A 65217-nucleotide genomic window follows, 5' to 3' on the forward strand; every position below is an offset into this window, starting at 1 on the left:
ACTAAGATATATTTTTAATTCTCAACAAAACGCAGAGTCCGCCTCCTCGGGACTTACCGCAGAGTTCTGTCTGTCTGTCGGCGCGGAAAGTAGCGAGTCCCTCCAGGCTAACGGCGTTGTCTGGGATTGTTGAGGTGAGCCATGTTTCGGTCAGAATGAGAGCGCAGCAGTCCCTGAGCTCCCTCTTTGCAGAGAGCTCGAGTTGTAAATGGTCCATTTTGTTGTCCAGTGAGCGAATGTTGGAAAGCCAGATGGATGGTAGCGGCGGTCTGAATGGGTCTGAATGGGTTAGCCTTTAGCCTCGCTGCTAAGCCTCCTTGGCACCCGCGCTTCTTCGGCCGGCTACACCGCTTCCGCGTCGCTCTCCTCCGGCGTGAGCTGCTCGTCGAGGCCGCCACTTCACAGGCCTCCGGGGCTGGTCTCCGTAGGACGCCACAGTCACGTAAACAGTCGAGCGTGGTATTTAAAAGTCCAAAAACACAACTTGATCGTAACTCCAACAGGCGCTCACGGTCAAGTACTGATCGGCTGGGTAGATGAGTGGTTTCCAGCGAGTTTGGCGGCATTTTTATGCATTTTTATGCAAAAAGTCTGCGAGTTGGTACAGGAGCTGTGTTCGGCTGCTGCCGCCAGGGGCGCCGCCAAAAGTGCAAGTGGTATCAATGTCTGTGTTATGTTTAATCAAAAATGACTTTACTGGGTAACAACGGTGAATGATTTTAAAGGAAACCTCTTTAACCTCGTTGAGTAGTAAATATTTGTTGGGTAGAGACCACGTTTTGTTCCAGCATACTTCTGAGACCAGACCAGACTGAAATTACATAAGGAATCGAGATGTATTTTGCTTGGAATAAAGTGCAAATATGTTTTTTATTTTTAGGAGATTTGGGCTGAAAACACAATCTACTTACATAAGTATCAGTTGGATCAGGTAGAGGTCTTGGGCCTTCAGAGAACAGAGAAATCTGACCTTTACATAAGATTATAACACCTGGTGGAATAGCATCAAAAACAATAGCAAACTGTTTTGGGCTTACAGTAATATTAAAATGAAAGACATTATTGATAATTAAAGAGGTTGCCTTTTTCATTGAAAAGTTGACTTACCAGTGTGATATCATTCCTAAACCAGTTTTCAAAAAACAGAGATTTCTTCTTATAACATATATCTTTGTTTTAAAATCAGTGACCTGGCCAAAAGGGCTTGTTTAAGAAAATTAGAGAGCGCAACAGGAATACGATCAATGTTATAATTACACAGCAAAACAAACTTAAGACCACCTCTCTTAGAGAACATGTGCCGAAGAATAAAATTCCAGATTGAGGTAGGATTTTTAAGGGCAATTTTTAATCCAGTTCACTTTGAATGTATTGTTGATTGTCGTGAAGTCGAGAAAGTTAAGACCGCCTGTATCATAACTTTTCGTTAAAACAGATTTTTTTATGTAATGGGTTTTGTTTTTCCAAATAAAGTTGCCTAGTGTCCGATCAATTTCTTTGCACATCTTTTGGTCAACAGCCAGAGGAACAGCTGCATAGGTTAGTCTAGATATTCATTCAGCTTTAAAGAGTAATATTCTGCCCAGAAGGGATACGTCTGATGAGTTAAATCTTTTCTTTGTTCTTTCTAAAATTAGGTCAAAGTTAAGGTCACATCTAGATCTTGATTTATTGCACTAAGTAAAGTTTCGAACAGAAGGATTTTTTTCTCTCCATATATCTATCAAGTAAAATTTTTGCATGAGTATGTTTAAATTTGTATTGGAACTGTCGCGAGTTCCAGCTGGCCATCTATCCATTAAATCATCCAAAGTGATATTAAAATCCCCTCCAAAGACCAGGTAAGCATTAGGAAATTTGGCTAGCCAAAATAAAATTTGGTTTTCTACCTCATTTAACAAGTCTTTATTTTCATGTACTCTGTTGTAGCCATGAAGATTAATAGTTAGAAAATTAAGGTTATAAACATTAAGAACTTGACAGATATAATTACCTTTCCTGTCACTCTCTAAGGAAGACCAGTGTTTTATTCCAGGAAATAAAAAAACACGACACAGCTTGTTCAGTGAAGAAAACAAAGAAACATCAGCTGTTCATCATGTTTGGTTCCAGTTCATCAATAATCTAATAATCCTGTAGATTAGTCCTTTAAACAGCAGAGATTAAATTTTGTGCTGAATTCAGCAGTGAACACGTTCTCCAAACATCAGCGAGCAGAAACAAAGAGGAAAATTTCTCAAGACAAAGTTCTGGTAGGAAACAAAGCAAACTTACAGTTTGTTCAAACGATCCAAAGTGCTGAAGAACAAGATCTGAACAACAGACGGAGATCAAATAGAACCACCGTCAGAATCCACCGAAGAACCTATTCTACACCTTCAATGCAAAAATCGAAAGTAACTGTGAGGAACATTGCATAACCCATAGACATTATCTATGTAGACACCTTGTTGGGTGGGGTCTGCATATGCTGCGGATGAGTCAAAGCGTCCCCTATGTTGAATGAGGCAAATCTGATGTTAGACTCATACACTTAAACAGTATCAGAAGGACTTTAATCTCAGAACAAACTTCATATTCGTAATATTTTTATTTTTTTAATAGCCTATTACGAGTTTATTTTTGTATGCCTTTGGCTTCATTCTCCTGACTTTATTCTCGTAAAGAATAATAATTAAAAGAATCTAACCTGGCCCTGTTACTCAAGGACTAAAATAATTCTGCAAACTGTGACTATTCCGGAAATGTTCCTCTTAACTTCTCATTATATGATGTTTTTCTCAAAATATCACTTTTGTCTTTTTTTACATTATTCTCCTATCATATTAGTAATTTTATCTCTAATACTAACCCAAAAATTCTGTTCCTAATTTCTGGCTATACAACATCACAAAGGTTCACATGGTTTTATGAAACAAGAGCACAATGTTTAGATTTAACCAATTGATTTTTATATTCATAACACATTCACACATCTCTCTCCAAATGCTTCAAAATTGTAATCGCATAATTTCAATAATTAACCCAAAATTAATCGCAAATTAATTGCTTATTTTATCTTTTTATGTCTGTGTAAAAGCCTATTTGGGCATTTTAATATGCAATTTTGAAATAAATGACGCTAGTAAAAAACATGCTTGTCAAATGTGTGAAACAAACAAGGTTCTCAGGTACTGGTTGCATTGTGTTGTTATGAGAACCCAGTACTGAATCTGTAAACATTCCTCTATCCTTTAGATTATATATATATATATATATATATAAAACATAGTTACGGTTCTTTTTATTACTACAGAAGTCTACAATAGAAACGCCACATTACCAGATAAAAGAACCAGGGGTGACCGCAGATAAGCAAATCACTTAACACCTGAAACGCAGAACAAAGACGCACAGCGCAATCTGCCCAACTATAAAGGCATCTGCCCTCCTGGTGTCCGCCAGGTGCTGATCGGAGCGTGCACTGAAATCCGCTCACAGAGCGTCACAGAGTGTGAGACAGGCGAGGTCTGAACGTCAGAGCTGGAACGATTGCAGAAAGAAAGGGGATAATTTTACTGAGGATCAAACCAGGGGAAAATGTGCCAGAAGTTGCGCCGTTTGGTTGGGGAGACCAATCCAGGGGGAATGAGTGACGAGGGAACTCTGTGACCGTAACTCACTGATGGAAGATAGGTGGTTGAGTGACTGGAGGGCTGACAGATGGAATGCTGGCGAGGAGTCTGGATAGCACCACTGAAACGGCAGGAGGAGCAGATGGAAGAACTGGAGCGTTTGTAGGTTAACCAGGTGAATCCAGGAAGGGGTTCTCACGCCCGGCTTGGTACCAACAAGGGGGTATGTATGGAGATGCCAGAGCAAAATCTGAGCGGCGGGGATTCTGAAGGGTGGTTCACTGAGCACAATGCCAAGACAGGTGAGTAAATCCAAACACAACAAGACTGGAGAATAACAGGAGACAGAGTTAGTCCAAAAACAGGGTTTCCAAAAACTCACAGATACGAGGCACGGGAGACAGATCAGCGGCCTAGGCATACCACGACGGGGTAACACTCTGGTATCTTCCAGCTGTCTCTGAACTCCTTATAAAGCCCGAGATGAAAGCTCCCTGATGAGCAGCAGGTGTGGGCCACGTCCACCAGTCAACTGCAACCACCTGTGAAGTAGAGTTAGAGCAGGGAAACACAGAGAACCCTGACAGGTACAAAAACAATTGGTTTACAATTATTTTGTTTACAGTTCAGCTTGAGTTTTATTTTCTGCGCATTATAGATAGCTTGGAGGGAACGCTGCTTGTCAGGCTCAGTGTCAAGATATGTCTGGTTTGATGTTTCAGCCCCTGCCCAAACTTGAGAAATGGCTGTTCATCACAAAGAAGGACGCTGGGCACAACTCATATCCTTTTCCATTGTGTTTATTTGATCAAAAATGTGTTTAGGTTTGTCGAAGGATTTAGAATTTAGGTTGAAAACCTAAAAAAAAATGTAATTAGTTCCAAACAAACATTTTACATCAAACATTTCCACTGTGGCTCAATCATTAGCACAATAAAAACTGAACATTACCAGGCCACAAGCCATAATACAATATCTTCAAAATGTCCAACTCAACTTCTGTCTTTTAATAAACAATATCTTTATAACTGTAACTTAATTTACTCCTTAGCAGTTATGTGTCTGGTGATTTGACCATGAGCTGAAACCTGCTTGGCTGAGAGCCTGTCTCTTCCTTTGTCTTCCAAATTGCCACACAGGTGTGCACAGGTGTTTTAACCACAGGAAGGCCTAAGGAACCGAGGGTCAACACTGATTCAATTAAAGTTTTAATGTATTAAAACTTTTACAATATGGTTAACAAAGAGCCAATGGAAAAGAAATTGAATGCTAAAATGTCCTTAAATTCTGATGTAGTGTACCCTGCATAAACTCTAATTCTAAAAAAATTTAAATCATCATTATATTGTTGTATTTTACTTTGTTTTTTCCCCAAAAAGTAAAAAACAAAGCAACTGGACTTGTTTTCCGTAGTTGAAGACATTTCGCTTCCTCTCCAGGAAGCTTTCTAAATTCAAAAGATCTAGAGTAATGTGGAGTACCAAGCTTTATACTACTGCCTAACAAAGGCCTTGTAATGGCTTAGATAACATGCAAATTCAACCGAAACAGGTTCAATTCAATTCAATTTTATTTATATAGCGCCAAATCATGAAACATGTCATCTCAAGGCACTTTACAAAATCAAGTTCAATCATATTATACAGGTCCACCCCTTAGTAATAGGCGGTCGTTAAAGACATTAAGCCAGCAGATTGAACCGAAACTGGTCCACTCCTCTGTAACGGGGAGTCTTTAGGGTTGTTATTGACCTGGCTTAAAGGAATGATGTTTTGATCACCCATATGAGGGTGAGAAGTGAGGAGATGATTGGCCGGAATTAACCCTATAGCTGTGTTTTAAGTTTTTCAGAGTTGGAACCTAAGGCCTCTTCCTCTCACCAGCATATTTAATTTGTTTAACCTTGTAAAATCCCACTGAGTTTAATTTATTTGTTGTTATGTGAATCTAGCCAGTGCATTGAACAGTAAATTAGTAAATTGAAAAATAAGTGGGTTTGAATAAATTTTTTTTAACAGAAAGCAGTGTCAGTTCAGTGAGCAGAAGTACTGCTGCAATAGCTCCTGCTGGCATGGAGGTGGTGAAAAGCCCTGCAATAAGGAACCAGAGCAGGAACCTTCAGGTACCTTGTAAGAGCACAAAACACACCTGCAGCTTCTAAGGTTATGTTGGTGGTGGAGTGGCCTGGGATGGTATGAAATTCCCAGCCTGAATTATTGTCTCAGTCCACTCCTGGTCACAGTCAGGCTTTCTTTAAGGGTGTCAGCTGCCCCCCCCCCCCCCCCCCCCCCCCGTGTCACCCCAGTACATGCGCCTGGCACACAGGGATCCAGCAGCTGATTTCCACCACCACTACGTCCCTGTTCTGCTCCTGCTCTTCCAGACTGTTCATAACAGTTCATAACCTTTGTAATCACCTCTCACATCAGCAGGTATGTCAGCAGCCACCTCCGCCCTGTCCAGACCTGATTTCTACTCTATTGTCCATCGCGCCTGTAAGTGTGTGATTACAGATGCGGAAGGCTGAGTTTGAAGTTGCTCCCTGAGCAGAATAATGTTTGTGGTTGAAGCAGACCCAGTGAGGCATGGATTACATCCTGCTTCACCTTTAACCCACTAGTAATAGTTTTAAAAGGAAAAATCTATAGGAATAGCGCTCCTTTAACCCTAGATTGTATCAGAATGGAAGTACAGCCCTTTATGCTTTGCGCCTCACCACAATAGCTAAAAAAATAATAAATAAATAATAAATACTATCTGGGAGCTGATAGTCCGGTCCCAGTAAAATTTATTGTCAATAATACTGGGTTGAGGCGGTGAGATGGGCGACGTGTCACGGTTTAATTCAAGTCCATATTTCTATGTATTATGACATGGGAACACGTTGAACATGTTCCGAGGGAGGAGGGGGATATCGAGTCTGAATGGACCATGTTACGAGCCTCTATTGTTGAGGCGGCTAGTCAGAGCTGTGGCCGCAAGGTTGTCGGTGCATGTCGCGGCGGCAACCCTCTAACACGCTGGTGGACATCAGCAGTGACGGAAGCCGTCAAGCTGAAGGACTCCTACCGGGCATTTTTGGCCTGTGGGACTTCGGACCGGCAGTCGAAGCGGCAGGCAGCTCGGCTGGTCGCCGAGGCAAGAACTCGGGCATGGGAAGAGTTCAGAGAGGCCATGGAGAAAGACTTCCGTACGGCTTCAAAGCGATTCTGGTCCACTATCCAGCATCTCAGGAGGGGGAAACAGTGCGGTACATATCACTGTTTATAGTGGGGGTGGTGTGCTGCTGACTTCAACTCAGGACGTCGTGCTTCGGTGGGCGGAATACTTCGAAGACCTCCTTAATCCCACCAACACGTCTTCCATTGCGGAAGCAGAGCCTGAGGACTCTGGGTTGGGTTCTCCCATCTCTGGTGCTGAGGTTGCCGAGGTTGTTGAAAAGCTCCTCGGTGGCAAGGCCCCGGGGGTGGATGAGATTCGCCCTGAGTACCTTAAGGCTCTGGATGTTGTAGGGCTGCGTTGGTTAACGCGGCTCTGCAGCTTTGCGTGGACATCGGGGGCAGTTCCCCTGGATTGGCAGACTGGGGTGGTGGTCCCCCTATTTAAAAAGGGGGACCGAAGGCTGTGTTCCAACTACAGAGGAATCACACTCTTAAGCCTCCCTGGTTAGGTCTATTCAGGGGTTCTGGAAAGGAGGGTCCGTCGGATAGTTGAATTTTGGATTCAGGAAGAGCAGTGTGGTTTTCTTCCTGGCCGTGGAACACTGGATCAGCTCTACACCCTCAGCAGGATCCTGGAGGGGGCATGGGAGTTTGCCCAACCAGTCTACATGTGCTTTGTGGATCTGGAGAAGGCATTCGACCGTGTCCCCCGAGAGATCCTGTGGGGGGTACTCCGGGAGTATGGAGTACCGGGCCCTTTAATAAGGGCTGTCAGTATGACCGGTGTCAGAGTCTGGTCCGCATTGACGGCAGTAAGTCGGACTCGTTTCCAGTGAGAGTTGGACTCCGCCAAGGTTGCCCTTTGTCACCGATTCTGTTCATAACTTTTGTGGACAGAATTTCTAGGTGCAGCCAAGGTGTTGAGGGGATCCGTTTTGGTGGGCTTAGGATTGCGTCTCTGCTATTTGCGGATGACGTGGTCCTATTGGCTTCATCAGGGCGTGATCTACAGCTCTCACTGGAGTGGTTCGCAGCCGAGTGCGAAGCGGCCAGGATGAAAATCAGTGCCTCCAAATCCGAGACCATGGTCTTGAACCGGAAAAGGGTAGAGTGCCTCCTCCAGGTTGGGGAGGATGTACTGCTCCTAGTGGAGGAGTTCAAGTATCTTGGAGTCTTGTTCATGAATAATGGGAAGATGGAGCGGGAGATCGACAGGCGGATTGGCGCGGCGTCTGCTGTGAAGCGGGCTGCTGTACCGATCCGTTGTAGTCAAGAGAGAGCTGAGCCAAAAGGCGAAGCTCTCGATTTACCGGTCGATCTACGTTCCTACCCTCATCTATGGTCACAAGCTTTGGGTCGTGACCGAAAGAACGAGATCCCAGATACAAGCAGCCGAAATGAGTTTTCTCCGTAGTGTGTCTGGGCTCTCCCTTAGAGATAGGGTGAGGAGCTCAGACAACCGGGGAGGACTCAGAGTAGAGCTGCTGCTCTTCCACGTCGAGAGGAGCCAGTTGAGGTGGCTCGGGCATCTGGTCAGGATGCCTCCTGGACGCCTCCCTGGTGAGGTGTTCCGGGCACGTCCCACCGGGCACGTCCCACTGGGAAGACCCAGGACACGCTGGAGGGACTATGTCTCCCGGCTGGCCTGGGAACGCCTTAGGATTCCCCCGGAGGAGCTGGCCCAAGTGGCCGGGGAGAGGGACGTCTGGGCCTCCCTACTGAAGCTGCTACCCCCGCGACCCGACCCCGGATAAGCGGAAGAAAACGGACGGACGGACGGATGACATGGGAAATTTCCTCAGCTTTAAATTGCGCCTATTTTAATAAAAACTGATTAGAAGGGTGTTTTTGTGACTGATGGTTTTGTTGACGAGACTCAACACATAGCAATGTTGCCTATGTGAACATGCCATTGTCTAGGTGAATATAGGATTTCCCATCTAAATTTTGTCATTGCTATGACAAAGTGTGATCAGAAAAGTGATCTGTGTGCAGGTTTTGTGAGGAGCCTGTATGTTCAGCGTTTTGTCTTTGCTTTAGTGCTGTGTGTTATGCCTCTATGTTTTTATCATGAGTTCAGTATCATAGTCTTGGACATTCTGGACTAATTAGTTTCACTTTCCTCAGCCTTCTGCCATCTGTCACCATCCTATCAGCTCAGTCCAGTCGTCTGTCACCCGTTATCAGCTCAGACCAGTTCCTCCTGCTGCCACTAAGCAGTCCCAGCTCTGTAAACATGTTCCCCAGCCTTCATATACCTGCCTCATTCACCCACTCACTGCCAGATGGTCTGGTCTGATTTTATGTGCTCTGTCGTAATGCTCCTGATTCTGTTTGCTCAACCTGCTGGATGTAGAAACTCTGCCTGTGTTCAGCCCTCACTGAACGTTTCCAGTGTCTGCCTGCTGCTAGTCTGCTCTGTTTCCTGTGAGGTCCTGCTGCTTGCTCTGCTGAACCTTCAGCCTGCATTATCTGCTCCAGTCAACTCCTGCCTTCACCACCGGCTCAGATTCATCACCGCCTGCACCTCCTGGTCAGTCTGCATCCTTTAGGGTCTCCTTTCCACTCCTGCCTGCCTCGTCTGCCAGTATTTTACGTCTCAATAAACCTTTTAAAACATACTGTGTTGGGTGGATTTCGGGTTCACACCTACAAACCTGACATCAGAAGGTTGTTGGTTTGTAATCAGAAGCTGTCAGCTTGGCCGAATTGACAAGCTAACCTTCATTAAAGCAACTGATTTTATCTGGGCTGTTAGACTTTTATTTATTTATTTTTCTGTCCAAGAAACCAACTGAGAAACTGAAGCTGTTAATAAACATAGTTTTATCACAAACTACTGCACACTGTTTAAAATGTTGCCAGTCTTTATTGTCTTTTCTCATTCTTCTTTTGTGCCAACTTCTGCTTCAGTAAACTATGATTAAAAAATGTCAGTCGGTAGTGTAACATTCTACTCCTGATGGTAAAAAAAATCTAGGCAGAATCCGGGGGAGGGGGTCTCAGGCCCGTCTAGGTAACTTAAAGAATTCTGAGTGTCGGGATCCTGAAGTTGTGATTCTTCAAACTGAACGTCAGGACAGGTGAGCGCATCCAAGCATTAAAAAACACAACAGGTTTAAGGCTCTGGCGTCTTCCATCTGTCAGAGCTCCGCTTATGAAGCCAGATAAAGCCGCTTCTGATGAGCCGCAGGTGTGGGGCACGCCCCGCAGCCAACTCTAACCACCTGTGGAGTATAATAGAGCGAGACCACACAGAGAACCCTGACACAAAGTACTGAAACGGTTTTTAATGTTGATTTTCAATTCTGACTGAAATTCCCTTTAAATGCACCTTTTTCTCAGATACATGAATTACCTGACACAGCCGACCAACAGGAGACAAAGACACTTCACCTGAATTGCTGCTGGCGGTGGTCAGAGGGCCTGGTGGCGCCGATGTGTGGCAGCCTGGCCCACTGATCTCTATTATACACTGGAGTGCTAATAGCCGCTGTTAGAACGAGTGGCTGTGAAGCCACCAGCCGCCATATTGGTACTCCCTATTTTCCTCCAGTAACTAGGGAATATCCCAGCAAACACGTCCAGGTGGGGCCCATGCTGGGCATTGGCTCAGGGTGGGCTGTGTTGCTGGGACCCATGTGGGAAGCCCATCTACTGCCCACATGACTCATGTGGGCAGTAGATAGGCTAGACCAAGCATGGGCAATAGGTGGGCTCCAGTTGGGCAGCCCTTACAAATTCAAAATGGTCAAATCGACATGTTACAGCCACTGAAAGGTTTCCTTTTTTATGCTATTTTATTTATTTATTTTTAACAAGTAAAAGTCTTTAATATCACACTAATCCAGCCTAGATGATGCATAAATTATTTAAATAATTGAAATTTAAATCACTTCACAACCTTTCAGTTATGTTTCATAATAAACTGGATCAATATTCTAAAAGTTTTTAATGTTTCTTCCTTTTTTGTTTTAACACAGGTGAATTCTACTTTCATATTAATACACTGGAATTAATGTCAAACCAAATACTATATGTGCTTTGTTATTTTATTATTATATGTATAGCGTAATGATTTTGTACACTTTTTATCTAGTTAATTCTGTTCTAACATCATCACGCTGTGGATTTAGTAGCTTTTAAGAGCTTTTTTAAAAAAAACATGTGTTTCTAAGATGTCTTGCAAACGAAGGATGCTAAGAATTTAGTATTTCATGGCCTTTATTAACAAACTTTAGAAGGGGATATAAATTACCACAATTCTCAATTCGGTCACTAGGGGGCAGAACGTTTATAATGTTGATATTTTAATAATTTCACAACTAAATTAGTATCTTTTATGATCACCCAAGCTAATTAAACAAATACAAAAATGGTCTGTAACAGAACTAAACCATGGATCGTCCAGGATCATCGATAGTCTTGCCAACAAAACAGTTATATTTCAACCGGAAGGGGATTCTGACCATGCTTAGGCGGAAGTTAACAGGCGCCATTTTGTGCACATAGCCTAACCGTGTTCCGGCGTCATTGGAAGGACGTTTTTTTTATCCTTGCAACAGAGACGGTATCTTTCGGACGACATACAGGTAAGAATGCCTCTACATCTAACAAACACTGGAATATAGGAATACTTTATAGAATTCTAGGGGTTTGAGAGTATCAGCAAGTTGTAGGTGGCCACGACCGCAACATGGTTGAGGACTAGGCCGAGCCAGCTGCTACCGCCGTCAGCTCGGAGCTTCCGGCTCTGCGGCACATTCTATCGTCTTAAGGGAATCAGAGCTGGATTTGCACTATTAGACCTTAGTTGTTTGGGCTGGTTAGTGTATTTCTTTTTTTTTATTATTATTTTTGGCAGTCGGTATTTGACCGAAAGTTAAAAAGTGCGTAGACCACAACGCCGACCGTTTTTAACGCGCGTTAAAGTTTTTTTTTCCCTCGACGCGGTTCAGTGACCCGCGCGGGCCAGTGAGCGCGCTCACTGTTTCCAAGCCTGATTATTTCATACGACTTAATTTTTTTTTCTATATGCGGGGTTGCTGTTCTTTCACTTTATTTCTGAAAATGAAGTCGCTTTTTTGGCTCTCAAATAAGTGACGATGCAGTGTATATAACCAGCTGAAATCCCTCCGCCTTATAATGCACACATTGATGTAGTCACCTCTATGATGCGATATACTCAAAACGAATCTAGCTTCACTTAATAATGGACTTAGATCTGTGATTAACCCCAGAACATTTTTTCTAACCAAATCATTTGCAGTTGTTGGTTGGAGTTTATCTGCTGTGTTTAACATAGCTGAAAGTTTCTTTTTTTTCTTCTTTTTTATTTTTTTTTATTTTTTAGAAATAATGTTTTCAGAAAGAACAAAAAGGAGTAGAATAAAGGCAAAAGCGGAGCAACATTTGCTTGAGCTTGAAAATAAGTCTATGGCTTTGTTGGCAGATAATTCTGAGAACATGGATTCCATGGACACTTATGATGCTTGTGTTGACAATTTATCAAGTAATCATTCAAGAAAGAACACAAAGGCAAATATTGGCAAAAGCGGAGGAACATTTGCTTACCCTCGAAAAGGAGTCGGCTGATTTGTTGGCAGTTAAATCTGAGTTCTAAGTTGAACAGTAATCAATAATTCAATTAATTTACTGTTATAGCTTTGGTAAAGCAAAAAATTCCCAATTCTATTATTTCAGCTTCCTAAATAAGAATATTTTGCTCTTCTTCATTTCGGTTCATTCATGGCCATAAACTGACTATCTCTTTTTGTGGACAGAACAAGGGATTTGAGAAGCACCAACATATTTCAAAATGTTTTAACATTTCATGATTATAGCAACCAATCTATTAATTGTTGAAATAATCAACAAGTATAAAGTAATCCATACCAGTAAATTAACCAACAATGAAAATAATCTAGATCCCGAGTTTTTGTTTTTGTCAAGTTTACCACCGATCCTTTGCCACATGTCTCTCCCCTTTCTCCACCCCTTTCCTGTCAGTCTACTGTCAATAAAAGCGAGCCATTAGAAGGTGCAAAAAAATATAAAAAAAATAATTTAACCTTGTACTGACTCTGTTCTCCCTTAGATCACAGCAGTGGCAGACATTGGAGGGAGCACTGTGGATGAGGCCACAAGACGGATGATGGTCTTCATCATGGACCATGACCTCTCAAGGCTGTATAATTTTGTGGGCCGGAATGGCAAGCGGGAATTCCGGTCTTTAAAGCTGTTTTGAAGTTATGTTTGGTAAGTGCGTAATGGATAATTAATAACTGTAATATAGTAACTTTTGTCAAGATAAATTTACACTCATTTATTGGCTATGGTTATTACTGAAATGCCATTTCAGTCATGCTAGAAAGCTTAATTTAATGTAATTGTGATATTAAAGTAATCAGTTTTTGGTGAATATCACTTCAACATGGTTGACTTTACAATCCTTGCTGAGAGTGTTGTTGGCACTTGTGAAGTGACCGTAACATATGTTTCCTGCAGGAGCTTTAAAGAAGAACAGCCTAACCAGCCAGATCACCAGGAAGGATGTGGAGAGGGCAGTGTCAAAATGGCTGATTGGATCACCACCAATCACATCGTGAAGTTTGCAGACGACACAACGGTGGTGGGCCTGATCAGAGACGACAACGACCAGGACTACAGAGAGGAGGTGGAGCAGCTGGTGGGCTGGTGCAGAGACAATAGCCTGATCCTGAACGTGGAGAAGACGAAGGAGATCATCGTCGACTTCAGGAAGAACCGGCCTCACCACGCTCCACTGCTCATCAACAACTCAGCTGTGGAGGTGGTCAGCAGCACCAAGTTCCTGGGGGTGCACATCACGGACAACCTCACCTGGACTGTGAACACCACATCACTGGTGAAGAGGGCACAGAAGCGACTGTACTTTCTGCGGAGGATGAGGAGAGCCCGCCTGCCCCCGCACATCCTCACGACCTTCTACAGAAGCACCATAGAGAGCATTCTAACCAGCTGTCTCTCTGTGTGGTGTGGAGGCTGCAGTGCCTCCAACTGGAAGAACGTGAGGAGAGTGGTGAGGACAGCAGAATGGATCATCGGGGCTCCTCTTCCCTCCATAAAAGACATTTCATCGCAGCGCTGTGTGTCCCGAGCCCGTAACATCATCAGGGACCCCTCACACCCCCATCGTGAACTGTTCTCCCTGCTGCCCTCTGGGAAGAGGTTCCGCAGCATCCGCTGCAGGTCCACCAGGTTCTGCAAAAGGTTTTTCCCTGCTGCCATCAGACTGTTAAACTGCTGTTGAACTGCTAAACTACAACCCACAAACTCTGCACAACATTTGCATTTTTTGCACATTTTTGCATCATTGCAGCTCATATAGCATTACAAATGCTATCGGACTCCTAGTCTAAAATTGCACAAATAAATGCATTTATGCACAAATGCCCCTGCACAATCCAATCTGTACATAAATAATGTCTTTTTTGTTACATTTCAATTGTTTGTATCCTGTATACTTAAAATCTACTGTTTACTTCTAAATCTCTGCCGCACCTAAAACTATAATTTAACTTCTACTGCGATTTACAAAAGCTGTACGAAACGAAATTTCGTTCTGTACGCACCGAATGACAAAGTTGTCTAAGTCTAAGGGACAGGGGAGGGAATAGACAGGCCAGATAGGTCCGTCCTTCTCCCACTAGATCCACTTCTCGCTCAGCCGAAGAAAATTTGTTATGGGACCATTTTTTTTTGTCTGTTCCATTTTTTTGTCTTGTATAAAACTTTCATAATCTGTATCATATTGTGTGTATTATGCAGCTGTAAAATACATTATGCTTTTGAAAAAATAAAAAACCTTGAACAATGACATGGCATTTTGATTTATATAACTCGCAGTTGACTGCATCAAAGTCTTCGCAAGCAGCATTCACAAAAAATAATACATATTACAATAATAACACAAAATGACCCACTCCAAAATTAAATAGCCTGTAATAATAAAGGCTATACAGTGTAGGACCCGTGTGGGTGAAAACTGGGTTGCCCATGTAAAACCCACCCTCAGCCCATGTGGGCTTGCCCACAAGGGGCCACCATGGAACCCACTGACAAAACTAGCGGGGCCCACTCACGTGCCCACATCCAACCCGCATGGGCCCCTCATGGGTGTGTTGGCAGGGATGTGCGTTACAGCATCGAATAACGAGGATTTTCTCAGGTTCAGGGGGGCTTAAAACTTTTAAAATGTCAAATGCCATATACTTTTATGTTATGTTCTAAAACTATCAAGTACTGAGAAAGTCATGTGCTGAAATATTTTGCATTTTATTCATTTAAATACATATATATAACATTTATAAATATATAAATAACAATATACAAAAACATATATTTACATATATGTATACACATATATATATATATATACATATACACATACTTATATATACAAATATATATATTTAATATGACTAACATGTAAAGTATTTCAGCACATAATTTCCTAGTAGTTGATAGTGTTAGTACATCCACTGACTGTAGAATTACCTATGAAACGTTTTCACACAGCCAGAAAACTACTTGTTGTTGCAACCAAATCCTATGAGATTCTGTGAGAGTAGGGAGTAGCAAGATGGCGGCCAGTGACATCAGTTTTTCGGCAAAATCAGCACTCCAGTGTATAATATAGCTCAGTGGCCTGACCTCTGTCAGTCTGGCCCAGGGCTAACAGGTACCCAAAGCTGAAAATGTGGGACTGTCCCTTTAAGAGGAGCAGCAGGATGCCGTGCACGCTGCGGCTCTGTGTGCGCGTTCACACGTTTCCTGTGTAAAATTAAAAGTCCAGAATAGGAAGAAGTTGTGATGTGGAAATGTTCCATGTGGTTCTGTTGTTGGTGTTGGTTCAGCTTCTGGTTTGGTGCCGCAGGAGTTTAGCTAGAAAATGAAAAACTGGTCTTCAGTCTGTCCGAGTCAGCAGTTTGGAAGTAAAGAAGCTGATTTTAGTCGCAGACTGTCAGCGTCGGCTCTTCTTTCATTCTCAACGTGTTTTCAAGGTTTGGAAAGATGGAGCAGAAATATCATTTCATCATTGCTTTGAGTTTCTGCTGCTGATTTCATTCAATTCAATTCAATTTTATTTATATAGCGTCAATTCATGAAACATGTCATTTCAAGGCACTTTACAAAGTCAAATTCAATCATATTATACAGATTGATCAAAAAAATTCCTACATAAGGGAACCAGTTGATTGCATCAAAGTCCCGACAATCAGCATTCCCTCCTGAATTTATTCAACTAAAGAACAAAATCTGTCATTTAAAAGAATGTCAGAAAGAAGATGGAAATGTTTTACTGTAAATTAAGACTTTTTGAAAGTCAGTGTTGATAGAAAAAAATCAGTTTTATTGAAACAAGCGTCAGTTTTATTGAAATAATGAAACTTGATCAGAGGAACAGAAGAGAATGAGCAGCAAATGAATCAAACACAGAAGAAGAAAATCTGTTTATTTCACATTAAAACACATGAAGTAGAACTGCAGCAAATCTACAAAAGGAAGATTTAACATGTGAATGTAAAAAGTGTTTAGAAAAATAGGAGCTGACAGAAACAGATAATGTCCAGAGACTGAGAAAAACTGGAAAACATTTCAATGAAATCTGACTGATGAAGGAAAGTAAAAAACCAAGAGAGAAAGTCAACATGCTGATATTCAGAGTGAAGCTTTGACTGGAAACAGGCAGAAAAACAACATGTGGATCCTGGAATAATCCCAGCTTCCATCTTTAAAGGACTGGAAGAGGAAGAAGTTTCCAAGGAATCATTTAGAAGAGTTTCACAAAGAAACAGATTGAATCCATGAATGTGAAAACGTGTTTCTGAGTGAAAGAGACAGACATGAACAGACTGAACTATCTGTTCAACAGGGAGAGGCTTTCTCTGACAGGAGGAGACTCTTTAGACTCAATCAGCACAAAAACACTGAGGAACCAAAGGACCAGAACCCAAAGCCAGGAAGCAGAGGTTCAGTGAATGTGGTGTTGAAGGTGTGGAGGTGGATCAGTGAGTCAGAGGAGACTCTGTAGAAGGACAGAATACCAGCAGGACAGTCCACATACACTGCTACTCTGTTGGAGACGGAGGAGGAGGAGATAGATGTTTTTCTGTCATTGTGACAGACAGAGTAACCATGATGATCAGAGCATCTCAGCCTCCAGGAATGATCATTCAGTCCAAACAAAGAGTCATTAATGTCTCCTCTCCTCCTGATTCTTCTGTAACTCACTGATATAAAAACATCTCCTCTCCACTCGACCTCCCAGTAACAGCGACCAGTCAGACCAGTTCTACACAGCAGCTGAGGAAGATCATCAAATCTGTCTGGATGATCAGGATATGACTGAAGCTCCTTCCATGTCACCTTCCTGTTGTCTTCAGACAGTTTGAGGTTTCTGCTCACTGTGTTTGTGTCGATTGTGAGTTGACAGGAATCTGATGGCGAGAACAAAGACAATCCAGCTGCAGTTATTGATCATTTATTGACACTTTGATGATGACTCCTGAATGAGTGATGGACAGTTTGAAGATGGTTGAATGTGAGCTGCTTTGTTGTCATGAATCAAATGAAAAACACACTTACATTTCCTCAGACCTGGTGTCAACCATCGGACTCCAGCAGGCTCCACCCTGAAAGGAGGAGGGAGGTCAGACCATCAGTCTTTTTCAGCAGCAAACATGGACATTACATGTCTCTCAGACACACACTGTCCTCCACTGAGAAAGGACCAGTCCAACATTTGGACACGTCCACTTGTTGTAAAAATCCAGAGAAAGAAAGAAGAGCTGAGAGCAGACAGACACCTGGGCTCTGATGATGATGATGATGATGATGATGATGATGATAATGATGATCATGAAACATTACAACCTGCAGTGGATGTAGTGAGGACAGTTGGTGACACTGTAGCACAACTCATTTGTCCAAACAGAGGAAAAGCTCCAACAGAGAGGAGAAAGGAAATCCCACAAAAACAACCTGAAGAAACAGCCTGAAGCCTAAAAGGACATCAGGAAACTAAGTCAACATTTCTGGAAGCTCCACCTGATTTAATAATCAGCATTAAAATACAATCAATCTAAACACTGACACCAACTCTGGATCCCTGTTCCATCCACACTCCCACACACAGATGGAGGAATGAAAGACTATAGAGCCCTGTGGAAATCTGCTGTGGCCATACTGGAAGATCCAGAAATACAAACATTAAAAAGGAGAAGCTGCATCACATTCAACAAAGAGTTCAACAAGAATCAAAGATCTGATCTCTGAGCTCAGACTCACAAACCAGGGAGAGGCTTCCATCATCACAGACCTCTGACAAACACCTCCAACCTTTCAGCTCTTCCTCTACCAATCAGCACCACGAGGTGGCGCTGCACACATTTACAATGAGACCAAGAAGAAGATGCAGCTTCCTGAATCCAGCAGCTGCAGTAATGGCTTGTGAAAGTGTCCAAGGAGCCTCTGGAACAAGGCCCCCAGCAGATAAAACAGTCCAGAGAGTCTTTGTTTGCATCTTTCCACACAGATTTCCAACCTGCTTTGAGAGGGAAATGAAGTCCCGTTCTACTGATGATGACACGCTCTGATATCACAGATCAGGAGCTGCTGGACTTCTACATTTCCAGCATGGAGGACATAGAAGATCTCAGCTCTGATGAGGAGCTCGCCTGCCTTCAAACTGATTCAGGCTCAGAGAAATATTTCCACATGAAGTCAGACTAAAATGTTGGATTGTCACGCTGCTGCAAGCAGACAGGCCGAGAAGAAAACTTCAAGTTCTTCTCCTGTTCAGCTTTACGTTCCTGTCAGAGACTTCAGCTTCTCGTGAGGAGAACAACTAAAGCCTGGAACAGACTGTCACAAACATCCTGACATCTCCTCCCTGAACAAAGGTCAGCAGTGTCAAGGTGACTTTTAGCTTTATCTATGGAAAGATCTTCTCTAAAGGGGGCGGAGCCTGGATTGGAGGTCCAAGTAGGAGCTTCCAGGAACAAACCTTGGGAACCTCTGGAGTAGCACATGTCTCTGAGATTACTGCTTTAATCAGTGGATTCATTGATAGAAGACGTGATGACTAAAATATCTGAGAGCTGCAGCTCCATTTTCTAGAGATCTGCTGGAACATCAGTTAGAAGTGAAGAATTTCATCATTTCACATCCAGTCTGTTCATCTTCCATAGAAACATCTGAATTATTGAGCTGGACTGGTTCTGAAGGTCTGGATGGTAAAAACCTCCATTGTTTTATGTCTCATTAGTTTTCAGAAAGAGTTGAATTGTTGCTGCATGAATGGTGGAGATACACTCTGGCTTCATATTGAGCAGAGCTCAGGTACCGTACCCCTGCACATCCTGCCAGTTCTAGACTATCAGTTTAAGGAGACAACAGAAGACACAAGCAGAACACTTCAACTATGGACCAAGATCCAGAAAACGTTGGAACATCAACCTCCATCTCTCCCTGTCATCTACTGAATACATGAAGTCCTTTGCTCCAAATAATCTGGATATTAGTTTTAATAAATGGGCAGAATATAAACTTCATTACATTCATCAACTATTTGCTAACAGCCAGTTTAAAACATTTAAAGGACTTAAAAGTGAAGATAAACTGCCAACACTAATCATTTTAGATGCTCTCAGCTCAGATTCTCCCTGATGTCACATCAGGAGTAAAATCAGAGCTCCAGCTCTGATTGATGTCCAGGTAGGAAGAGCAGCAAAGAAATATCTTGGATCTTCTACAGTATTTTTGGGTCCATGAAGCAGCAGAACTCTGGAGCAATTCAGCAGAGATGGGAGGAAGAACCGGGCCCAGTTTGTTCTGACGAGGACTGGGAGACAATCTGCACTGAAGCTCATCTGACTACAAATTCAGACACATGGAGGGAGTTTAAGTGGAGAATAATGATGAGGTTCTTCAGAACTCCAGAAATTACAGCAAAGATGGACACAAATAATCCATCTTATGCTGGAGAACCTGCCGAACCCACATAGCAGATCTCAGCCATGTGTTCTGGTTCTGACCCAAGCTGGATGTGTTCTGGTTGTAGCCCTTTAATCCTCACAAATGAGTTGAGCGGGCTCTGGGTTCTATCAATCTCTTCAATGTTTCCTTCAAAGTATTATCTGGGATCTCTGCACGGTATCAGGTTTTAGCTCTAAACACTAAACACTGGAATAATGAGGCACAGACTAAATCACCACTTGGCACAAGGAAGAAGGCAGGGCTGTCCAACCTACGGCCCGCGGGCCAACTGTGGCCCTTGGTCCACTTTTTATTGGCCCGCAGCAAATTCTGAAAATACAACTGAATATGGCCGCACAAGAAGCTTGAGCTCAACTCTGTTGCACTTCTCAGTTTCACCACTAGATAGAGCCAGATAAATGAAATTAAGCGAAGAAAGACCTTTACCACGAGTCACCAGAGATGGCAGCACTGAAGAAACGCGAAAATAGCAAGTGAGTGAAGAAGATTTCAAAGACGGTGGGAAAATGAGTATTTCTTCAGAGAAATCAACAGAAAGTGTGTCTGTTTGATTTGTAATGAAAATGTTGCTGTGATGAAAGAGTATAATGTCAGTTGGCACTATGGGACCAAACATCAGAGCTACACATCGTACACCGGTGTCCAACCAACACAGAAAGTCAAGCAAATGGCAGCTAGCCTGCAAGCTCAACAGCAGATTTTTTTATGGTAACAAAAAACAGGAAAACGCCACAGCAGCAAGTTATGAAGTCACTAAACTTATTGCCCAGCAGGGCAAACCGTTTTCAGACTCTGATTTCATAAAGCAGAGCCTCATCAAAGTCACAGAAATAATGTGGCCAGAAAAAGTGGCGGATTTCAACAATGTGAGCGTATCCAGAAATACAGGTGTGTGGAGAATCCAGGACTTATCCGCTAACTCCAAACTTCAGCTGAGAGACGAGGCTTGTGCTTCTGGTTTTTACTCCATAGCAGTGATGAGAGCACAGATGCCACAGACACCGAGCTACTGTCCCTTTATTTGAAGGGGAGTAGATGATAATTTTAGCTGTAGGGAGGAACTGCTTGATATGATGACCCTAAAAGGCAGAGCGACAGGAAAAGCTATTTTTGAAGCTGGGTCAGAGGCAGCTGAAAAGATGGAGCTTAAATGGGACAAGCTCTGTGGAGCAACAACTGATGGAGCTCCGGCCATGACGGGCGAGCCCAAAGGAACCCATGACGGGCGAGCCCAAAGGAACGGCATGGTTGGTGTGGGCCAAGGTAAAAGAGAGCGGAGGTGAGGCTGTTAGGATGTATAATCCACCAAGAAGCACTGTGTGCCAAGACTGTCCAGCTGGGCCATGTGATGAACACTGATGGAAAAACTGTCACCATAACTGGAGCTAGAGGACTGTAGCACGGAGAATTTCAGATATTCCTGTCTGATGTGGATGCTGAATACAGGGATGTACTCTACCACTCTGATGTGCGCTGGCTCAGCCGCGGCTCTGTGCTGCAGCGCTTTGATTGGCTGAGATCAGAAATGGAGCAGGTTTTAAAAGAGAAGGGCCGACCTCTTCATGAACTAAGTGACCCTCTGTGGCTGGCAGACCTGGCATTTTCAGTTGATCTTACGCATCATCTGAATACACTGAACAAGAAGCTACAAGGCAAAGAACAGCTGCTGCCACACCTGTATGCACACCTGAAAGCCTTCTGGGTAAAGCTCCGCCTCTTTGAGACACAACTACGAGGCTTTAATGCTGCACACTTCCCTGCTCTGTCTGGAATCACGTCTGCTTCTCCAAAGGCCGACCTTTCTGCTAAAAAGGAGAAATATGTGTCTGTGATTGCATCTCTGGTGACAGAATTCAACCAGCGTCTCCAAGACTTTTCTGTCATTGAAAAACAAATCCAGCTGTTCTCCACCTCCTTCCTGGTGGATGCAGAAGAAGTGGAAGAGAGTCTGCAGTTAGAACTGATTGAAATGCAATGTGATGATTCTCTGCAGAGTCAACATCAGCTTCTCTCCCTCCCTGAATTCTTTCAGAGTTTGGATAATGCCAAGTTTCCTCTGATGAGACGCCACGCAGAAACAATGATGAGCCTGTTGGGCTCAACATCCAGATGTGAACAAAGATTTTCTCTGTTAAATCCCAACAAAAGCAGACTGAGAAGCAGAATGACTGACAGCATCTCTGTGAAGTCCTTCGTGTCTCAACCACCAAACTTTCTGCTGACATGTCAGCCATCCTTCAATCAAAGGACAGCATCACTGCTCCCACTGACTGCAATGTTCTTCACATTATAGTGACTTATGTTATGCCAGAAGCTGCTTGAATATGATTATTATCATTAATTATAATTTGGTATTATAATTTTAGTAATAAGTCATTCAATTCAGAATTCCGCTATTTCAAATTATAGTTCAAATGGTGGTGATGTTAGCTAGAAGCTTGTAATGATTTATACTACTAATGCATTAATTAACTGGCTGTTATGAACTCATTTATGCTGGAATAAATGATCTGGTCGGATTTTAACCGACGAGCTTTATCCGGCAGACTGTGAGAACCCCAATGTAACTGCAATTAGAGTTTAAATCCTTATTCTTTATCACCATCCAATGATATGTCTCTGTATTAATATCAGATGTTAACTCCGAAAAGAGGTAGCTCTGAATTCTGAATAACCATGCAACTGTGAATTAGATTAAACACAAAACAATTTCTATTCCGCAGTTATTGTTTTTATTGAACCAAAAGCAATTCCCTGTTACAGTAATTCTCTGATTCAACGACCTTGGAAATCTTACTCGCTACTAAACATGCAAAATATATGTGGAAATAAAAGAACAAACAAAAAAATAAACAAATGGATTAAAATGAGAGGTAGCAAATCTTAGTTCAGCTCACGGTTGTTTAAACCACACTCAGAGACGTCGGCATTTGACGTCGCAGCATTGAGGAGCAGACACCCGCTCTGAGACACTTGCAAGATGTCGACTATGATGACGTAGGCTCTACAACCTTGCGTGATGCGTGAGGGGAGGTCCTAATGATGTCACCACGCTTAGGCTAATGTGAGGCGGTACCTCGCTCCGAGAGGGAGTGGTTCACGGGTGAGTTTAAAGAAAAACCGCCAACTAAGATTCAACAAAGCGATCAAATTCACTGATAAGAAGAAGCGAAAAGAGAGGGGGGGAAAGCATGGAAGAAGATGGAAAAGAACTGAAGCAGTGACCCACGGCGGGGTTATTGATAAACCACTAATCAACACAGCAAAAATCAATTGTAAAATGCATGCACATACAAAGAAAATATTCAGCAAAATAAACCCATCTCCATCTTGGAGTAAGAAGCATTTACTAAGTCCCTAACACCTGCCCAGGCACAGCTTTATCACCATAAGACGAAAAATAAATCAAAGGGGAGAACCCCGTTACTTTGAGGTGTGCAGGAGCGTTCCGAGTCCGCGGATCTGGTTCCAATCGGCGGTCGGTCCTTCAGTCCGCGAGGAAACGGGAGGAAAGTCCCTTCGTCCGTCTTCTGGGCTATCAGACGCTTTCTTCGGCCAAAACAAAAGCGGGGTCCTCTTTAGATCACTGGGAGATAAGGCGGCTCTCAGTCTTTTGATCAGAGGGAATTAAAAGTACTTTTTAAGTAAACAGCTGTGTGTCTTCTCAGGTTGGCGTTGGGCCAGGGAAGAAGGGAAATTGTCGTGCGTGACCGCAATAAATACATTTTCCCTAGTAACGTTATCTCTCCGCTCCGTTGTTAGGGCGGCGGCCATTTTTGGGCCGTGTTGCATGATGGGAGTTGGTGGCCATTTTGACCACGTTGCATCATGGGGAATACAGTCCGTCAAGTCCCGAATTAATGCAGTTTTGTCACGTCCCGTAATAGCATAACACTTAGAAATACACACAGTATTCATGTGGCAACATTTTGTCTCAACAGTAAATGCTGTGACACCTTGTTACTTCCATTGTACTTCACATGTGTCTGATGAACCTGACTGACTCCTAGAAATGTTCTCATTTAATACGTTGATGATTTGTTAATCTGTGCAGAATCCGCTGATCAATGCAGGACAGCTTTAACTTTAACATCTCTATGAAAAAGGGCAAAAAATCTTAAAATATAAATGCAGTTTGTGCAGGAGGAAGTCACATTTTTGGGCCATGTTTTTTCACATAAAAGCAGAAACTTGTCACTTCAGCGGATTAAAGCAGTTCTAAAAATCCCAAAACCAATCACATAGAAGCAAACAATGTCATTTCTGGGTATGACAGGTTACAGCAGAGCTCCCATTTCAAACTACTCCAAGCTGGAATGTCTGTTGGCTGCTCTAATACGCGGACGGGGACTGGCAGCTGCTGATAAAATCACATGGACATCTGAGGCCGAACTGGCTTTTTCTCTCTCAAAGCAGCAATGTCTTCTGCACCGGTGCTGAATTTGCCAAACCCTGACAAACCATTTATTCATGTCATGGTGACAAATTGCAACCTGTGGCTGTAGCTTCCTTTGATCCTGTGTTGGAAGTTGACGATCCTGAGGTCCACAAAAGTGCAGTTGTGAACGTGACATCTGGTGATGCATTAAATCCTTCAGATTGGCTCATCAGTTACTTCTCTGATTGGCAAAAGCTTGGAGGAAGATTGAGTAAAGGAGCCATGCCGGTGCAAGAGAAACATCCCATCATTCTTGGCAAAGATCAGCACATAGCCAAGCTCATTCTCAGGGACACTCACAAAAGATTAGGTCACAGTGGACGCAATCATACTATGGCTGTTGTAAGAAGGAAATATTGGATTTTACATGGACACTCTGCAGTAAGAAAAGTCATTTCGGAGTGCAACTTTTGCAGACGTCACAATGCAAGACAAGTAAACCAAAAAATGGCAGACCTTCCAAAGCAGAGAATTACTCCTGATTTACCTCCCTTTACCAATGTTGGAGTTGATTATTTTGGACCCATTGAAGAGGAAGAGCAACATGCAAATGCTATGGTGTCATTTTTACTTGTTAAGCAAGTAGAGCTGTACATTTGGAAGTTGCAAATTCTCTAAGTACTGATGACTGCATAAATGCTCTACGTCGCCTCATCAGCAGATGAGGTCAAGTTGTTCACATAAGGTCAGACAATGGAACAAACTTTGTAGGCGCAGCAAGAGAACTGAAAGAAGCTTTGGATGCATTAAATCATTAGAAAATTCAAAAGACACTCATTCCATCTGGAATACAATGGAGTTTTAACCCACCTGCAGGACCTCATCATGGTGGCATCTGGGAGTGTATTATACGCATGATAAAACGCATTCTAAGCTCAGTTTTACAACAGCAATCATTGGATATGGATGGACTTAGCACAGTTATGTGTGAAATTGAAGCCATTCTTAACGATCGTCCAATCACAAAGCTATCAGAAGACCCAAATGATTTGGAACCACTTACACCTAATCATCTGCTGCTGATGAAAGGAAAACCAGCACTACCACCTGGACTTTTTGATACAGCAGATCTGTATGCAAAACGACGCTGGAAGCAGATTCAATACTTCTCCGACCTGTTCTGGAAACGATGGGCCAGGAAATACTTACCATTGCTCCAAGAAAGGCAAAAATGGAACCAAACTAAAAGGAACTTAGTCATTGGGGACATTGTTATAATCAATGACTCTTTAGCACCACGAGGTTCTTGGTGTTTGGGAAAAGTCTTAGAGGTGATTCCTGACAAAAGGGGTTTTGTTCGCACTGTGAAGTTCTAAACAAAGAATGTTGTTTTTGAGCGCCCCATCACCAAATTGTGTCTTTTGCATGAAATGTAACTTATGGTATTGGTTTAAATGGTTTTGGCTTGTAAATGTATAATGTGAAATTGTTATGTCTAACAATTAGGGGCCGGTATGTAGAAGCCAATTTGTACAAGGGTCTATATAAGAAAGGAAATGATGTGTGTATGGGTGTGTGTTTCACCGGAAAGGTAAATCGGTTTTGACCGCTTGGCGGGGAAAACGCTGTCAACCCACAGCAGGCCGTTCGTATCATTTTTTGTTTTGTAGACAAGCAAAGTTAAAAAAACCCGGCTTTTTTAACTTCAAGAACAGCGTCTGGACATTTCCTATATACCACCTCACCCTGGTAAATGCGCGTCAACCATTAGATTCCGCTTTAAAATGCTCCAGTGGCTTTAAGCGTCGGCTTAGCCTCTACAATTCCAGTAAACTTGATACAGTTGCAGCTGGTTTACCTGGTTGGCTGCGCTTTAGTGCTGCAGCTGAGAAAGCAGTGTTAGCAAGGCAAGGCAAATTTATTTATATAGCACAATTCAGTACAAAGACAATGCAAAGTGCTTTACATGATTAAAATATAGCAAAATGTAGATAGAAAATAGAACAAAGAAGTGGGGATTCAGTGAACTAGAACAGTTGAAGGCAATCCTAAACAAATGTGTTTTTAATCTTGATTTAAAGGAACTCAGACTTTCTGGACCTTTATAATTTTCTGGAAGTTTGTTCCAGATAAGTGGAGCATAGGAACTAAATGCTGCTTCTCCTTGTTTAGTTCTGGTTCTAGGTATGCAGAGTAAGCTGGAGCCAGAAGACCTTAGTGGTCTGGATGGTTGATACACTGATAACAAGGCTGTGATGTATTCAGGTGCTAAGCCATTCAGGCATTTATAGACTAACAGAAGTATTTTAAAGTCTATTCTCTGAGATACTGAGGACTTTAGAACTGGGGTGATGTGCTCTACTTTCTTAGTCTTAGTGAGGACGCGGGCAGCAGCGTTCTGGATCAGTTGCAGCTGTATGATCCACTTTTTAGGCAGACCTGTAAAAACACCGTTGCAGTAAACTATTCGACTAAAAATAAACGCATGGATTAGTTTTTCCAGATCCTGCTGAGACATTAGTCTTTTAATCCTAGAAATGTTCTTCAGGTGATACAAAGCCGACCTTGTAACTGTCTTTAGATGCTTTTGGAGGTTCAGGTCTGAGTCCATTACTACACCCAGATTTCGGGCCTGATTAGTGGTTTTTAGCTGAAGCGACTGAAGCTGTGTGCTAACTTTTGATCTCTCCTCTATTGGTCCAAAAATTATTACTTCTGTTTTGTTTTTATACAACTGAAGAAAATTTTGGCAGACATTTACTCAGTGCTTGAACTGGTCCATAGTCACTTGGTGACATGGTGATGTAGATCTGTGTGTCATCTGCATAGTTATGGTAGCTGATGTTGTTGTTTTTTATTATCTGAGCAAGAGGGAGCACGTAGATATTGAAAAGGAGGGGACCCAGGATGGACCCTTGGGGAACCCCACATGTGATTTTTGTCATCTCTGACGTAAAGTTACCTACTGATACAAAAAATTTCCTGTCCTTTAAGTAGGAAATAAACCAGTTGAGAGCTGTATCAGAGAGGCCGAACCAGTTTTCCAGGCGTTGTAACAGAATGGAGTGATCGACAGTATCAAATGCTGCACTGAGGTCCAATAGAACCAGCACTGTGGTTCTTCCACAGTCTGTATTTATATGGATATCATTAAACACCTTGATAAGGGCGGTTTCTGTACTGTGGTGAGCACGGAAGCCAGACTGGAAAACGTCAAAGTGGCTGGTCGTTGTTAAGAAGGTGTTTATTTGTTGAAACACAGCTTTTTCAATAATCTTATTGATAAAGGGGAGGTTTGAGATGGGCCTGTAGTTCTGGAGTAGAAGTTTGTCTAAACTATTCTTTTTCAGCAGTGGTTTGATAATTGCTGTTTTGAGGGACCGGGGGAAAACACCTGACAGAAGGGACGTGTTTATTATCTGAGTCAATTCAGACGCTATGACAGGCAAAACTTTCTTAAGAAAAACTGTGGGGAGAACATCAAGACAGCATGAGGAGGAACTTAGTTCGGAAGCCACTGACACAGGAGGGTTTGTTAACCTGTTGACTGTGGCAAATAAGACACGAGCATTATTAATGTTTTCTTGATGATCTCTTAGAAAAAAGATTCTCTTGCATTTTTCAGTTGTAAGTTATATCTGTCATAGTGAACCTGGAGTCTGTTCTTTCTCCACCTGCATTCAGCTTTCCGACATTCCCTTTTTTCACATCTAACTGCTGGAGCATTTCTCCATGGAGATTTATTCTTCTTTGAAAAAAACTTCACTTTAACTGGAGCAATGCAGTCAATGATGCTTGAGACTTTAGACTGAAAGTAATCTACTAGCTCATCTACTGAGTTGCAGCCCAAGTTTGAGGTAGCAGAGTAAGCTTGAATAAAATCTTCCGTGGCATTGCCCTTAAAGGTGCGTTTTCTTATGATGTCCCTTTGGCTAAATGAGTCACTGTAAATTATGCATTCAAAGGTAACAGAGAAGTGATCAGATAGGGCAACATCAGTTACATTGACATTAGAAATGTTTAGACCTTTAGTGATGATCAAGTCTAAAATATGTCCCTGTTTGTGTGTTGGCTGTTTAACATGCTGAGTTAAACTAAAGTTTCTAAGTGTGTCACACAGTTCTTTTGCACTTCTGTCTTCAGGGTTGTCAACGTGAAAGTTGAAGTCACCAACAATAATTAAACAGTCATAATCAACACATATCACAGACAGAAGGTCCCTAAAATCATTTAAAAAGTTTGATGTGGACTTAGGAGGCCTGTAAACATTCAGAAACATAGTTTGTACCGGGCTCTTTACCTGGAGAGCCAAATATTCAAAAGAGTCAAATTTTCCCAAAAACACCTTTTTACACCTTTCCTTTGCTGTCTGCTCTGACAAAGGAAATTGTAGTTTGGAGGTGTCAACTCCATCAGTATAACTTCTTCATTAGATTCATGTAACCATGTTTCTGTTAAAAACATAACATCAAGATTGTTGTCAATAATAAAGTCATTAATTAAAAGGGATTTTCCTGACAGAGATCTAATGTTTAATAAACCCAGTTTATATGACTTAGTGGTTGATGTTGTCTTTGTGGCAGGTTGCATCTGACAGATTATGACTTAAGTACGATTGATTATTCCTGTTTGTTTTCCTTTTGCTTTTCTTATTTCTGCCACGTATCATAACAGATATTCCATATTCTCCGTCAGGAGGCTCAGGCTGATGCTGGAAGCGGTCTTGTCTGATAAACGTGCAGCCAGGGCCCGGTGTGTATCACAAGGAAGTTATCCGAAGGTCTTCAGGACAGGCATGTTCTGTGATACGTAGAGGAGGAGGAAGATCTGGACCTCTGCGTCCTTTGGAAGATGCCGATTTAGTCACAGAACTGCGGTTTTCAGAATTAATATGTGGAGAGGATGTCAACTGTAGACCGATCTTAAGGACTTTGTTCATGTTATGAGAAAAATCCAGAAAAGGAACCTCTGGGCTTTGTGGAGAGGAAGGCGAGGTGGGTGTAGTCTGGACCGGTGTTCGTGATGGAGGTTCTTGGTCCTCTCTTTGTCCTGCTGAGATCTGGGATGAATCCTCCTGTAGCTCTGACGAAGCCTCTTTCTGTGTCATCTTTCTGGCCATCTTTATCTTGGTTTGTTCGGGCTGTACAGGGCTTATCATTTGTTTTGGAACAAAGCTGATGGTGCATGGTTCACAGAATAGAAGATGTTTGAAATCGGCCGTTTTCCACCTGGCCTATTTAGAGAGAAACCATCTCTGTTGAACAGATGTCTCCTTTCCCAAAAGACGTTAAAGTTGTCTATGAAGGTTACAGTTGTTTGTTTGCATGTTTTTTCCAGCCATTTGTTTAGCATCAGAATTCTGGAAAAAATCTCGTCTTCACAATTAACAGGTGCATGAGGGCCACTGAGAAACACCTTGACATTAAGGCCTTCAACTAAGTTCAACAGACGAATGCAATCCTCTTTCAATACTTCTTATTTTTTTATCCGGGTGACGTCGCCCAGGGCTTCAGGTTGTATTATGAGTTTTTCCAAGGTCGGGCATTCTTTCAAGAGCCTTGGAAGGATGTCTGATACATCAGACACCAGGCCACAGTTCAAATCGTTATAAATCAACACCTCTGTGTTTTTCTTGTTACAGAAATGTTTAATCCCACATACAGACCCATTGCATAAAATCAGGGTTCTTGGCCCCATGGCATGTCTTTTCTCTGGTAGCTGTTGTCATGATTCTCCTGGGTCACATTTTGGAGCGAAGCAAATCTGTTTCATAACGGAATTCCAGCATTTCCAGCAGGTTTACTCCTATTATTTGTTGTGGGAACAGCCCGCTGTTGTTTCACTTGTCTTGGGACATCTCTCTGTAGTATCTGCCAGTTTTCTTTGTCTAGGCGTGGGGTTTGTTGATCCTTTGGTCTTGCACCCAGAGTGGACCAGGGATTCTCATTTTCCTCTGGGATCTGTTTGTTCAGTGAGTTGCTGGGCTGGTGGTCGCCGTTTGGAGTCGCAGGCAGGGTTGTTTCATTTCCATACACGCCGTTTACATCATAATTCAGTTCGAGTCGGCATATCTTCTGTTCTATAACAGCGATCTCCTGTAGAAGCGTGTCAAAGTCCACTGTGGTGAAGGTAGGCTTTTTCCAAAATCAAAATCAAAAATAATTAAAAAGAAAATAAATAAAATAACTAAATCCAACTTTCCGTGGTTTTGGCAAAGAGATAAAAAGGAGATAAAAAGTAAAAGGCAGGAAAATGCAAGCAAGCAGGGAGCAGAGAAAAAAGCGTACAAGGATATGACACAATATCCTTGTACGCTAATACACAATTAGCCTCATGTTACATTGTTGGCTACAATGCTCTGACAGTTTTGTTCCACATTCTTTTTCTATCATCCTCCTGGAACAAAAGACTTTTATCAGCAGTAAGGTGGCTCAAATATTCTTCAATTTTATTGGACATGCCTAACATCACCATTCTGCTGCGGGTTTAAATCGATTAAGGTTTGTTATATCCAGTGTTGGGTAAGTTACTTTAAAAATGTAATCCGTTACAGTTACAAGTTACTTTGTTTAAAATGTAATTGTAGTGTAACTTTTTCGATTACTTTTAAAAAGTAATGTAACTAATTACTTTTGATTACTTTTTGATTACTTTAAGGTTTTAATGAGTATTGACCATGTTCAACATTTAATTTTTGAGAACTGAATGTGAACCTTAAAAAAGCGGAATTGGGAATTGACACTTGTATGACTCTATTCCTGTATATCCATCAGTAGTTAAAGGACAAGAGTCAGCAAATGCAAATTCTGCCCTGTAAAACAATGGCAGCACAATTGTTGCTGTATGATCTGAAGCCCCATTTGGAGCTTTTAAACAGGCTTTGAAAAACTTTGATAATTTGCTGCTGTAATATTATAGATTTTTTTAGAATAAAAAGCTAGCAGATGTGCATATTCAAAAATAACAGAAATACAATTATAGAGCATTCAGTATTGTAAGAAAGCCCACATTGTTTCTGGATAAATACATTATTGTATGAGTTAAGTTCTGTTCCGTTCTCTGCCTTTTTCGTTGTAAAACTGAAATGTCCCATGCTCCTAAATGCACCATAGCTTTCCGACGCTCACGAACGCAACACTGAACGCTGAGCTGTGTAGACGCGCGTTTGATTTTCCGCTTAAGACAAAGTTTTGCAGTTTCACAACACACGTCGGCTCTCACGGTTTATTGTTGTGTGTGAATAACAAGAGGTGGCTGTCAACAAGCTTGAAGGCTGTCATTTTTGATACGCTGCTTGAGCTGAAATAAAACCGTGAAACGTCCGCTCGCTTGCTGTTCTTTCAGAAGGCTCCACCAGCACAGGATGGATCATCAGAGTGATAGAGACAAGGAGCCGTAGCGGGAAACGGCGATACAGGGTGCGAAGCAATAAAAATATCATTACATATTTCGCAAAGGTTTTTCTTTATATTTTTAAAAAATGTAACTAAATTTGTAATTCTTAATATTTTCGGAAGTAACTAACTGAATTACGTATTTTCTCATTGTAACTGTAACGAATTACAGTTACTCTTTTTTTGTAATTAAATTACGTAACGTCATTACATGTAATCCGTTACTCCCCAACACTAGTTATATCTTCAGATTAAGGTGTTTAGCACTCAGGTCTGTTACCACACCAGTATTCTGCTCAAACAGCTGAACTCATCTCTTTAACTGAGGCTTGTGAGTTGGTGGAAGGAAAAGCTGTGGTATGAACACGCGGACTGTGTCATGCATCTCGAGGTGCAATGCTGGATTTGGTTAAAAATATTGGTACACAAATGGGTTACAGTGGTAGCTGAAAATTACAGCAAAAAGTGTTTGATCTGTGCTTTTCACAACCCGTCTGGGTTTTCTGCACAGCCACAAGCTGCACATCCGCCTCTAAAATTTCCATTCCAACATCTGATGATGGATTTCATTGAGCTGACACTTGCTGAAGGAAAGAAATAATGTCTAGTGGTTGTGGACATGTTCTTTTTCTTTTCGCTGTGTTTCCTGAGTGCTTTAGGGGACAGAGACATTCAAACACTTCTTGCCTTTGAATTAAATAACTTACAAAGACAAAGATGCATCTTTTCACTTAATTGATAATTATTAATATCCACTACAAGACCATCATGACGAGCCTGCCAGGATTTGCACCATCATCTTGAATCTTCCCACTGTGGGACACTGCATTGAACTATTCCTAATTAACCTTTAGACTTATTTAAATTAACTATACAATTGTTCTGACTGTAACCAAGATAGTAAAAACAGAAGAGATATATTAAATAATAAATGGCAAGGATAAATTAATTTATTATATCCTTTTATTTCAATTAACATTTCAAAGTTCATATAAAGTTATTAAAAATATGTTGGCATTGATTTAAATAAGTTATTTTTATTTTGTGGGAATGGCAAGCGGAAATTGTATTTTTCCACAGGAGTACGGTCTGTGAATGTAGCACAGGTGTGTGTGTGTGGGGGGGGGTGGGGGGGGGGGGAACAGAGAGAAGAGAAAAAGTGGGGTTAAGCGTGAGAGGAGACAGCGGAGTAGGAGCACGTAGCTGATGTTGAAGTGAGTAAGCTCAGACTTATCGTAAAGAGAAGTTATAATATACACTATGCAAGTTAGAAGTACACAGTAGAGTTTAGACGAGAAGCTGTGGAAAGGTGTGCTTGTTTTTCTTTGTCGCTGTATTTACTCGAGAGTTAAAGCAAAGCTAACCTAGCTGTTTGCTAACCTGGACTACAGTAAGCTGGTTATTCGCTGCTAGAGTGGAACTTAAATTACCTGACTCCGCCAGATAGATTTGCTCCGCATATCCATCTGGAAACCTTCCGTTGAAGTAATTTTGGGAAGGGGCGAAAATACTGGTTAGCTGATTGGCCTATGTTGGTGATAGACGGGCCAAATAAACCAATCAGATTCGTCGTCGCTCGTAACAGAGCGACGACGAAAACACAACCACAAGCCAAGCTACTCTTGCTGCTGCAGGTAAAGGCTCGTTAGCTCAGCAGAGAAATACTCTGTAATTCCGATAAAACTTGCTCGATAGCCACGCTAACGCTAGTTTCATCGGCTAAAACCGCCATGTTATTTAGACTGAACTGACGCGCTTCCCGTTGCGTCACACCTCAACCCGCCTCAAAGCCAACGCTGATTGGACGTTCGTTTGGTGAACGGCTCCAAATTTTCTTTAACGGAGAGTATCCAGACTGATCTGCGAGTGAAACCTTGAAACCTCGCGAGATCAGGATGGTCTCACGAGGCTAGAACTTAAAGGGCTTGCAGAAGACAGTTACCGCATTGGATAACTAGTGACAGACTCCAGATAGTCACTCTGAGAACCCGCGTCGCTCAGAGTAAATGTGGCAACGTGGGAACTGAGGGCCAGTAGATGTGGAGCACATAGAGAGCACCTGGAAACCACACAACTGCATCATTCCTGAAATGCTGTTTCTTTGGATCGCTTTGAGGTCCTTCTGGACACAGGACGAGGTATTGCCCAAATTCATCTGTGGAAAATCACGATTACACAAGGTACTGAGTTATGCTTTAATATTTTGCTTTTTGAGTGAAAAGGCTCTGGACTGTGGAGTTGGTGGGACTTCTACATTCCTGGGCATCTGCACAGGCCTGCAACATCTGGGGTATTTTCTGCCGGCATTAGATTTAGTCTTTACCATAGTGGGTTATATGACTGGTGTATAATGAATCTGTATATGCAGATTCATTGTACGGTTGGAACAATGCTGTGTTTTTTCTGTTTTGCCTAAATTCCAAAAACCTGCCATTCCCTTATTTTATTTTTATTAAAGGAGGGTTACTATGGTCTACTTTACATGGTGTGTGTAGTGTAATTTACTTTAGTAGTGTCCAATGCTGATTGATCCAAAAGCATTTGAGAGAGATTCAAATTAAATAGTAAGAGGGTATACAGAGACAAAGAACCCAAAACTCACTTATTTAAAGGAGAAGTCCGGTCAAAATCAGAATTCAAACTGCTGAAAGTACTTTAAATATAAAATTATTACATACTGTTCAATAAATGATAAGCTTTTTTGATTAAGAGTAATTTTCATTTGAAGGTCATTTACTGGGGGCAGCCATCTTGGTGAAGAACAGTACTGCCAACTCCCAGTTTGTGACCTCAGGTTGCGTTATCGGCTGTCGAGCAAGTCCCAATGCCCTATCTGTCCCCTTGTAAAAAATATTTTTTAGACTTAGACTTAGACAACTTTATTAGTCATTTTGTATGCACAGAGTGCGTACAGAATGGAATTTCGTTTGCATACAGCTTTAAAATTACAGTAAATTGCAGTAGATTACAGGATAAAGTAAATTACAGGATAAAATTACAGGATAAAGTGCAGCAGTGATTTAACAGTAAAACTATTGAAATGTAAAGAATGCAGGAGAAAGAGACAGTGTGCGATCACAGTGTACAGGTGAGTATTTTAAAAAAAACATATGTATGTCTAGAAATTATTTGTGCAAGAATGCATTTTAGAAACTGAGAGTTCGGCAGCATTTGTAATGCTGGATAAGGATGCAATGATGCAAATGTGCAAATATGCGAATGTGGTACAGAGTACAGTTTATAGCTTCAGCAGTTCAACAGTCTGATGGCAACAGGGAAAAAGCTTTTGCAGAACCTTGTGGATGCTGCGGAACCTCTTCCCAGAGGCCAGCAGGGAGAACAGTCCTTGATGGGGGTGTGAGGGGTCTCTGATGATATTACGGGCTCGGGCCACGCAGCGCTGAGATGAAATGTCCTTAATGGAGGGAAGATGAGCCCCGATGATCCATTCTGCTGTCCTCACCAATCTCCTCACGTTCTTCCAGTCAGCAGCACTGCAGCCTCCACACCACACAGAGAGACAGCTGGTCCGAATGCTTTCTATAGTGCTTCTGTAGAAGGTCCTGAGGATGGGCGGGGGCAGGCGGGCTCTCCTCATCCTTCGTAGAAAGTACAGTCTTTTCTGTGCCCTCTTCACTAGTGATGTGGTGTTCACAGACCAGGTGAGGTTGTCCATGATGTGCACCCCCAGGAACTTGGTGCTGCTGACCACCTCCACAGCTGAGTTGTTGATGAGCAGTGGAGCGTGATGCGGCCGGTTCTTCCCTTAAGTCGACGATGATCTCCTTCGTCTTCTCCACGTTCAGGATCAGGCTGTTGTCTCTGCACCAGCCCACCAGCTGCTCCACCTCCTCTCTCTAGTCCTGGTCGTTGTCGTCTCTGATCAGGCCCACCACCGTTGTGTCGTCTGCAAACTTCTCAATATGATTGGTGGTGAACCTGGGGATGCAGTCATGAGTCATCATGGTGAACAGCAGGGGGCTCAGGACGCAACCCTGAGGGGAACGAGTGCTGAGGGTGATGACATCAGAGGTGTTCTGTCCAATCCGGACTGACTGAGGTCTGTTGGTGAGGAAGTCTAGCAGCCAGTTGCGAAGGGGTGTGCTGAAGCCCAGATGTTCCAGTTTTCCCACTAGGTGCTGTGGGATGATGGTGTTAAACACTGAACTGAAGTCCAGGAACAGCATCCACACGTGCATGTTCTTCTCCTCCAGGTGTGTCAGGCTCAGATGAAGAGCAGAGGAGATGGCGTCTTCAGTGGAGCGGTTCTGTCGGTAGACAAACTGGAACGGGTCTAGTGTTGAGGGGAGACTGGAGACGATGTGTTCCTTTACCAGCCTTTCAAAGCACTTCATCATGTTGGGAGTCAGCGCAACAGTCCGGTGGTCGTTGAAGCAGGTGACTTGAGGTTTCTTTGGCACCGTTGATGTTGGCTGACATAGTCATGGCGTACTCATCAATGTCAATCTTGTCCTCATAAGTTGCTGCAGCTTTGAACATGTCCCAGTCAGAGCACTCAAAACAGTCCTGGAGCACCTCCATAGGGGGTTTTCACTGATGTCACTGGCCAACTTCCGGTCCGCCATATTGGGTGGCACACTTCCTTATCTCTAGTTGTCGTACACGTATTATCGTATCGCGAATGGATAAGTACGCCAGCACGCTAGAGCGACCAGATAAGGACGTATATCTGAGGAAATGTTCCGTGATCGACCATATGGACCCCTATGCCCTCCACGGTGCCTTGTTTAGCCGTAATCCAGATGATTGGCCAAATGTAGAGCACGGCGACATAGTGCATTACCTGGTGTTCGGTGAAAACCCTCTGCACACTCTTGAGGAAATGAGAGCTTACAAGGGTCTAGAGGCTCACAACCAGTTCACATCTGGTTATGTACATCAAGGAAATCGCCATCATACGTGGACGGGTGAGTTTTAATAAGATGGTAAAAATGTAAACAATCCGACGCAAATGTGTCGCATGCTTCTGCGGTGGCTGGCGGCGGGCGGTGCGCGAAGGCGCTTGGCTGCAGGGCCGATCGACGCCGCTCGCGGCTTTAATTATTTAAGCAGAACAATGACCAGCGCAAAGTTAAGTTGTATTTACCGTATTGGCGCCGGAAAGTTATGTTCGGTCGACTTACAGCCGCGATCCAAGCGAGCCGACGACTCTTTGTTATCTCTGTAACTCGTTCAAAGGTAAGCTGCGCTCAGACGGGCTCTGGCACATGCTAACCGTTAGTGCTAACAACCACTCACGCATGTAATGTACTTTTAACTAGCTGCTATGTGTTTCAAACGTTTAGAACACACTCTCATTGACATCGGGATACTGTGGAATGTTATGTTCGGTCGACTTACAGCCGCGAGCCAAGCGAGCCGACGACTCTTTGTTATCGCTAACAGTTGTTCTCCGTGGTTGCGCCTCCAGGCAGGAAAGCGGTGGAAAATTAATCCGTTTCTATGTTTTTCCCATGGCGATCATGTGTTGCGCTGTTACAGCCCACAATACAGCAACGGTTTACCATGGTTGAAATCAAGTTAAGGTGAAATTAATCAAATTAAAACATGGCTGAGAGAGGGAGTACAGTACGCGGTAGTAATAGGCAGTAGAGGCGGCGGAGGCAGTCAACATGACAGCCGCGGAAAGTAATAAGTCATAACGCCCAAGCCCTATTATTAATATATTCTTCTTACATGTTTTAAATACTTAACAGTTAATTACCTGTGACAAAGTGAGCACCGCAGACTCTGGCGTATTCCAGTTTAACACCGTCCAAATCGGACCTGGATATCCGTGTCAGCCATAGGTGACGGCGTTGTTCAGACAGCTGTTTTGTTTTTTCACACTGATTCACTATTACGGCTGGTAGGCGATAGAAAGAGCGTTGATCTCCACCTCCACGGGCCGAGCAACCAACCATTAAACACGTTTTCCCCATTGTTCACTTCCAATACTGCCTAAGGCGTCATACAATGCAGGTCAACGGTGCGAAACGACTGCCACCCAATATGGCGGACGCACTGAGTAGTCACGTGAGCGTGACGTCAGCTGAAAACCCCCTATTGCTCCCTCAGTCCACACCCTCACCTGCCTCACTACAGGTTTAGCTCTGATCAGCAGGGGCTTGTATGCAGGAATTAGCATCACAGAAAGGTGGTCTGAAGAGCCGAGGTGGGGGCAGTGGGCTACTCTGAATGCGCCTTTTATGTTTGTGTAAACTAAGTCTAGAGTGTTCTCTCCCCTAGTTGCAAAATCCACATGTTGGTAGAAATGAGGGAGAACAGTTTTCATATTTGCCTAGTTAAAATCCCTAGCAATAATGAAAACCCCCTCTGTGTGTGCAGATTGCATCTCGGAGATAGTCGGATAGAGAACACTCATGGCCTCTTTTGTGTTTACTCTGGGAGGCACGTAAACCGCTGTGATAATAACAACAATGAACTTTCTAGGCAGATAAAAAGGTCTGCAGCTAATAATCATAAGCTCGATGTCCGGAGAGCAAAAACTTGTGACTATTCTAGCATTTTTACACCAGTCAGTTGTTCCTGGTGTAAACACAGAGTCGGCCTCCTCTGGTCTTACCGCTGAGTTCTTTGTTTCTTCTGTCGGCGCAGAAAGTAGCTAGCCCCTCCAGGCTAACGGCGTTGTCCGAGATTGATAATGTAAGCCATGTCTACGTCAGAATCAGAGTCCTGTAGTCAGTCCCTGAAGTCCCTCTTTGCAGAGAGCTCGAGTTGTAAATGTTCTATTTTGTTGTCCAGTGAGCGGATGTTGGACAGCAAGACGGATGGCAGCGGCGATCTGAAGGGGTTAGCCTTTAACTTAGCTGCTAAGCCTCCGCGGCAGCCACGTTTCTTCGGCCAGCTACACCGCTTCCGCTTTGCTCTCCACCGGCGTGAGCTGCTCGTCGAGTCCGCCGCCTCAAAGGCCCCCGGGACCGGTACCCGTAGTACTCTGAAACCGCGTAAACAATCGAGTGTAGAAGTGGTTATAAGTCCAAAAACACTACATGACCGTAACTCCAGCAGGCGCTGGCGATCATGCACTGATCGGCTGGGTAGATGAGTGGTTTGTGTCGTATCCCTCTGCCGCTCTGGTGGGGTAAACAAATGTTCCGGCAAATTTTACATCATAAAAAGGAAAAACCTATCGAAAAGTCTCGCTCTCATGTCATCTTGAAGACATTCTTCTTCAAAATGTTTGTGACAGACAACGTGTTTTCTTTCTGGCCTAAAGCACAATGGCAAATCCTCCCTCTTCAAGTTGTCAATCCAACAACAGAACCCGTGGTGGAACATGAATCGGAAAAGGTGAAAAATCATATGTTTTTTTCACTTTTACCCGATGTATTGGAACATCCAACTGCCATGCACGTGAGCATTGTTGCTTTAACAATAGCTCTCATGAATTTCAATCATGAAGTCCTCTCGAAATCCGAAATAATTGATGTTGATCACAGCTGTGTACAAACAGTTCCTATTGAATTAGCTTGTAGAGCGCAGTGCCTTACCGCACTGAGACGTCACAGGATATATACACAGTGATCGAGATGACAATTTATGCTTTTATTTTCTTATTGATTAACGCTAAATTCATTAAATCACCACGGATGTATTTGTTTTAGGTATAGCTAATGATCCACTGATTTTTCCTTGTTGACCGGACTTCTACTTTAATAACATTGCTTAAGTGAGGGCTACATGACTGCAAGTGATAAGAGGTGTAGGAGGGGGATGGGTGGCATTTAATTGAAGAGGTTTTGATCTGTGGTCGTAAATCAATCTAAACTCTGTCATAAAGTACCTCTATACCTTTATTCCTCCATACCTGAGAGCTTCCAGTCTCCAATGTGGATCCTTCAGTCCGGCTGACAAAAGATTCACTCCTGAGTCTCCTGGATGATTGTAGCCCAGGTCCAACTCTTTCAGATGGGAGGGGTTGGAGTTCAGAGCTGAAGCCAGAGAAGCACAGACTTCCTCTGAGACCAGACAGCCTGACAAACTGCAGAGACACATGATTTTAACACGAGAAAGTGGTGCTCGAGAAACTTCTGCTCAGTTCGTTTTAATAAATATAAAATAGAAATCAAACAGTATTTTGTTCTGTAGGTAATAAAAAGTAACACCTGACACATTTAAACAGATGAATCCTGACTGGAGCTCCACTGGGATGGAAACTCTGCCAACAAATTCTGCAGAAGGTTCTGGCTTAAGCCAGCTCCAAACAGTGCACTAATATAAAGATGTAAGACTGTCAAACATATAAACCAGGGGTCGGCAATCCGCGGCTCCGGAGTATTTAATTTAAGTCAGTGTTTCCCGCAGCACTATCTTGGCGAGGCCGCCGCCTCGTCAAACTCACGGTACCGCCTCGCCAACGTTCCAAAAAAACGGCTGATATCACTGAATTGCGACACCCTCTGGTTGGTTTTATTACTACGCCATGGCAGAGGAGTAATTTTCTTTGATCATCCGAGGAGACGTGTTGGGGGACAAAACGTCTTCGTCGTCATCATCGGTATATGTGGAAGTACTTAATTAAAACTGATAATAGAAAATTAATATCTGTCTCGTGTGCTCTGACAAATTAAGATAGGATTTAGTTCTATTTCATCCCTCCTGACCGCCAGAGGCGGTGCTGAAAGCACTGAATGTTCCCTTCGGGCATGCGCAGTTCGAGTAATTATACCAACAGAGTCACACCTGTGACGCCGGATGACCACTCGGAGGCTATATAGCCTGCTGTCATCCTTGGCTCTGTTCTTTTTTCTTCTCGCAAGCGGTTCGCTAACTTCCCCGTTGTGTGACGCCCCATCGCGCGGAGTTGCGGTTTTTCCTCCGCCCTCCCAGGGCTGCAACGGGTTGATTGTGGAAGTTCTTTGGAAGGTAAGTAAGCTGTTTGTTGGTGACGGTAGCGTTCGCGCCCCCTCTCCCAGCTCACGGCTTTTCGTTACCCTGTTACCTACAGCTGGGGCTGTTGATTGTGTACGGCTAATGTTGTTAGCCCATTTCGGTTTACCAGTTTATACCTGGTGACGGCAGCGTGTTCGCCCCCTCTCCCAGTGTGACTAATATGTTGATTTACTCAAGTGCGAAGTACGGCTAATGTTGTTAGCGCCTTTGATTTATTGGTTTTATACCTGGTGATGGTAGCGTGTTCGCCCCCTCTCCCAATATCAGCCTCCTTGTGTTTGCAGCCTATTTCTTGGCTCTGCCATAACTGGTGACGGCTGCGTTCGCGCCCCCTCTCCCAATTTTAGCGCATTTTCATTTAATTGGGTTGAGCCTTGCCGACCTTAGACATGGATGGCTTCCATAGCTGCAGGGATTGTGGGGCTGCCCTCCAGGCAGAGGATGGCCACGACCTGTGCCCTACCTGCCTTGGACATGAGCACCTTGTGGAGGCGTTGTCCGAGAACCCCTGCATGAATTGCAGTTTTATGCCACATGCAGTGAGGGTAGCCCGGTTGGCACAGTTGTGCCCCCAGGAGGGTTCTGACCTTCCACCCTCTGGACAGGTGGATCCCCCCAGGCGTTCTAAGCGCCGTGGTGGGTCTGCGGTCTCAGCACCCCCTCCTCGGAGGAGACGGGCCAAACTTGACCAGGGCCTGGCCACAAGGGTGGAACAGTTGTCAGCGGAGTTGGCAGAGATGAAGTCCTTGCTGCAGACACATCGGTCTGATACCTCTCTTCCAGTGGCTGGGCTCTCCTCCCCACCCATGCCTGAACTAGTTGCGGAGGAGGACGTCATATCTCTGGCTGCCTCTGCTTCTCATTTCAGAGATGAGGAGGAGGCAGGGTCCTCTCAAGCCTCTGACAATGGGTCGTTTTCATCCCGGAGTACAGGGGAGGCCAGTGACAGTTCCATGCGGGATGTCATGTCCATGGCCCTGAAGCAGCTGCAGCTAGAACTCCCGCAAGGAGAGGTGTCCGACTCCGGGATGCCTTTTTCAGGCGCGGACAGGCCCCTACTCCATTTTCTGTACCTCCATCAGAGGAGTACCTTAAGGAGTTGCACGCTTGCTGGTCTGGCTTGCACAGTCTCCTCTCATGGAGGCTTGCCGTAGGACCCTCAGGGGTGTCCCGGTCGTGCCAGGGGAGTTGTTTGGGTCAGCTGCCCTGGAGGCACTGGAGCGGACTATTCAGGCGCGTCAGACCAGCCAGCAGCTTTCTGGCCTTCGTAGGAGGGTACCCCCCGTTCCTCAGCGTTCAGGGCGCCCTGCTACTACCCCCAGCGTTCGGCCACGGCCTCAGACTGGTGATGGATCTGGTGGTTCTTATCCCCGTGATGTGCGGCAGAGACCCAGCAGGGACTTTCGTAGGCCAGTCGGCCGCCCAGCTAGACCGACCCCGGCCTCAGATCCTGGACGTCCTCCCCCCAGGGCTCCCAGAGGCCGAGGGGATAGAAGATGACACCACCGGGCCAGCCGTCGGACATTTTTCCCATAAGCAGCTGCGTTTCTGGGCTGCTCACTCTGTGGATCCATGGGTGGTTGCCACCCTAACCCATGGCTACAGACTCCAGTTCCGACGGCGGCCCCCTCTCTCACGCCGGGTCAAAATGACCATTATCACCGACCCGGTGAAATCCTTGGCACTAGACCAGGAGCTTTCCGCCCTCCTAGCCAAGGGAGCAATCGAGGCTGTGGATCCTCTGCGGCAACCCAGAGGCTACTATTCCACGTACTTCCTGGTGGCAAAAAAGACTGCCGGTTATCGCCCCGTTCTAGATTTAAGGGGACTCAATCAGTACATGAAAGTTATTCCATTCCACATGCTCACCACAGCAGAGGTCCTTCAGACTGTCATGGCAGGGGATTGGTTTACGTCAGTAGATCTGACAGATGCCTACTTCCATGTACCTATTGCGGCAGAACATCGCCGCTTTCTCAGGTTTGCTTATCAGGGTCGCCATTGGCAATTCCGGATGCTCCCATTCGGGCTCTCCCTTTCCCCGAGGGTGTTTACTCGTTGCGTGAAAGCGGCCCTCTCTCCTCTGCAGGCCTCCGGAGTCAGGATTCTGCCATACCTGGACGACTGGCTTCTCTGTGCTCCCACTCAGGTAGCTGCCTGTCGGGATACGTCCCGGCTTCTTCTCCAGGTGTCACGGTTGGGCCTCAAAGTCAACCTTGCAAAGAGTTGTCTGGTTCCATCTCAGACAACCACCTTTCTTGGGATGCATCTGGACTCCACTACCATGAAGGCCCGTCCGTCTGTTCACAGGGTGGACGACATACTCCAGTTTGTCGGTCGATTCAGGCTGGGCAGGCAGTTTCCTTACAGCATCTTCCTGCGAATGCTGGGCAAACTGACATCGGTCACTCGTGTCGTGCCCTTGGGTTTGCTCCTTCTGCGTCCTTTGCAGAGGTGGCTCAACAGCTTTCACCTAGATGCCAGGCTGCACAGACGTCACAGGCTCATGGTGACGAGGCTGTGCCTCCGTGCCCTAGCTCATTGGCAGGACAGGACCCTTTTGTCCTGTGGCGTTCCAATGGGGTTAGTGGTGTCTCGAAGGGAAGTGGTCACCACGGATGCCAGCCCCAAGGGCTGGGGCGCCGTGTGGCAACACAGAGCGGTTCGGGGTCTCTGGGGACCAAGGGAGCGCACCGAGCACATAAACGTCCTGGAGCTGCAGGCTGTGCACATGGCCCTCAGGTGCCTTCTGCCCCACCTAGAAGGACGGCATGTGTTGGTTCGAACGGACAACACCTCTGTTGTTTACCATATCAACCACCAGGGAGGCACCAGGTCAGCACGTCTCCTGGAGGTGTCCAGGGATCTCCTGGAATGGGCGTTTCCCCGTCTGTCCACCCTGCGCGCAGCATATCTACCAGGGCAGCAGAACCAGGTTGCAGACTCTCTATCCCGCCAGGCACCTGCTCCGGGAGAGTGGTCTCTTCACCGCGACGTAGTGCGCAAGATCTGGAACCTCTTTGGGCAGGCAGAGGTAGATCTGTTTGCCACAGAGGAGTCAACCCAGTGCCCCCTATGGTATTCCCTGACAGGGGTCGGGGGCACACTGGGCTAGGATGCGCTGGCTCATCCATGGCCACAGGTTCTCCTGTATGCCTTTCCACCCCTCTCGCTGATTTGGCCTACTCTACGGAGGGTTCTCGAGGGAGGCCACAGGGTGTTGCTGGTAGCTCCGTTCTGGCCAGCACGCCCGTGGTTCCCGCTGCTTCGGAGTCTGTGTCTCAGTACTCCATGGCGTCTTCCAACAAGGAGGGACCTGCTGTCTCAGTTGGGGGGACAGATATGGCACCCCAACCCTCAACGTCTCCAGCTGTGGGCCTGGCCCCTGGGAGGCTGACTGGGTGTTCAGAACCTGTGAGACACACCATTTTGAGTGCTAGGGCGCCCTCCACTAGGCTGCAGTATGACAACAGATGGCGTCTTTTTTCTCAGTGGTGCTCTGCCCACAATGAGAATCTGGTTACCTGCTCGGTGCCCACTATTCTGGAGTTCCTCCAGTCTCTCCTTGATAAGGGCCGGTCTCCTTCGACCCTTAAGGTGTATGTTGCGGCAATTTCATGTCGTCACCTACCTGTCGACGACCGTACAGTAGGGCGCCATGATCTGGTCTCTCTTTTTCTGCGCGGTGCTCGTAGGTTACGCCCGCTGCCGGCTCCACGAGTGCCCGATTGGGACCTACCATTGGTTCTTGCGGCCCTGTGCCATCCTCCATTCGAGCCTTTGGCACAAGCGGACCTCAAGTGGCTTTCTTGCAAGACCGCCTTTCTGTTGGCTATCGTGTCGGCTAAGAGAGTCAGTGAGTTACATGCTCTCTCTGTCAGCCCTACATGTATCAGGTGGGCTCCAGATGACTCCGGTGTTACCCTGTGGCCTAATACTGCATTTGTGCCTAAGGTGTTGTCTCCTTTTCACCGTAACAAGCCATTGCAGTTGGCTCGGTTTCAGCCCCAGTCAGGTGCAACCGAGGGGTCTGAGTTATTGTGCCCAGTAAGGGTATTGGAAGCATATATTTCGGCCACCACAAGTCTAAGACACTCAGACCAGCTTTTCCTATGCTATGGGGGTCTGAGGTTAGGCTGCCCTCTTTCCAAGCAGCGTCTGTCCCATTGGATAGTGAGCGCCATCTGCCACGCCTACGCTGTAGGTCGCCGCTCCCTGCCAGTCAGGGTGAGGGCACATTCCACCAGGAGCGTCTCTGCTTCCTGGGCGGCTTTGAGAGGGCTCCCTCTGGAAGCAATATGTGCTGCTGCATCATGGGCTTCCCCGACCACCTTCACGAGGTTCTACAACGTCAATGTGACCGTCCCTCATCCACTGGGTCAGGTCCTTTTACAAGGTTCTGCTGGGCCCTCTCAGTGAGGTATGTGCTCAGGATTCCTTGTGACATAGTTGGCATTAGTCATTCAGTGCTTTCAGCACCGCCTCTGGCGGTCAGGAGGGATGAAATAGAACGAAAGTTACGTATGTAACTACGGTTCTATGAATCCCGGATGACCGCCAGAGCTTCTCTGTCACTCAGAATCCTTGCTTCTGCGAGAAGATTCTGTAGGAACAGAGCCAAGGATGACAGCAGGCTATATAGCCTCCGAGTGGTCATCCGGCGTCACAGGTGTGACTCTGTTGGTATAATTACTCGAACTGCGCATGCCCGAAGGGAACATTCAGTGCTTTCAGCACTGAATGTGCTGAAAACATTCAGTGCTTTCAGCACCGGGATTCAGTGCTTTCAGCACCGGGATTCAGTGCTTTCAGCTCCGGGATTCATAGAACCGTAGTTACATACGTAACTTTCGTTTTATGTATTCGATTCGACCCCCCCCCCCCCCCCAGTCGTCCGCGCAAAACTGATTCCGGCCGACAACTCACCACCTTGCCTAAGCAAATTCCTGTGGGAAACACTTAAAGTGTATTTTATTTGTGTTAGTTCTTTAATATTTTAGTCCTAAATTGGAAGATTATTGTGATCTTGACATATTAGAATAAATATGTTATTGTTTTTCGGCGCTGAAAATAAACGTCATACTCGTGAAAGCCGGTTTATGCGCCAAAACGCCGTCCATTTGTTGCGACTTTCAACCCCAGCAAGGCCAAGTATGGAGAAATGTAAGAAAAGAAAAATATCTGAAGAAAATAGAACATTCAATAATGCCTGGGCAGATTCATTTGCATTTACCTCTGATGAGAGTGGTCTACCAGTATGCCTAATTTGTGGAGAAAAGCTGTCTAACAATAAACGGTCAAATGTCGCAAGACATTTCAACCATACACACAGAGCCTTTGCTGAAAAATATCCAGAGGGAGAAGAGAAAAAAAAAGCTGTTTCGGAACTGATGCGGAAGGCTGATCTAACGAAAAATCACTTCAAGAGGTGGGTGAAGTCTGCAAATTCAACTACATATGCAAGTTTTGTGGCCGCTCAGGAAATAGTCAGGCATGGGAAACCGTTCACAGATGGAGATTATATGAAACAATCATTCCTTAAGATTTCAGAACACCTATTTGTGGACTTTAAAAACAAGCATGAAATTGTGCAGAAAATCCGAGAGAAGACTGTCCACGACAGAACCATAAAAATGGCAGAAAATATCACAAAACAGCAAGTTAAAAGACATCAATTCAGCTGCAGCGTACTCAATCGCCTGTGACGAGTCCAAAGACAAAAGTGACATTGAACAAATAGCGCTGTTCTGTCGATATGTGAACTCTTCTGGACCACAGGAAGAAATGGTTGGGCTTATACCACTAAAAGGCCAGACACGGGGGGAGGACATCTGTGAGGCTGTGCTTGATTGTTTACGAGCCAAAGAAATAAAAACAACCCACCTAGTGTCAGTGGCTACTGATGGGGCACCGAGTATGACTGGAGCGCACAGGGGCTTTGTGGCCTTGCTGCAGAAGTCACTGGATAGAAAGCTGCTCACTTTTCACTGCATCCTGCACCAAGATGCATTGTGTGCGCAAACTTTTCCTTCAGAATGCACAGAGGTCATGAATGTTGTCATTCAGATTGTCAATAATATAATGGCAAAAGGTTTAAATCACCGCCAGTTCCGTTCGTTACTGGATGAGGTGGACAGCACATACTCTGATCTCCTGCTGCACAATAGAGTCCGGTGGCTGTCAGGAGGGGAGGTGCTGAAACGTTTTGCTGCATGTCTGGGAGAGGTGAAAACTTTCATGAGCAGCAAAGGGCTCACCTTTCCTGAGCTGGAACAGCCAGAGTGGTTGGAAAAGCTGCACTTCATGGTGGACATGACAGCGAACCTTAACACGCTGAACACAGCTCTTCAGGGGAGAGGAGGCACAGCGCTACACATGCTGGAGGAGGTGTTAGCATTTGAGCTCAAACTGACAGTTTTAGCTAGAGATTTACAGAGAGGCACACTGTCTCACTTCCCCTCTTTAAGGGAGTTCAAACAAGCTCACAAGGTGATCAATTCAGAGTATTTGCAGTCTGCAATCACCACAATGCAAGCATCGTTTGGCAAACAATTACGTGAGTTCAGAGAGGAAAAAAACACATTGTCCTTCCCCGTCACTCCCCTGAACATCGATCCATCCCTGCTAAATGTGACTGCATTTGCAGGTGTAAGTCAACCTGATCTGGAGCTGGAGCTGGCTGACATAGCTGACAAAGACATGTGGGCATCCAAATTCAAACGCTTGACAGAGGACCTTGAAGATGTTGCCCGTCAGAAGGCCACTCTTGCTCAGAATCACAAATGGAGTGATATTGAGAAACTTCCAAGACGGGACAAACTTGTGTTTGAAACATGGAATGCCATCCCCGACACCTACATGAACATGAAGACATATGCCTTTGGAGTCCTGTCGATCTTCGGATCCACATATGTATGTGAGCAGCTATTCTCCACCATGAACTACATTAAAAACAAACACCGCTCACGCCTCACAGATGACAACTTACAGTCCTGCGTAAAGATGAGAGTGACTACGTACAGCCCCGATTTGCAGACGCTGTGCGTAGAGGTTCAGGAGCAGAAGTCCAATTAACCAGGTTATATAAATATTTATGCAGATATTTTGCAAATATTTATTTTTCATTGTTTATTGACACAGTGCTTTTTTTCCCCAATTTATTTTTTAAATTCAGGACAAGGCTGCGCAACATGCTCTGAAAGCCCAAAGGCGATATAATGATGACAGCTCATGGCATTTTTTTGCTTTTGTTTGCTACATGGATAATTTAAGTTCAGCTTTTTAATTTATTTGAAAGAGACATTCAGACATTGTATTATTTTTTCAAGAATTCAAAATGTTCAAAATGTGTTCACTAATAAGTGTACTGTACGGCTGGGGTGAACCCCGAAGCATGAAAGGGAAGTTGTTGTTGTTTTTTTTAAGTATTTTTTCTTTCTATTTAATAAATGCGTTCATAAATAAATTCATTTTAGATGTCAAAAAGTATTTGCGGCTCCCAGTGTTTTCTTTTCCGTGGAAACCGGATAAAATGGCTCTTTGGGTGTTAAAGGTTGCCGACCCCTGATATAAACAGTATAAACATTAAGAGGTACAATGTACAGGCTTTGCAGATATAAGATATATTACTATATTGATTGTTAAATATGTGTGTAAATATTTTACATTATAGGACAGAAACCTTAAATATTGAACAATGTCAAAAATGCAGACTTTTAGTGATACATAATGTCAATAAACTTATATTTCCATCATGTTTTAACAGGCAATGGACAGAAATCTGGTTTCAACAGGATGGAGAACTTTGTACCTGAGAGTTTCCAGTCTGCAGTTTGGACTCTCCAGTCCAGCAGAGAGAAGCTTCACTCCTGAATCCTGCAGGTTGTTGTTACTCAGGTCCAGTTCTTTGAGGCGGGAGGACTGGGAGCTGAGAACTGAGGACAGAGCTTCACAGCTTCTCTCTGAGAGGTTACAGCCACTCAGTCTGAGGAGACAGGGAGAAAAATCTGCTGTTTAACAATTCATCAGAAATATTGTTGATTTCTTTACAGTCACTAATGTTCTCCTTGGAAAGATTGATGGATCTGTCTGATTTTACACGTCTTTATGTTGCTTTTTGTTGTGAACTTGTTCATTATAAATAAACTGAAGCCACATGAATCAATATTTAGGATGGAGACTTAGATAACCTTATTTGTCATTTTGTATGCACAGAGTGCATACAGAACGAAATTTCGTTTGCATACAGCTTGAAAAATTACAGTAAATTGCAGTAATTTACAGGATAACGTGCAGCAGTGATTTATAGTAAACAATTGAAATGTAAAAAAACAATGCAGGAGAAATAGACAGTGTGCAAACTCAGTGTACAGTTGAGTATTATTAAAACCGTGCAAATATACGATTGTGGTACAGAGTCCCTTTTGTGGCGTCAGCAGTTCAACAGTCTGAAGCATATGTGCATGGAGATCTTTGTACCTGAGAGTTTCCAGTCTACAGTTTGGACTCTCCAGTCCAGCAGAGAGAAGCATCACTCCTGAATCCTGCAGGTTGTTGTTACTCAGGTCCAGTTCTCTGAGACTGGAGGACTGGGAGCTGAGAACTGAGGACAGAGCTTCACAGCTTCTCTCTGAGAGGTTACAGCCACTCAGTCTGAGGAGACAGGGAGAAAAATCTGCTATTAAACAATTCATCAGAAATATTGTTGATTTCTTTACAGTCACCAATGTTCTCCTTGGAAAGATTGATGGATCTGTCTGATTTAACACGTCTTTATGTTGCCTTTTGTTATGAACTGGTTCATTATAAATAAACTGAAGCCACATGAATCAATATTTACCTCATTAGCAGATTTCTCACAATCAGAAATAAAAGCAGCAACAATCTGTGTCCTTACAGAGCTTTGTTGGAGGCTTTAACCACAGGCAGCAGCCTCAGAAGAACCTCCTCTGAAGAAGAGTATTTCTTCAGGTCAAACACATCCAGATCTTCTGCTGATGATACTAAGATGAAACCCAGAGCTGACCACTGAGCAGGAGACGGTTTATCTGTGGAGAGACTTCCTAAACTCAGAGACCATTGGATCCCATTCACCAGAGAACGATCCTTCAGTTCATTCAGACAGTGGAACAGATTGATGCTTTTCTCTGCAGACACTTTCTCACTGATCTTCTCCTTGATGTACTGAACTGTTTCCTGATTGGTCTGTGAGCTACTTCCTGTCTGTGTCAGCAGACCTTGTAGGAGTCTCTGATTGGTCTGCAGTGAAAGTCCCAGGAGGAACCGGAGGAACAAGTCCAGGTGTCCATTTGGACTCTGTAAGGCCTGATCAACAGCTGTCTGGTGAAGAGACTTTGGTTTAGGTTTAAATAATAAAGACTCCTTAGATGTTGGTGTTTCTTCCATCAGGTTGACACCAGAGGTGATGAAGGTCAGATGAACATGAAGAGCAGCCAGAAACTCCTGAACACTCAGATGGACGAAGCAGAACACCTTGTCCTGGTACAGCCCTCTCTCCTCTCTAAAGATCTGTGTGAACACTCCTGAGTACACTGAGGCTGATCTGATATCGATGCCACACTCTGTGAGGTCTGATTCATAGAAGATCAGGTTTCCTTTCTGCAGCTGATCAAAAGCCAGTTTTCCCAGAGACTCAATCATCTTCCTGCTCTCTGGACTCCAGGGTGGATCTGTTTCAGCTCCTCCATCATACTTGACCTTCTTCACTTTGGTCTGAACCACCAGGAAGTGGATGTACATCTCAGTCAGGGTGCTGGGCAGCTCTCCTCCCTCTCTGGTCTCCAACACGTCCTCCAGAACCGTAGCAGTGATCCAGCAGAAGACTGGGATGTGGCACATGATGTGGAGGCTTCTTGATGTCTTCATGTGGGAGATGATCCTCCTGGCCTGCTCCTCATCTCTGAATCTCTTCCTGAAGTACTCCTCCTTCTGTGGGTCAGTGAACCCTCTGACCTCTGTCACCATGCCAACACACTCAGGAGGGATCTGATTGGCTGCTGCAGGTCGTGTGGTTATCCAGAGGCGAGCAGAGGGAAGCAGTTTCCCCCTGATGAGGTTTGTCAGCAGAACATCCACTGAGGTGGACTCTGTAGCATCAGTCAGGATCTCCTGGTTCTGGAAGTCCAGAGGAAGTCGACTCTCATCCAGACCATCAAAGATGAACAGAACCTGGAAGTGTTCAAAGCTGCAGAGTTCTTTGGTTTCAGTAAAGAAGTGATGAACAAGGTCCACCAAGCTGAACCTTTTCTCTTTCAGCACATTCAGTTCTCTGAAGGTGAATGGAAATATGAAGTGGATGTTCTGGTAGGCTTTGTCTTCAGCCCAGTCCAGAGTGAACTTCTGGGTTAAGACTGTTTTCCCAATGCCAGCCACTCCCTTTGTCATCACTGTTCTGATTGGTTGATCTCTTCCAGGTGGGACTTTAAAGATGTCTTCTTGTCTGATGGTTGTTTCTGGTCTGTGTGGTTTCCTGGATGCTGTTTCAATCTGTCTGACCTCATGTTCATCATTGACCTCTCCAGTCCCTCCCTCTGTGATGTAGAGCTCTGTGTAGATCTGGTTCAGAAGGGTTGGACTTCCTGCTTTAGCGATCCCCTCAAACACACACTGGAACTTCTCCTTCAGACCAGATTTAAGTTGATGTTGACAAACTGCAGCAAGATGTTCTAAATGAACAGAAAAAGTAAAATCACGAAGGAAACCAAATGATCTTCTGAAGATGATGTGAATAAATGTGATTCCATCTCTTCAGACATCAGTAAATGTGTGATTTATCCATCAGGTTAAATCTTTGTAGAAATCCTCTTACTGCTCTGCAGACGGTCAGCCAGCTCCTCCTGCTTCATCCTCCTCAGGAAGTTTAGAGTGATCTTCATCAGTGCCTCTCTGCTGCTCCTCCTCTGCTCTTCATTCTCACCTTCCAACACCTCCTCATCCTCTCTCTGACTCTCTGAGCAGTCTGGGTCATCTGGACTCAGAACCTTCTGGATCTTCTTCAGCTCCTTCTTCACAAAAGTGACAATGTTGTCCTCCAGCAGCTGGAACAGAATAATACAGGGTTTATACAGGAATGAGTAACCCTGATTTAATGTTTTTTAATGCTCTTTTAATGCCCATAGAAATATTTTTAATACCATCAACAAGTACCCATATATATATATATATATATATATATATATATATATATATATATATATATATATATATATATATATATAGTACTTGTTGATGGCTGTGTTCAGACAACAGAACACCTCCGCATGCAGTGTGGCATTGGCTCCAAATGTTGTTCGCAGACCGTCTGATTTCCTGATGTTAGTGGCGGTAGAGCTTGCTCCAGCTGCTGCTGTGCTGTTTGCGGTACCTAATGTGGACGTGACTGCGTTGGTTACTTGACATTGTTAGCTGTTGTCTGCCCTTTGCAGCTGATCTGTGGCTGTCTGCAGTGGTCCCTGGAGAAGTGGGTATACTCACAATATTTGCCCTTTTAGACGCAGCTCAGAAAAATGCCGTTTTAAAAAACAATGACATGTAAAACAGCTCTATTTAGTTTACCCAAAAATCCATCACTAGGGTTTACTCATTTTAGCCTAAAATATTTAGCCTAAAACATTTAGATTAAAATATTTCCTTGAGCTACTACGTGAGGTGTAAAAATTCTGTTGTCTCTTTTTTTTAAATATTTTATCCAGCTTCTGGCAGGTAATGTAAAATGTTCTCTGGTTTATATTGAAGGAATTCCTACACTACATCCAGAATCAACATTTCATTACTTTACTGTAGGTTTTTTAATATAGACCTAGATGAGAAGGCATATGGAAAGTCCTAAATTGAATGAAAATCTTTTCAAAGAGATAAAGTTAATGATGAGAAGAACATCAAAACTCCAATCACTTTGTCTTTGCAAATCATGAATTGTCAAATATACCAGCGGAAACACCCAAAGAACTGTTGATCCTTTTGATTTAGACACCCTCACAATGAATGTTTAGCCCCTCGATTTTAAAATAGACGTGATTTTAAACTTGACAATCAAAAAGGGACCTCAGTTAAGTTATTTTTATCATGTAAGAAACAAAGCAAAGTAAAACCTATTCTTTTAAGGCATAAACATGGAAACACTACTCCAAGCCTTCATTTCATCATGACTGGATTAGTACAATTCTCTTTATCTCTGAATCGGTCAGTCCTCACTCAAATGTCTGCAGCTGGTTCAAATGCTGCTCCACACCTTTTAATGGAAAAAAAATAAAATAATTAATATTACCCGATCCTGGCCTCCCTTCACTGGTTGCCTGTTTATCTTAGAGTTCAGTTTAAAGAACTGTTGAGTCTTTACCCAAGTCATTTTATTAGATGTTATTTTGTTTTACCTCCTGATAAAGTGCTCTTTAAATAATGATGACAATGATGATGATTATGATCACAAGAAACTTTTGCATCATCACCCAGAAGCTGGAAAGAAAAGAGACAGAAAGATTTTTCACACCTCACTTAGTAACTCAAGGAATTATTTTAAACTAAATATTTTAGGCTAAAATATTAAACTGTTTATTGTTTGTTGTTTTTTCTTCAATCCCACTATTATGTTTAGTAATTTCTGCCAAAAGCTGCAGCATTTTCATTTAATCCATCTGAATGCATTATTTGCAAGCCCTACTCTGATTGGATGGAAAGAAATCTGTCTGTGATTGGCTGGTGAGGTGGATAGTTTTTGAAGTCAGCAGCGCACAGACAGTCGAGCGAACAGAAAAACCATAGACATTATATATTGTGTCTATGGGAAAAATAGCCGAGCGAGCGCACAGCTTGTGTTGAGCGTGGAAGTAGCAGGTCACGGGCAGACACGGAGCCGAGTGCGAGCGAGCAGGGCCGGCGATTGCTATAGGCGAGCTAGGCAATTGCCTAGGGCGACAAATGTGTTGGGGGCGCCCTCTAGCGGCGCCCTTAGGCTTACTTCCCATTAATCATAGAATAAAAAAAAAAGCGAATTAAACCGGTTATGAAGCGTACATCAGTTTGACTTAACCTTACGTTTATATATAGCAAAATATGAACAAATAAATATACCACCGAATTTTTTTATTTTCTTTTTCACATTTAAGAGAAAATCGGAAAAGATTCTGATCACTTTTCAAGCGCCCTCCAACCCGGAAGTCGTGACGTCAGAACGGGAGGGTTCATCTCAACACGGCGGATTACAGCACTACATGCGAGAGCCAAAACGAAAAATCTGAAATCGAAATTTCTACTTCAACCGAGCAATTCCTACCAGGAGACCATTCTGATGTATCGGAGGAAGAATATTTGTGTCTGGAGCCTCACATGTTCGACCCAGACGTTTCAGAGGAAGAGAAGGCAGCGGACGAACAACAGCGAGTCGGACAAGGAGTGGAGATTGGACGTCGGGAGATTAGATGAATGGTAGGACACGTTTTTTCTTTTAACTACACAGTTCAAATATTTTTTTGTATGTTGACATTTTGTTTTAGGCACCATATATAGTTATTGACTGAAATGCCGGTGTTGTGCGAAATTCAGTTCCCCTGTGAAAATCTTCAACTTACCATAAATGCATTAATAGTGAATTTAGCAAATCAGTTATGCTGTGTAATTCATATACAAATATACAATTAATCAATCTTATTTTTTAGGTGTTCCTGTTCTCACTGCCAATAATGGATTCTGTGAGAGAGTGCATCTGTTGCCAGGAAATGGGCTTGGTTGTTGCTAAGATGGAAGAAGCCAGAGGAGATGCATGGAGAAATCCCTGACACGGACCATCCTGGCATGGAAGCGGTGTGTCTAAATGCTTGGACATTGCAGGTTGCTTGGTCCCAATACAAGCAACAGTATAGGCATATAGCCTATAGACAATTTGTGAGATGGTGTTGGGACTATTTAGGCAAAGATACCAGGGCTGTGATACCCTCCTGTGCAGTCAGCTGGATAAGGGCCCACCTTCCACCCCCAGGACATGAAGATGACTTTACCTTTAGAGGTCACCTGTTGGCAGTTAAAAAAAAATACCCAAGCTGAAAGAATAAAATCTAAAACATGCATGTAAACAAAATTGTTGTGGTTATTATGTAATATAAGCAAATACTAATAAAATTATTTCATGGTCTTTTTGAAAATCGACTGAATGAGAGATTGATGGCATCATCTTTTGTTGGTTTCACAAATGAACTTGTCAGTGATGAGGGTTCTGATGCTGCATCAACCTGCTTAGTTTTTATTTTCTCCAGCTCTGCTAGCAGCATCTAAAAAAAAAGCAGCAGTGGGTAAAATTTCTCATAACAATTTTTTTTGATTGCTGGGGTTCATTTACACACAAGTGAATAAACAGATACTGAAAAGTAAAAGACAACACATGTAGACATAGATACATGAAAATAAAAAGACAAAGAGTGAAGCAACAAGTAAAGCAGTGGTGATTCCTGACAAAGATTATTTAAAAAATGACTTCTAATTATCTCAGTATATATGCAGCAGAATATGTGCTATATTATTAGCTTAAGAATGGGTGGAGGATACTAATATAAATAAAATATTTTGTAGTGATTATCTGCATTGAGTATTCAAAATGGATGTACAAATAATCATCAAAATCCAGTTTATTAGTCATACTTTACCTAAGTGTCCTTACAGATGGTTAAGAGTGATTTTGCACAGTCCTAACTTTGAGTGTGTAATAAATTATTTAGAATAATAAAAAAGAAAAGGTTCTGAAACCTATTCTGGTATTTGTTGTCTATGCATCACTCCATGCTAAGTTACATTTTTTTCTGAATGCTTAAACACAACCCTTGATTCTTATAGCACAATTTCTATAAAACTATTAATAATTATTGCAAATCCACTCACTGAGTTCACAAAACTAAAAGAACAAACACTGCTTTGCACTCAATTTGCAATTTTGTAACACACACTTTGCACAACTGTAGGCACAATTCACCGCACAGCACTCTTTGTGGAACTGTAAACACAACTCAATGAAGCACTAAACAGATGCTGAAAACAGTACTGCTGGTATTTCGCACGGCAAAAGTGAGGGGGGGGGGGCGCAAAACTCAATCTCGCCTAGGGCAACCAAAGAGCTAGAACCGGCCCTGCGAGCGAGCATTGTGGATTAAGAAGAGTTTCAGAGTTGAGCGCGCGCGTGATGTTTAAACGCCGAATACCTGTCTCACTGCGCGCTCATACAAAAGACACAAATATCGTTCCAGAGGTGGGTATACGTAATGCTGACTGAAAATTAAGTGGCTATACGCCGTATACCCGCGTACACCCTGGACTACACTGTCTGACTTCATGTGAGACCGTGAAGCATTGACACCAATTGTCAGGGCTCTCAACTCTCATGCATTGACCGTGTGACACACGCATTTCACTGACTTCACACGCTCCCACACAACACATGGCATTTCACACGCAAACATGGCATTTCTCACGCATAAAAACCACAAAGCCCATCTGGGCTGCGGACGACAAAACTCCTCCTTCTGCTGAGCTGTTTCGGCTTCTTTCACAGCTTGTGGCCATCAGTAATTCCTGCTGCAGTTCGTGTTAACAGAGCAGCTGGAGCAGAGTTATGAATAATTTTAGTCTTAACCAGTGGTGAAAGTAAGCTGGTAAGGTCCTGTACCGCGTATGCAAGAGGGGAGGAGAGGGGGTGGAGCTGCTGCATGGCTGCACGCAGGATCATAAAACAGTTCTGCTATCCAGATGCAGTTTAAAAATCCACTTAGTCTGTTTATAAGTTTCGTTTTTATTAATTCTGCATTTTTTTAACTAAATGTACCGTATTTCTGTGCCTCGCGCTTGCTCCACCCTCCTTTTCCCTTGGACCAGGTGCTTTTATCACCATTCACAACGTGAATCACTACGTTTAATGTCCTCACATCGGTAGTGTTAGGATATCAACGAGGTCAAGTGGAACGAGCCGTTTATCCCAGAACTGCATGGCACACTTAGATGGCACTGACCCAAAACATTGGCACATATCTATCAGATATCACCCCGGAGGTGACACAGTTTCACTGCTGATGTCACAGTTTGGATGTGTACAGCCCTTGCATGGGTGTGTCCCGAGATCCCTATATAATGTTTGTGTGATGAGTAATCGAGGCTTCCTGCCGATCAAGAGCCCATCGAGTCGCTGTTGCACGTTCCATAACAACAATATTTAAAAACCATGGTTAGGAGACGTCTTAGACTTGGAAAAAGCAGTAGTTTTACCGAGTAAAACTAGGGTAACTACAGCGAAAGAGTTATTAGTGCAATGGAATGTTACTGATTCATGTCATACATCACACGTCACGGCATGTTCCTACAACGAACTTGGATCAATAGTGACTCGACTCGGATTTTTTTTTAATGACTTGGACTTGACTCGGACTTGAACACTGGTGACTCGAACCTGGACTCGGACTCGAGGCATAGTGACTTGACCACAACACTGGTGCGCACTGACAAGAGCAATGGAGATTTGTCTGGTCAGCGCGGCGACTGACTGAGAAACCTGTCGCTGTGAAAAGTGATGATAATGGTTATAAACTGTAACAGGCTAGAAGTGCATTGAGCTAAAAAAGAGGGAGACATCAGCAGCTGGATCGTGCATAAAGACACAGCGGGAACCTCTGTGTGCTTAAGTGTTGCTGCTGAGGGGAAAATGTTGACCATAAAGGCTTGATGAAACTCAGCCTGATTCACCAATGAGGTTATAGATCTACAATGATAAACAAACCCATAGATGAATGTGTAACAGTGTAATAATTCGGTCAATAAGTTAAAACTACTTAATTTTATTCAGTATTATTTGAACATTTGTGTGTTTTTTATGTTTTAATCCATTAACTGAACAATAAGGTATTAATACGTCTCTTTCTCTTTTTAACAAAAGCAATACATGTCTACTTCAATATCTGGTGGGATAAAAATGAGATGGAGTTGAGATTCCAGGGTTCTTCCAGGGTTAATTAGCATAATCTCACTCTTAACTTTTAATAAAAGTTGAGAGGTCTGCCAATTGTACACCTTAATTTTGTTACAAACACGGCAAAATCCTTCGTCATCCTTACCGTTGACAGGCTGTAGCCATGTCCCCAATTCCTAATTTTCCATCCACTTTTGTTAAAATTTGCATTTTTCCAAATCTTTCTCCGTCTCCAGCTTCTTTTCCGAACATTGTAAAAACAAACAGCTTTACGATCAACCGGAAGCAGTTCAGCGCAAACACGCGGAATCAGTTATATCTGATAATATATCCGATGAAACTGTTTTTATGACCGTATTTTTTTAGAAAAAAATAATGCCACCAATAATCACATTTAATGACTTTTAATGCTCTGCGGAAACCCTGTAATATATGAAGGACACATCAGACTGAGATCATGGATCCAAACATCAGAACCATGTTGGACAGACTGACGGTCCACTGTTCCACAAAGTCCAGCATGGAGACGACTGAACAGAACCGATGGAAAAGTAGTTGTTGTACATGTACAGACCATAAATATGGAGTCCAGCTGGGTTTGATGCTGCCGGGCAGACGGACCTCTGGGAACCTCTGAGTTCTGCTGGTCCACTCTGTGGAGGAACCAGAACTATTAGGAAGGAAGGAAATATTCATCCAGCAGTTTTCACCGATGAAATCACCAACAGCTTCACAGTAAAAGTCCTTAAAACAGAAAAACTGAGCATCAAATGAACACGATACAAATAAGTTAAAAATAGGAAGATGAGATAAAAGGATGAAGACCAGAACCACCAGAACCTCCCAGTAGACATTTTAAAAAGTGAGTCTTGAACTGGGACTTCAAACTGTCCACACTGTCAGCAGATCTGATGCTGGTGGGGACAGTGACCCAGAGCTTGGAGACAGTGGAGGTGAAGGTTCTGTCCACACAGGTCTTCAGGACAGTGTGTGGGACATCCAGCAGGTTCTGATGAATAGATCTGAGGTGGTGTGGACCTGGAGGAGGTCTGAGAAATCTGGGTGTGTGTCCATGTAAGGTTCTGTCCTGGATGTGATGGTGAGGATTTTAAAATGGATCCTGTAGGTCCCTGAAAGCCAGTGAGCTCACATTATATCTGTCCACACAGAGACAATCAGAAGGTAAAGGTCCATGAAGGACATCTGGATGTGAGCAGAGAACCAGAGGATCCAGGTAGTTGAAGATGTTTAATGTTCCTGCTGATCCACTAAGAACCAGCAGAACCTCTGATGGTCCACTTCAGCTCAGCTTGGTTCCACCAACCACATGATGAAGCTTTCCTTCCCTGCTGAACTGCTCTCACAACGCACACAGGAACCAAGTCTTGATGGGTCAGACTGGCTCTAGCAGGTATTTCCCAGCGGGTCGTGGAAATGTGATCCACTGTTAGTCTGACATGGAGCCAGGAAGCAGCAGAACCTCCTGATCAGCATCAACACTCCAGACATGAAGACATGAAGGTGTTTTCATCAGAACAGGGCAGCTGATTTCTGGAGATAACGGATCAAACCTCTGTCTGCAGATAGAACTGGAACATCTGAGAGCTCACTGGGAGGAACTGGGTTTCTGTTCTTGGCTCTTAAAGAAATGTAACGGGTCATTTCCAGAACCTCAGACCCCGACTGAGGAGACCGGTCCATACTAGGGGTGGTGATTGGCTAAAATATCACAACATGATTCTTTGCAGTGAAATCAGGATTTTATTAGTTTCCCAAAGTAACAATAAAGCTGTTGAAGAAAAATCTAGAGAAGCATTTAGACCAGAGCATTTCTGGACCCATTTTAATGAGTTGCTGCAGTTCTGCTAATTTGTCTGAAGCTCAACTGAAATGTAATAAATCGATTGAGATATTTAAGAGCTGAAGAACAGCTGCAGCTCTAAACTCCTGTGAGGGAACAACACCAAGTCTCTGGTTCTGATCCAGTGATTGTTCCAGCTCCAGCTGAGAAGAACTGAAACTCTTCAGTCACTAAAACTGAGGAAGACTTTCAGATACGATGACAAAACGGTTCAGGAACAAAGACTGCATGAAAAGTGTGATTTTCGTCACTATGCGGCACTGTAGATTGTCGTGGAAGTTCAGGTTAACGGCTGTTCACGGTAATTTGCAGGCAACACCGAAAACTGCCGTGAATTATCAGAAATTGACGTGGGCCTTGCTTGGCGTGGTCCCCCCATGACCCCCCTCCTCCTAATTCTAGGGGAGGCTTTAACATGTAAATGAAAATGCTGTGAGCTATACAAATGCAAATCAGGGTTGCAGGGGGAGTTTACCCATGTCTCGCATTCAACTCCCCTTCAACTCCTCTTGGACGCGATCTACAACTTTCAGCCAGTCCGCAGACTGACGAGAAGAAACTGCTGATTGCTATCAGTGGACTGTCTCATATGAGTCAGTCGGTACTGAAGCAATGCCAAGAGCGTGGAAATGTTCAAGTCAGAAGTTTTGGTTGGGTCATTCAGGTTAAAGTAAATGAAATGGGGTTTAATGAACTAAAAATAAGTCCCACTTTAATGGAGAGGTATAGTGAGGATTTAACTATATATACAGATGCATCTAAACTAACTGATAAAAGAATGGGTGTTGCTTATGTCATTCCAAAATTAAACATTAAAGTTGGAAAAAGAATGAGTGATGATTTAGCAGTTTACACAGCAGAATAGGGTGTTTTCACTGACGTCACTGGCCAACTTCCGGTCCGCCATATTGGGTGGCACACTTCCTTATCTCTAGTTGTCTTACACGTATTATCGTATCGCGAATGGATAAGTACGCCAGCACGCTAGAGCGACCAGATAAGGACGTATATCTGAGGAAATGTTCCGTGATCGACCATATGGACCCGTATGCCCTCCACGGTGCCTTGTTTAGCCGTAATCCAGATGATTGGCCAAATGTAGAGCATGGCGACATAGTGCATTACCTGGTGTTCAGTGAAAACCCTCTGCACACTCTTGAGGAAATGAGAGCTTACAAGGATCTAGAGGCTCACAACCAGTTCACATCTGGTTATGTACATCAAGGAAATCGCCATCATACGTGGACGGGTGAGTTTTAATAAGATGGTAAAAATGTAAACAATCCGACGCAAATGTGTTGCAAATGTGTTGCACCGCCCGCCAGCGGGTGGCTGCAAGGCCGATCGACGCCGCTCGCGGCTTTAATTATTTAAGCAGAACAATGACCAGTGCAAAATTAAGTTGTATTTACCGTATTGGCGCCGGTAGGAGCTGCAGATCATAAAGCCAGCAAACAGTGGGAACACAGCAACTCGTTCAAAGGTAAGCTGCGCTCAGACGGGCTGGCACATGCTAGTTTAGTAGCTGCTAACCGCCAGTGCTAACAACCACTCGCGCATGTAATGTACTTTTAACTTGCTGCTATGTGTTTCAAACGTTTAGAACACACTCTCATTGACATCGGGACACTGTGGAAAGTTATGTTCGGTCTTACAGCCGCGATCCAAGCGAGCCGAGGATCTCTTTATCTCTGTAACTCGTTCAAAGGTAAGCTGCGCTCAGCCGGGCTCTGGCTCATGCTAACCGTTAGCGCTAACAACCACTCGCGCATGTAATGTACTTTTAACTAGCTGCTATGTGTTTCAAACGTTTAGAACACACTCTCATTGACATCGGGATACTGTGGAAAGTTATGTTCGGTCGACTTACAGCCGCGATCCAAGCGAGCCGACGACTCTTTGTTATCTCTGACACTTGTTCTCCGTGGTTGCGCCTCCAGGCAGGAAAGCGGTGGAAAATTAATCTGTTTCTATGTTTTTCCCATGGCGATCATGTGTTGCGCTGTTACAGCCCACAATACAGCAACGGTTTACCATGGTTGAAATCAAGTTAAGGTGAAATTAATCAAATTAAAACACGGCTGAGAGAGGGAGTACAGTACGCGGTAGTAATAGGCAGTAGAGGCGGCGGAGGCAGTCAACACGACAGCCGCGGAAAGTAATAAGTCATAACGCCCAAGCCCTATTATTAATATATTCTTCTTATATGTTTTAAATACTTAACAGTTAATTACCTGTGACAAAGTGAGCACCGCATACTCTGGCGTATTCCAGCTTAACACCGTCCAAATCGGACCTGGATATCCGTGTCAGCCATAGGTGACGGCGTTGTTCAGACAGCTGTTTTTTTTTTTTCACACTGATTCACTATTACGGCTGGTAGGCGATAGAAAGCGTTGATCTCCACCTCCACGGGCCGTGCAACCAACCATTAAACACGTTTTCCCCATTGTTCACTTCCAATACTGCCTAAGGCGTCATACAATGCAGGTCAACGGTGCGAAACGACTGCCACCCAATATGGCGGACGCGCTGAGTAGTCACGTGAGCGTGACGTCAGCTGAAAACCCCCTATTGATTGCTGTGTGGCTAGCTTTGCTTTGGGTGGAGGACAATAGGCCAAGGAAGGCAAGCTTCAGATTCCAGCTCAGCTTTAATCAGTATTAAAACATTTCAGTCAAAATCAAGGCAAGACATTGTGTATGATATACTGCAAGCTGCAAATAATCTAATAAAGTCAGGAATTAATATAACTCTGGTATTGTACCAGCTCATATAGGAGTAATAGGAAACGAGTTAGCAGATAAAAGTGCTAAGCAAGCAGCTAGACATTCTAATATAGATGTTGAAGTGCACTACAGCAAAGAAGAAATTAAAAGTATGGTCAAAAACATAGTTAAGGGTAAATGGCAAACATTATGGGACGGTGGGCAGACTGGAAGACAGTTCTATAACATTCAGAATAAAGTGGGAAAGAGCAGAAATACAAACAGAAGCAAGGAGGAGGAGGATGTATTTTCTAGAATGAGGTATGGACACACACGTCTAAATAAAACTTTGTTAATAATGAAGAAGCATGCTGATGGCAACTGAATTCTGTGGTAGTCCAGAGACTATAGAGCATGTTATTGTACACTGTAATAAATATCAGGAAGAAAGACAAAGACTAGTCTTACAATTACAAGGAGAACAGATGAGGCTAAACTTCTGCAAATAAAACACAGGGGAAATGAGTGTAAACTACGTAATTGGCTTCCTGAGGAATACAGGACTAATTAAAATAATTTAGTATGATCTTTTTGTTTGTTTTGTTTTGATTGGTTTGTTTCGTTATGTTTGTTTGTGTGTTTGTTTTATTTGTTTGCAACCTATTAGGGAAGGTTAGACTCCAGTACCACACTCCAGTCCAGTTGGTGGCGGTAATGCACTATTAAAGTTAGTTGCCAACCGCCATAAAAACCGAAAGAAGAAGAAGAAGAAGAAGAAGAAGAAGTGGACCGTCTCGTCAGCTAATAGTGCCGATATGAATTAGCGGTTCACTTAACTGCAGAATTCGGTAAACTCCAGGTTGCTGTCCATAGAGGACAAGTTGGCGGCTCTGTAGTCGAACAACTGTGCGGGAGAGACTAACTCCAAGAAGAGAAGACGGGTGCAGAATCCCAAGCTTAGGTAAGAATATGTTCGGTGACTGCTAGCTAAGCTAAAAGTAGCCTAGCCTACAACCAAATCTAAGATTAGCCTAGTAGTCTTGCAAAAGAACAAGATTTATTAAAGTGTATTTTCATTTACAGGAAGCAGTATGCCGTCTTCACAACTCAAAGACAAATTGCAGGCGCTATGAACCGGAGCGAGGCAGTGACCTCATAGATATCCATAATAAAGGCTAGATGTCTTACGGCGGAGTCTCAAACGTCATCACCGGCGGCCATCTTGCCTCAGGCAAGCTTTCTGGCATGCTCTGTGGTACCTAATGTAAGGTGAGTGATCAGCACGAACACAAATACTCTTATCTCATTGAATAGGGTGTTTTCAGCTGACGTCACGCTCACGTGACTACTCAGCGCGTCCGCCATATTGGGTGGCAGTCGTTTCGCACCGTTGACCTGCATTGTATGACGCCTTAGGCAGTATTGGAAGTGAAAAATGGTGAAAACGTGTTTAATGGTTGGTTGCACGGCCCGTGGAGGTGGAGATCAACGCTTTCTATCGCCTACCAGCCGTAATAGTGAATCAGTGTGAAAAAAAAAAAACAGCTGTCTGAACAACGCCGTCACCTATGGCTGACACGGATATCCAGGTCCGATTTGGACGGTGTTAAGCTGGAATACGCCAGAGTCTGCGGTGCTCACTTTGTCACAGGTAATTAACTGTTAAGTATTTAAAACATATAAGAAGAATATATTAATAATAGGGCTTGGGCGTTATGACTTATTACTTTCCACGGCTGTCGTGTTGACTGCCTCCGCCGCCTCTACTGCCTATTACTACCGCATACTGTACTCCCTCTCTCAGCCGTGTTTTAATTTGATTAATTTCACCTTAACTTGATTTCAACCATGGTAAACCGTTGCTGTATTGTGGGCTGTAACAGCGCAACACATGATCGCCATGGGAAAAACATAGAAACAGATTAATTTTCCACCGCTTTCCTGCCTGGAGGGGCAACCACGGAGAACAACTGTTAGCGATAACAAAGAGTCGTCGGCTCGCTTGGATCGCGGCTGTAAGTCGACCGAACATAACTTTCCACAGTATCCCGATGTCAATGAGAGTGTGTTCTAAACGTTTGAAACACATAGCAGCAAGTTAAAAGTACATTACATGCGCGAGTGGTTGTTAGCGCTAACGGTTAGCATGAGCCAGAGCCCGGCTGAGCGCAGCTTACCTTTGAACGAGTTACAGAGATAAAGAGATCGTCGGCTCGCTTGGATCGCGGCTGTAAGACCGAACATAACTTTCCACAGTATCCCGATGTCAATGAGAGTGTGTTCTAAACGTTTGAAACACATAGCAGCAAGTTAAAAGTACATTACATGCGCGAGTGGTTGTTAGCACTAACGGTTAGCATGAGCCAGAGCCCGGCTCAGCGCAGCTTACCTTTGAACGAGTTACAGAGATAAAGAGATCGTCGGCTCGCTTGGATCGCGGCTGTAAGACCGAACATAACTTTCCACAGTATCCCGATGTCAATGAGAGTGTGTTCTAAACGTTTGAAACACATAGCAGCAAGTTAAAAGTACATTACATGCGCGAGTGGTTGTTAGCGCTAACGGTTAGCATGTGCTAACCCGTCTGTACGCAGCTTACCTTTGAACGAGTTGCTGTGTTCCCACTGTTTGCTGGCTTTATGATCTGCAGCTCCTACCGGCGCCAATACGGTAAATACAACTTAATTTTGCACTGGTCATTGTTCTGCTTAAATAATTAAAGCCGCGAGCGGCGTCGATCGGCCTTGCAGCCAAGCGCCTTCGCGCACCGCCCGCCGCTGGCGGGCGGTGCAACACATTTGCAACACATTTGCGTCGGATTGTTTACATTTTTACCATCTTATTAAAACTCACCCGTCCACGTATGATGGCGATTTCCTTGATGTACATAACCAGATGTGAACTGGTTGTGAGCCTCTAGATCCTTGTAAGCTCTCATTTCCTCAAGAGTGTGCAGAGGGTTTTCACCGAACACCAGGTAATGCACTATGTCGCCGTGCTCTACATTTGGCCAATCATCTGGATAAGTGCTAAACAAGGCACCGTGGAGGGCATACGGGTCCATATGGTCGATCACGGAACATTTCCTCAGATATACGTCCTTATCTGGTCGCTCTAGCGTGCTGGCGTACTTATCCATTCGCGATACGATAATACGTGTAAGACAACTAGAGATAAGGAAGTGTGC

The 65217-nt window shown here is 43.8% G+C and overlaps 1 protein-coding gene and 1 long non-coding RNA gene across 2 annotated transcripts in view; one reads left to right on the top strand and one right to left on the bottom strand.

The window, feature by feature from the left end:
* Positions 1–16620: 16620 nt before the first annotated feature.
* On the bottom strand, positions 16621–53282 carry LOC118567273 (NLR family CARD domain-containing protein 3-like). The gene is made up of 7 exons (XM_036151981.1): positions 53256–53282; positions 51333–51552; positions 49401–51189; positions 48983–49156; positions 48315–48488; positions 17405–17451; positions 16621–17256 (listed from the first exon to the last, which is right to left on the bottom strand). Exons 1-7 carry the CDS (start codon positions 53280–53282, stop codon positions 16733–16735), a joined length of 2955 nt encoding a protein of 984 aa, XP_036007874.1. The 3' UTR covers positions 16621–16732.
* A 9897-nt stretch (positions 53283–63179) lies between these two features.
* LOC118567113 overlaps positions 63180–65217 on the top strand; it is a 2899-nt gene continuing 861 nt past the window's right edge. The window contains exon 1 of the long non-coding RNA XR_004933489.1: positions 63180–63299. This is a non-coding gene — a long non-coding RNA (uncharacterized LOC118567113). The remainder of the gene's footprint in view (positions 63300–65217) is intronic.

The sequence above is a fragment of the Fundulus heteroclitus genome, chromosome 20, assembly GCF_011125445.2.
Source record: "Fundulus heteroclitus isolate FHET01 chromosome 20, MU-UCD_Fhet_4.1, whole genome shotgun sequence".
NCBI lineage: Eukaryota > Metazoa > Chordata > Actinopteri > Cyprinodontiformes > Fundulidae > Fundulus > Fundulus heteroclitus.

Coding starts and splice junctions, on each gene's coding strand:
- LOC118567273 (XM_036151981.1), bottom strand. CDS start 53,282: ATGGTTTTTCTGTTCGCTCGACTGTCT. Junction 51,553..53,255: donor TTCTGTTCGCTCGACTGTCT/GTGCGCTGCTGA, acceptor CAGCTGCTGGAG/GACAACATTGTCACTTTTGT. Junction 51,190..51,332: donor GGCTGACCGTCTGCAGAGCA/GTAAGAGGATTT, acceptor CTGTTCATTTAG/AACATCTTGCTGCAGTTTGT.